Raw genomic sequence first — 72,089 nt, forward strand, 5'->3', positions numbered from 1 at the left:
AACCTGAGGTTGAATTTCCTCATGTTGTCAATATAAGCCATTCAATGTTGCAATATGTTGGTAAACATGGTAAAATGTAATAAGGTAAAATCATCATGAATCTAGTGGAATCTAGCAAAAGAATTTAAAATCATCTATACATTGCACATTTACTCTGTTCAGATGGTAAACTGTTGAGTTCAAAGTGATTTTCCAAAAAAAATAATAAATGTGATTTTTTTTCCAGCTTTAGGTCATGATTTTAATATTTTGAAAATTATTCTTCTGTGCTTTTAATTGTTTCAATTCTTAATTCTCTATACATCTATTTTCTACTTTGTATTTTTAAATTATATGGTTATTACTTATTCATGTATTTTACAATTACATTTTAAAAATATAGTTTTCATAATTGCTCAATTTATGATTTCTAGTTTATTTCTAGTTTTTGGTTTATTATTCTGACTTATCTTCCTTAAACTGCTTTTCACACCCTGTTTATACCTAACCCTGTAATTTAGAAGATATATATATATATATTTTTTATATACAAAATATAAATACTCAGGTTAGATATGGAAGATATTAACTAAGGTAGCATGAAAATACAATAGGGCCTGGCATTGTGTCTTAGTGGGTAAAGCCTCAGCCTGCAGTGCCAGCATTCCACGTGGGAGCTGTTTCAAGTCCCTGTTGCTCCACTTCTGATCCAGCTATCTGCTATGGCCTGGGTAAGCAGTGGAAGACGGCCCAGGTCCTTAGGCCCCTGCACCCACATGGGAAGACCCAGAGGAAGCTCCTGGCTCCTGGTTTCAAGTCAACACAACACTGGTCATTGCGGCCAATTAGAGAGTGAACCAGTGGATGGAAGACCTCTTTCTGCCTCTCCTTTCTGTATGTAACTTTGACTTTCAAATAAATAATTAAATCATTTTAAAAAGAGAATACAATAAAAATACTATAATCACAGAGAAAAGAAAATAATAAAAAAGCTATGTAATTTTTTTAATTATATAATCTTACTCAGATAAAATTGAAAATGTAGCTTTCATACATAAGGGAGACATGTAGTGTTTATCTTTTGTGTCTGGTTTATTTCTCTTACTATGATCACCTTCAGTTCTATCCCTGTTGTTGCAAATAACAAAAATTCATTCTTTTTTTTTTTTTTTTTTTTGACAGGCAGAGTGGACAGTGAGAGACACAGAGAAAGGTCTTCCTTTTGCCATTGGTTCACCCTCCAATGGCCGCTGCAGCCGGTGCGCTGTGGCCGGCGCATCACGCTGATCCGAAGCCAGGAGCCAGGTGCTTCCTCCTGGTCTCCCATGGGGTGCAGGGCTCAAGCACTTGGGCCATCGTCCACTGCACTCCCCGGCCATAGCAGAGAGCTGGCCTGGAAGAGGGGCAACTGAGACAGAATCCAGTGCACCGACCGGGACTAGAAGCTGGTGTGCCGGCGCCGCAAGGCATAGGATTAGCCTAGTGAGCCGCAGCGCCGGCCCCAAAATTCATTCTTTCTATGGCTGAATAGTATTCCATTGTATGTGTATGCATCTGTTTCTATGTGTGGAGGGGAATAGAGAGAGAGAATTTCCTATTAATTAATTTTGTTTATTCTCTTGATAAGAGGACATTTTGGTGGATTCTATGTCTTCTCACATCATCTGTAAACATGGATATTTTTATTTCCTCTTTTTTTTTTTTTTTTTTTGGACAGGCACAGTTAGATAGTGAGAGAGAGAGAGAGAGAGAGAGAGAGCAAGGTCTTCCTTTATCTGTTGGTTCACCCCCCAAGTGACTGCTATGGCCGGCGCGTTGCGGCTGGCATGCTGCTCAGATCCACAGCCAGGAGCCAGGTGCTTCCTCCTGGTCTCCCATGTGGGTGCAGGGCCCAAGCACTTGGGCCATCCTCCACTGCCCTCCCAGACCACAGCAGAGAGCTGGACTGGAAGAGGAGCAACCAGGAGAGAATCCAGTGCTCCAATCGGGACTAGAACCCCGTGTGCCCGCGCTGCAGGCAGAGGATTAGCCTAGTGAGCCGCAGCACTGGCCTTTTATTTCCTCTTTTAATTGTCTTTTTTTTCTTTCTCTTCCGTAATTGCTCTTGCTAATATTTCCAATACTATATTCAGTAAGAGTGGTGAAAGTGAACACATATGTCTTATTTTGAATCTGAAAGAAAATGCTTTAATTCTTTTTCATTCAGTATGGTATGGGCTGTGTGTCATACATAGATTTTATTATTTTGAAGTAGGTTCCCTCGACACCTAATTTGAGAACTTTGTCATGAAAAGACATTGGATCCTATCAAATGGTTTTTTCATCCGTTGAGATTATCATGTGGTTCTTCACTCTGCTGACGTGATTCATGACTTCTATTGATTTGTGAATGTTGAACTGCATTTGCATACTTGGGATAAATCCCATTTGATAGTGGAGTATGAATCTTTTTGATGTACTTTTGTATCACATTGCTAATATTTTGTTGGGAATGTCTGCAATTATATGCACCAAGTATATAGGTCTGTTGTTTTCTTTTTATGTTTGTTTATCATTTGTTTTGGGTATTGAGAAAGCTGTACTCACAAAGAGTCTGGCATAGTTCCATGCTTTTCAGTATGTTACATTAGTTTTAAAAATATTGATAATAGTTTTCTTTAAATGTTTTATAGTATTAAGTTGTAAGGCCCTTATATCCTGGGCTATTCTTTCATGGGAGAATTTAATTACTATTCCAATCTTGTTATGTGTTATCAGTTTTTTAGATTTTCTCTATCTTCTGGGTTTAATATTGGTATGTTTATGTACCAGGAATGTATCCATTTCTTCAAGGCTTTCTTATTTGTTAGTATATTATTGTTCATAGTGTTTTTTGTGAGCTTTTATTTTTCTATGACATTAGTTGTAATTCCTCTTTTTCATCTCTAATTTTATTTACATGTTTTTACTCTTTTAGCAGTCTGACTAAAGCTTTGTCTATTTTGCTCATGTTTGCAAAAAACAAGCTTTGTGTTTTGTTGAATTTTTAAAGATTTTTAGGAGCTTCATAAAGGTCTTCATCAGGGGTAGCTGGGGCCCAAGTACTTTGGGCAGTCTTCTGCTGCTTTCCCAGGCAAATTTGTAATGATCTGTATCAGAAGTGGAGCAGCTAGGACATGAACTGGCATCCATAAGTGATTACCAGCATTGCAGATGGCTGCTTAAACTGCTTCACCACAATGCTAGCTCCTGTTTTGTGGATCCTTTGAACTGCTTTTTTTTAAAATTTATTTAAGGTATACAGACTTTATGTGTTTCCTATATGCATTTTCAGGAACATAGTGATGCTTTCCACTCCAACTTCCTTCTCATCAAGGCTCCCACCCTTCTTCCTCCTGTTCCCATTCTTATTTTTTACAAAGATGTATTTTCAGTTAACTTTGTACTCAGAAGATTAACCCTACACTAAAGTGTTTAACAAATACTATGAAGAAAAAAAAAAAAAAACATTGCTCAATAGTCCAGACAAATTCTGCTAAAATTCATTGCATCTCAAAGCATCAATTTTACTCCCATAGATTCCTTTTTAGGTGCTCTATCAATTCCTTTTGTTGTTTAATTTCAGTTTCTTTTGTTTCTGCTCATTGTTTTGATTCTAATTTTTCTGAAGGCTTGAGATGTGATCATTTCATATGCTTATTTGCTATCGGTATTTATTCTTTTGTTAAGATTTATTTATTTATTTGAAAGTCAGAGTTACACAAAGAGAGAAGGGGAGTCAGAGGGAGAGAGGTCTTCCATCCGTTGGTTCACTCCTCCAATTGGCTGCAAAGACTGGAGCTGCACAGATCTGAAGCCAGGAGCCAGAAGCTTCCTCCAGGTCTCCCACATGGGTGCAGGGGCCCAAGCATTTGGGCTCCCTTCTATTGCTTTCCCATGCCACAGCAGAGAGCTAGATCAGAAGTGTAGCAGCCGGGACTTGAACCAGCATCCATATGGGATGCCAGCACTGCTGGAGGCGCCTTTACCTGCCATGACACAGCGCTGGACTCTGTTATTCTTTAGTGAGTTATCTGATAATTTTAATTTAATTTTAATTGGGTGGTTTGTTTCCTTATTATTGAAATTTAATGTTTCTGGGTACATATGGAATAACAAACTTCTATCATAAGTGTCATTTGCAAAATTTTTCTTTCAGTTGTGACTTGCTACATTATTTTGGCTAGCTATGTATTTTTCACAATGCTTTGAAGAATTTATTATGTACATAACAAAAACACACCTAAAGATTAGCATATGGGATCCTGAATAAAAAAAAAAACAGAAAACATCATACAACTACAAAGGTTACCTTTTTTAACTATTATTATTATTTGACAGGTACCGTTATAGACAGTGAGAGAGAGAGAGAGACAGAGAGAAAGGTCTTCTTTCCATTGATTCACTCCCCAAATGGCTGCTACGGCTGGCGCTGTGCTGATCTAAAGCCAGGAGCCAGGTGCTTCTTCCTGGTCTCCAGTGCGGATTCAAGCGCCCAAGCACCTGGGCTATCTTCTGCTGCCTTCCCGGGCCACAGCAGAGAGCTGGACTGGAAGAGGAGCAACTGGGACTAGAACCCGCCTCCCATATGGGATGCAGGTGCCACAGGTGGAGGATTAACCAAGTGAGCTGGCCCCCAAAGGTTGACTTTTAAAACTCAGATTTCTGTTTCTAAACTTTCTTGTATGCAATATTATTATGTATGCTGTCATAGTTAATGTTTTCATATTTTCTCATTATGTACATATTTCCATGATTTTGAGAGAATTATACAACATCTGTTTTGAATAGGAAACTGGAGTTCATAACACTGAAGATATCTGACCCTGGCACATAGATAATTAGCTTTCAAGCTTAATTAGATTTATTTTCCAAATCAATGCCTTCTTTTGGCACTGAAGGATCTTTTTATACCAGAGTCCAATATATACTCAGCCAATCATTTTTATTGTGTGATTCATTTCTCTAAATCATTCACTTGTTTGCCATGGGAATAAAGCAAAATTATCTTCATGTCTTTCTGTCTCACAGGATAGTATGCTTTCCCTTAGGGCATCCGTGTTGTCTTCAACATGAGCTTAAGATCATGATTTGAGAATTAAAATGCATGATATTCAGAGTACTGAATCGAATGAGCAGTTTAAGAGTACTGAATTGAATAAACAGTTTATTTCCAAAAGTAAGTCAAAGAGCTTTTATCACTTACAAAATATTTAGAAGCTATAGCATTGATTGTGAAAGGATTATATATGACTGTATATTGATGTTCAAGAGAAAAGAATTCACTTAACTGAACCTGTATTACAAATGGGATCATGTGCCGGTGCTATGGCTCACTTGGTTAATCCTCCACCTGCAATGCCGGCATCCCATATGGGTGCCAGTTTCTAGTCCCGGTTGCTCCTCTTCCAGTCCAGCTCTCTGCTGTGTCCCAGTAGGGCAGTGGAGGATGGCCCAAGTGCTTGGGCCCCTGCACCCTCATGGGAGACCAGGAGGAAGCACCTGGCTCCTGGCTTCGGATAGGCATATCTCTGACCATAGTGGCCATTTGGGGAGTGAACCAATGGAAGGAAGACCTTTCTCTCTGTCTCTCTGTCTCTCTCTCTCTCTCTCTGTCTCTCTCTCTCTCTCTCACTGTCTAACTGTATCTGTCAAAAAAAAATGGGATCACATGTGCCTTCCATGGTATGTAGCATTGAAAATTATGAGAATTCCTCACATATTTCTGGGTACATCGATAATTTAGAAAAACTTCTCTATTGAGAAAAATTAACTACCAGACAAATATTGGTTAGATTCAATTTTTGGATTTTGATTTTTTTATGCAAGGATGTGGGTAAATTATTATTTAGGAAATTGATCTAGATTTCACTTTCAGTTTTTGTTAGTATTATCAGTTTCATGGTCTACTTAGGTTTGAAAGAATTCATATATGTGAGGATGTGATTTTGTATTGTTTCAGAGGAAATGAATTCAGAATTATGGCACATCACAATGATCAACATAAGCAAAAATAAAGATATTTTAGTGTGTGAGGTCAGAGAAATATGGGCTCCAATCCTGATTCTGCTACCAGCTGTGTTGAATTTTTTCCAATAGTGTGTCTAGCTGGCCTCAGCTTTCTCATCTATAAAAGGATGCATTCATTTGCAGTGTTTTGTGTGGAAAATGTGATGTGATTTGTGCAGAACTTTTTATCCTCTGTAGCAACGTAATGGTGTCGTGGCTTTCCTTCTAAGCCCACTGTTGAGGATGCTGCTTCTGTGTGTGTCTGGTAATTTAGGTTCTCTCACTGTAAGAAGCCTGAGGAACTCAGATTTATTTTGATGTTTAAGATTGATTATGATTTGTTAAAAACCCTTTTTCTATGTTTTGTCTTTCCAGTCTCTATCAAAATGAAGTCAGACACATGTTAATGCAACCAATTCTAATATTCATAAGTATTAGTTGATAGAAACGCCTGTTTCAACAGCAGGGTCATTAAAGATCCTAAACCCACACAAATTATCTCGAATGCCTCCATGCCTCCAATTCTCTAATGTGAATTAGAAAATTGCTCTTATGGGACAGGAACACAATACACACACTCTACATTAAGATCAGAGGCATCACAGCTTATTAGAAAATTCTCATCAATAAATGTGTTCTTTAGTTTAATGAAGCATACTAGTTATTTAACTGACTGGCTCATGGGAAGAAGGTAGTAACACATTATATCCTATACCCTATGCTATTGGGATTAAGTAGGTATAATTTCCATAGAATAATATTTTAACATATATTAAATATAACAAATGTATTTATACCTAAAAGAAATATTTAGATCCTATGTTGGAACCTAGTAATTGCTCAATGTTGTGATGAAAAATGGTTTTGTTATTCTTTATTTGTTTTATTGGAGTTTAGTAACATCTGGAAGTCATGTTTCATGTATGTGCCTTTCATCTTTATTTAATACAAGGTTAATAAGGCATATTTTAGTGTCTCTCATCACTAAGCTGTCTGCAGTGATATTTTGTTTGCAAACTGAACAAAACAATAGATATTCTGGTCAATTTTAGATTTCATTGGTAAAGAGAAATAACAATCCCTAGGTGATAAATCTGAAATTTTAATACAGGGTTGAGCGTGTAAATATAATTTTATTTTTTGTACAGTTTTCTATTTTCAAGCTCCTTGAGTAAGAATATATTAGAACTTTAAGGTAGCTGGAATTTCTCCTGTGCATGTTAGTGTATAAATACACATTTTTTAAAAAAACTCATTAGTGTGCCACATATTGGTAACTTTAAAAAGTGGTTACATATTTTCATTTTCACTGTGTTTACTTGATAAACATTTGTGTATGACTTTATGAATTTTTAAAATGGGACAGGGAAGAGAATGGAAAACTTTTTAAGTAAAAAATATTTTGGGTGCAGGCGTTGTGGTATACTGGGTAAAACCCCCACTTACTACATTGGCATCCCATATGGGTGCCCGTTTTGTCTCAGATGCTCCATTTCTAATACAGCTCCCTGCTAATGTGCCTGCAAAATCAGTGAAAGAAGACCCAAGTCCTTGGTCCCCTCCCACCTACAATGGAGACCAGGAAGAAACTCCTGGCTCCCGGCTTAGAACTCTCCCAGCTGTGGCTGTTTTTGCCATCTGGGGAGTGAACAAGCGAATAGAACATCTTTCTCTCTCTCTGGCACCCCATTCTCTGTCTCCTTTCTTTCTCTCTCTGTGTAAACTCTGCCTTTCAAATAAATAAATATTAAAATATTTTTGTGATACACATATATGGAAGAACTTTAAACGTCTGTGGAAAATATTGTTTTTAATTCATTCGTTTCCTCTATAAAAGGCATTGCAAAAGAGAGAGAGAGAGAGAGTGAGATAAAGAGAGAGAGATGCCCATTCTCCAAATGGTTGTAGACCCAGTCTACGCTAGACCAAAATCAAGAGCCAGGAACTACATCTTGATCTCCCACTGTGTGCAGGGGCCAAGTAGGTGTGCCATCATCCACTGCCTTTCCAGGAACATTGGCAAGAAGATGATTTGGAAGAGGGGTAGGCAGAACTGAACCTGGCACTCAAATGCTACGACACATTGTAAGTGGTGGCTTCACTTACTTACCACAACGTCAGTCCTGAGGAATAAAATTTAAAATATGATTTTATTTAGATTCATAAAAAATTTGATATCCATTCAAAGCTTTTGCACAATACATTTTTATGTATTATTAAAAATGTCCACCATTTTCACATCAAAATAAATTCAACATGTGATGTATTAATCTACAAACTTTGTAAAGCACTATTAACTGAAAGATTCGAAATTTAATACTGTAAAAACTGACACTAAACTAGATATTATTAGAAGTTATCTGTGTGTGTTCATGAGTGATGCAACGTTGTCTGTTTAAACAGAAATAAACTAAGTTTAGCTTAGTTATTATTTATACTTCCCTAAGAATAGACGAGCATTTTGTTTGTTTTAACCCCACATGTAGGCAGCTCTGTAGCCAGTGTATTAGATCTAAAACCTATCTATCCACACAGATCCAGAACCTCGCTTGGAAAATGGAATTGTGTGTCTTTCTCCTAAGAGGAGTTTTAAGATGCCTTTTACCTTATATTCTTGATGGGTGGAAGCTTCAATATGACAAAAATAAATTGTGTTTTATGTAAAATTATCAGCATTTCACATCCCTAAATGCAACTCATCCCTACGCACAGCAGTTACTTGACTCCCTTACATATGTTTTAGTAAATGACTCTTTGAAGGAAAAATAAAATTCACCGTGATCACGTCTTGCCCACAAATATGGCAGATTCACTATCTGTCTTTCAATAACAGTGACATTCTGTCCAAATGCAAGTGACTTTTGAACTTTTTTCTGTTTTTGCACATTTGTGGAAATTATCTGGTGGTTTTCTTATTTTAGCAACATCTCCTCTGAAGAACCTTATCAGTTATTAAGGGCATTATTTATTTAATCCTAGTTTTAGAAATTCCATAACAACTATAAAAATTAAAAGAATGGTTATGATTTATTTTATATAAACAGATCTCAAAAATACACTTAAGAGCTTTGCATGCATAACGAAAACTTAAAATAAGACATCTGACTCTTGTATAAGTCAAAATTGGAAAAACTGATAAGAAAGTGGAGGTTAAAAATGGATCCTCATTTATTTCACAAAAGAAGTTGAGAAATAAAAACAAACAAAAGAAGATAAGACTAAGCTGATTTGGTTTGCAACAAAATATATCTCCCTCCACAATAACATGTGTTATTCTGTTCTCCATTCATTGACATGTACTGATGGAATTTGATAATTACCATTGAAATGGTTTGGTCTTAAATGTTGCCCCAATCAAAAAATTGAAAGTTAAGTGTAAGTTACTTCATTTCTAATTATCTAAGAATATTTAAATGTTAAATAAATTTCAATTTGTTTTTCTCATTTAAAGTTGACCCAAACTTATGAAGCAAGTGTGCTTCATCCTATTGTAATTTGGGACAATAAGGAAAGTCATCCAATCGGCTTTATAGAAATCTAGGATGATTATACAGTCTTTGTGAATTTTAAGAAAATGTAGTGTGAAAGGGGAAGAAATTTCAAAAGAATACAAAATGGAAATTAAACTCATTAAGTTGGCAGAGTTTTTATAGCATGGTCAATCTAGCCTACAAATGAAAAAAATAATTTTTCAATTTATTACAGTGAAATAAGGCATCCACTTGGATCCAACTAATTCATTTCCAATCCCTTCACTGGCAAGGACTTCATTATGCTTTTCAGACACACAAACATGAGAATTTAATACGATGGACTCTGTTGTCACTGGAAATTGCCTTCAGAATATCCAAATGGTAACTGAAATCTCAGAGATGGCATCAGACTTGTATTCCTTCAGGGCTCACTTGAAGAACATGACCGAAGTCACCATGTTTATATTAATGGGCTTCACAGATGATTTTGGTTTACAAGTCCTCTTATTTTTGATATTTCTATCAATCTATCTTTTTACTCTGATAGGAAATTTAGGACTCATTGTGTTGGTCATAGGAGATTCTCGGCTTCACAATCCAATGTACTATTTTCTAAGTGTTTTATCATTCTTGGATGCCTGCTATTCTACAGTCGTCACTCCTAAAATGCTGGTCAATTTTCTAGCGGAAAATAAATCCATTTCTTTCGCTGCATGTGTAACACAGATGCTTCTCTTTGTTACTTTTGGAACCACAGAATGCTTTCTCTTGGCTGCTATGGCTTATGATCGCTATGTAACCATCTACAACCCACTTCTGTACTCAGTGAGCATGTCACCCAGGGTCTATGTACCACTCATCATCACATCCTATGTTGGCGGTGTTTTACATGCTATTGTCCACACAGTGGCCACATTTAGTCTGTCCTTTTGTGGACCCAATGAAATTCGTCATGTCTTCTGTGACATCCCTCCACTCCTTGCAATTTCCTGTTCCGACACCCACATAAACCAGCTTCTACTCTTTTATTTTGTGGGTTCTATTGAGGTAGTCACTATACTGATTGTCCTGATCTCCTATGGTTTAATTCTGTTGGCCATTCTGAGGATGCATTCAGCTGAAGGGAGACAAAAAATCTTCTCTACATGTGGCTCTCACCTAGCTGGAGTATCCATTTATCACGGGACAATCCTCTTCATGTATGTGAGACCAAGTTCCAACTATGCCTTGGAGCATGACATGATAGTGTCAATATTCTACACCATTGTGATTCCCATGATGAATCCCATTATCTATAGTTTGAGGAACAAAGATGTAAAAGAGGCAGTAAAAAGGGTGTTTGATAGAAATTGGTTCCTAAATAAATTCCATTTATAGAGCGAGTAAAACTGAAAAATAAATTATCAGTTCATAAATGTATGCTCACAAAGTATATAATAAATATCTTGAAATTAATTAATGAATTAACAAATCTAAATATTTACATATGAATAATGAATCAGTTCTCCATTTTAGCAGTTTAAGAATTTGAATATATTTTATCTTTAATATGGCTAGGATAAGATGAAGCTGTCTGTAGTAAATATTCCCTGATACACATATATTGCTGTTGTTAGACTTACAATATTGCTATTGTTGAAAATGATGCCCTGGGGCTTTTGTGGATTGATATGTACACATCATGTACATAATAACTCTGCACAAATTATAAATCTAGTTACTCGTTCTATAATCCCTCCACAAAGCAAGTGTTACTTTAGTTATTTAAGATACTTTCACACACTCAGATAAACGAAGACTTTTACTCTACTGGGCTGCAAATTCTAGATGTTTGTTTCCATCATTAAGGTGTTTTCTTGTATTTTTTTTTAAGCACCAACACTGATTGGATCCACTCTGGGTCTCCAAATATAAACAGATTTTATGTTAATATTTATTGGAATTGTTTTTTTTAAACTTTTATTTAATGAATATAAATTTCCAAAGTACAGCTTATGGATTACAATGGCTCCACCCCCATAACTTCCCTCCCACCCACAACCCTCCCCTCTCCCGCTCCCTGTCCTCCTCCATTCACATCAAGATTCATTTTCAATTCTCTTTATATATAGAAGATCAATTTCCATTCACATCAAGATTCATTTTCTATTCTCTGTATATACAGAAGATCAGTTTAGCATACATTAAGTAAAGATTTCAACAGTTTGCTCTCACGCAGAAACATAAAGTGAAAAATACTGTTTGAGTACTGGTTATAGCATTAAATCTCAATGTACAGCACATTAAGGACAAAGAGCCTACATGAGGAGTAAGTGCACAGTGACTCCTGTTGTTGACTTAACCAATTGACACTCTTGTTTATGGCCTCAGTAATCACCCTAGGCTCTTGTCATGAGCTGCCAAGGCTATGGAAGCCCCCTGAGTTCACTGACTCTGATCATATTTAGACAAGGCCATGGTCAAAGTGGAAGTTCTCTCCTCCCTTCAGAGAAAGGTACCTCCTTCTTTGATGACCCATTCTTTCCACTCAACTGGGATCTCACTCATGGAGATCTTTCATTTAGGTTTTTTTTTCCCCCCCAGAGTGTCTTGGCTTTCCATGCCTGAAATACTCTCATGGGCTTTTCAGTCGGATCTGCATGCCTTAAGGGCTGATTATGAGGCCAGAGTGCTGTTAGGACATTTGCCATTCTATGGGTCTGCTGAGTATCTCACTTCCCATGTTGGATCATTCTCTCCCTTTTTGATTCTATCAGCTAGTATTTGCAGAAACTATTCTTGTTTATGTGATCCCTTTGGTTCTTAGTCCTATCATTATGATCAGTTGTGAACAGAAATTGATCACTGGGACTGGTGAGATGGCATTGGTACATGCCACCTCGATGGGATTGAATTCGAATCCCCTGGTATGTTTCTAACTCTACCGTTTGAGGTAAGTCAGCTTGAGCATGTCCCGAACTGCACATCTCTTCCCTCTCTTATTCCCACTCTTATATTTAACAGCGATCACTTTTCAGTTAAGTTTCAGCACTTAAGAAGAATTGTACACACAAATCAACAATAACAAGTAAAATGCTGCTTAGACAAAACATGACTACTACAGAGTGGCAAAGACTCAAGTGCATGAGCCAGTACCTGCTGCCTGTAGTGTCTACATTAGCAGGAAGCTGGGATCAGGAGCTGCAGCCGGACTGCAACCCAGACACTCCAATAGGATGCAGGCATCCTAACTGACATCATTATTACCAGGCCAAATGTCCACCCTTTTACCACTTCTACTGATGAAAATATCTAATGTAGTCATTTACCACAATTTATTAATCCATTCTTCTGTTGATGACATTCAAATTTATTCTGTCTTTTGGCTGTACATGTACTTGCTACAGTGCCTAATTTAATATTATTTAATTATAAATCTAGTAATGGAATTAAAGGAGTCATATACTAATCATACGTTAAAGTTTTTGAAGAATCAAATTGTTTCCATATTGACTAATCCATTTTATATTTTACAATCCCACCAGTAATGGAAAAGGATATAAAATTCTTCAGATTTTTGTCAGTGTATGCTCTTTCTGTGTCTTTTTTTTAAATGTTAGTAAATGTGAAGAGGTTTCTCATTTTATTATGATTTACATTTCCCCAAAGACTAATGATAATGTGTAAATTTTCATGACTTCAATGGCCACGTGCATACTTTTAGAGAAATGTTTTTTACAATCTTTTGCCGGGGCCGGCACTGTAATGCAGTGGGTTAATCCTCCATATGAGGTGCCAGCATCCAATATAAGCGCTGGTTCTCATTCAGGCTGTTCCTCTTCTGATCCATATCTCTACTATGGCCTGGGAAAGCAGTAGAAGATGGCCCAAGTCCCTGTACCCGCATGGGAAATCCAGAAGAAGTGCCTGGCTCCTGATTCTTGGCTTCGGATCGGCTCAACTCCAACCATTGTGGCCATTTGGAGAGTGAACCAGCAGATGGAAGACCTTTCTCTTTTTCTCTCCCTCTTTGTCTGTAACTGTACCTCTCAAGTAAATTTTCAAAAATTTCCCATTTTTAATGAGTTACTTGATTTTATGTTGCTGAGCTGTATAAATTTTTTAGATATTCTGGATATTCAACCATTATTGAAAGTATTATTTAAAAATAATGTATTTTTATCATTCTATATGTTGCCTTTTCACTTTCATGACAATGTCCCTTGATGCATGTTTTAGTTTTTTTTGTTGTTGTTTTATTTTCTTTTGTATTTCTTCTGTAACAGAATATCTGAAACTGGTAATCTACAAAGAACATTTCTTGACTATGAGAAATCCAAGATCAACAGGCCACATCTGATTACAGCCTTCTTGTTACAGAATTACAAAGCAGGAGCATCACGTAGTGAAAGAGCAAGACAATGTTAAACTCAGTCTTCCTTTTCGTGTATAGTCTTAATCCCAACATGGTAGCCTGATTCTCTTGACTCCATCGAACTGTAATTGTCTCCCAGAGGACCACATCGAAGTAGCACCAACATATGATATGGCTGATTATGTTTCCAATACATACTTTATTGAAGGACATATTCAAATCATAGAAATGTATGCTTTTTGAAAATTTGTTTAAGCTCAATGTACCTATATTTTTGTCTTTTTCTTGAGTCATATTTATGAATACACTGATACTCCAATTACATTAATATTTACTCATGTGTTTTATTATAAAAGTGGCATGGCTGCTGCTCCTGTATTTGCTATTGATCAACTCTGAGTTAATTTTACTATATGGTGTGAGGTAGGGGTTCAAATTCATATGCTACAAATATATAGTTTAAATGCATTATTATTGTATATGAGAGAAAATATTTATACACATGGGGGAATGTTATTGCATTAGAGAAGATTCAGAAACAACCAAAGTTCTCACTTAGTAAATGCATAATGAGATCCATAAGAATATACACAAATAAATCTCAAAACCTTATTATTCAATGGGAAAAATGAGCCTATCAGAAATTTTGTAGGGGCTGGCATTTTGGTGTAGCAAGTGAAGCTGCCACCTGATATACTGGTATCCCATATGGTCCAGTTCCTGTCCCAGCAGCTTCCTGGTAATGGTCTGAGGAAAGCAGTGGAAGATGATGCACGGTGTTTGGGCCTCTGATACCCATATGGAAGACCCAGATAAATCCTGGACTAGCATTGGCCATTGTGGCTATATGGGGATTGAATCAGTGGATGGAAGAGCTCTCTCTCTCCCTGTCTTTCTCTCTCCCTCTCTTTCAAAATAAATAAATAAATTTAAAGGAAAATATGTAAACACCATAAATCTGCTTGTGTATTTTGAAAATCATGTACAAATCAGCTAAATGTGTGTGGTTGTGTGTTTGCATGTATATAATATAAGATGTATAATGTATTTGTCTAATAACATAATATCAAATAGGTTCCCTTAAAAGTCATTTAGAAAAATGTAAAATTTTGTGATATTCAATAGTTGTTGCCTATATGTGATCAAAATGTCAATTTCACTCATATATCAAGTGATGACTGGATAAGGAAATTGTGATATATACACATGATGGAATACTACTCAGCTGTAAAAATGAATGAAATCTGGTCTTTCACAATAACAAAATGTATAAAACTGTAGACCATTATGCTTAGTGAAATAAGCCAGTCCCCAAAAGACAAATATATGTTTTCTCAGATTTGAGGAAATTTTCTGACACTCCCTGATTACAATATTGTCATCTCTAATCCCATGAGTTTCCTGCACTATACCCAGTGTTGGACAGCTACACATAGAGGATAGGAGGGATATAAACAAACTAGCCTTTTTAAATGCCACTCTCTTCAGTCTATTACTACTCAATTATATCCCTTTTTAGGGACCAATGTTGTGGTGTAATGGGTTAATGTAGTGCCAGTTCATGTCCTGGTTGCTCCACTTCCTATCCAGCTCCCTGCTAATGTGTCTGGGAAAAAACAGTGTAAGATGACCTAAGTCCTTGGTTAGATGGGTCCATGTGGGTGGCTTGGAAGAAGCTCCAGGATTCTGACTTTGGCCAGTCCCAGACCTGACCATTGTAGTCATTTGGGGAGTGAACCATCAAAGAGGAGCCCTTTCTCTGTCTCTCCATTTTTTTCTCCCAATAAGTCTTTTGAATAAATAAATATTTAAAAATGATTATATCTCTTTTAAGAGAGAGAAATACATAAAATTGTTAAGGATGAAATAAGATATTGTATACATGTGAAAAATGAAGGATCATGTTAATATTCATATTTATAGCAGCAAAAGTTAACTGTCAATCCAGAATTCAATACATACTGCATAATTGAACTATTTCTTTTTTCTTTTTTCTTTTTCTTTGACAGGCAGAGTGGACAGTGAGAGAGACAGAGAGAAAGGTCTTCCTTTTCCATTGGTTCACCCCACAATGGCAGCTTTGGCCAGCGCACTGCGGCCGGCGCACCGTGCTGATCTGAAGCCAGGAGCCAGGTGCTTCTCCTTGTCTCCCATGCAGGTGCAGGGCCCAAGGTTTTGGGCCATCCTCCGCTGCACTCCTGGGCCACAGCAGAGAGCTGGACTGGAAGAGGGGCAACCGGGACAGAATCCGGCACCCCGACCGGGACTAGAACCCGGGGTGCCGGTGCCGCAGGCAGAGGATTAGCCTATAGAGCCGCAGCGCCGGCCCTGAACTATTTCTAAAGTACCATATATTAGTTTCTTAAAACACACACACACACACACACACACACACACAGATGTCCCGGTATTCAAATTCACATGTGTATTCACGTGGATTTAACTTATAACCAGCAGACTTTTAATTATTTTCCAAGATGAGAAAATAAGAAAGGAAACGTGAGTCTGCATAGGAAAGAAGATAAAACAAACATATAAAAGCAAAGAAAAATAAAATAAATATCAGAAAATTTATTTTAATGCATTATAAATTAAATGGCATAAATATCACAAATCTATGACATTGTAGCTTTAAACCATTCAGAAAGTGAAATTTATTACAAAAGTAATCCAAACAATGAGATAGAAATATTGGATCTGCACTACTATGAGTCTTTTATATTAAAAGTTATATTCTATATCATGTTAAGTGTGCTGTAATATCTACAGTATGTATCTAATGTTTGAGGGTCACCACTGAGAAGAGAGAAGACAAGATTGCCAAGTTCAGGAGTGAAATAATGGATGCCACTTTATTGCATATAAATGTAGGATGCCACTATTTTGAAAGGAAAAATAAGACAGAAAGAACATTTTTCAAATACATTTAATAATTGGATTAAAAGTGCAATTTTTTAAAGATCCATCTGAAAATAAATTATATGAGTAAACCTATAGCTATTTAATCAATTTAATTCCTCACTAAATACAGTAACATGAACATAAAGACTACTTGAATTTTCTGCATGAAAATTTCATTATTGCCTCTGAGTAGGGGTTGAGAACTTGGGGCAAGTTGCTGCATGAACCCTTTGCAACTATGCAGAAGGGGACAAAGATTGGGAGAAAGTAAAACAAGAGTGTGGGGAGCAACTCGGACTAGACTAAGTTACTGGAATTAAGACTTATTCTATGCATCTGCTCTCCCACAATATGGCGCTGAGAAGGGAGAAACAGCTTCTACACAGCTGCCTCCAGTTCAACCAATAAACTGTAGGACCTGCTCCTGATTGGAGGAGAGCAGTGTACTCGGCGTGTGGGCAGCCAAGTTGGGATTGGTGGAAGAGGACTATAAAGGAGGAGAGAGACAACATGCACCAGGAACATCTATCTGAAGGAACACCTGTGCAGCCCCCGAGAGAGCCGGCCGGCGGTGTGCCACTCCCCCGCGGAAGTGGGGAAAGTGGCAGGGGGAACCGCCCTTCCACGGAGGTGGAAGGGTCAGTAGCCAACCCGGGAAGAACCAGCAGCAAACCCGGGGAGGGCCAAGCAGACAAAAGAACAGCGCAGGGTTTAGTGTCGTTCCTCCACGAAGAGGGGGAGCGACACAAGAGAACATAAAAACTGGCTCCAGAGTTACTTTTTGTGAAAAACAGTCACCTCAAATGCTAGTGTACTCAAGAGGAATAAAGATAAACCACAGATAAATTGTGTGTTATAAAAAGACAATTTTCTTTGTGCTAATCCTGTGTCTCTGGATTGCTTTGTTGCAATAGGAAAGTCTGTATCCTGGCTGAGGCAGATCCCCTGACCTATATCACCCAATATCTGATAAAGTGTTCTTTCTTTTATTGATATCTTCTTTTAAAATACATTTCTGTGCATTAGGAGAAATTTAGTATGCACTGCTAAAACTATGCTTTCTTCAATCAGTAGCCCTAGAAAATATTTGTTAATAACCTACATCATTTTTAAAGATTTAATTTATTTACTTGAAGAATTACAGAGACAGTGTTCTTTCATCTGTAGGTTTATTCCCTAATCCCTCTAACAGCCAGGGCTGGGCTAGGCTGAAGCCAGGGGCCTGGAATTTCATCTATGTCTCCCATGTGGGTTGCAGGAACTCAAGGACATGGCCATCATCTACTTCCTCCTAGGATAGGCATTACCATGAAGATAGATCAGAAGCATGGAGCAACCAGGACTCAAACTGAAATTGGAGACAACCCCCTAAAATCTACACTGAACTGTGGCCCTTTAAAGTTCCCCGGAAGTGCTATATGGGGTGCCACACGTGCTACCAGAATTTGGGGTGCCATACGATTTCACCATGAGTTTATTAATAAATCCCCAATATTAATAAGCCTGAGAGGGTTCTTGCCTAATATTTAGAGAAGAATTCTAAATACTGACACAGATAAACGAGGCAGCATGGTACGTTTTAGGCTTTTTTTTTAGTGTGAAAGGTATCCAGGAAAGTGAAAGCTTTAGTTCAGGTAGGAGAGAGAGGAAAGTCCAGGACTAGGGTAATGCCCATACCACTCAGAGAGCAGGCCAAAACCACATGCAGCAAACACCTCAAGCTGCTATCCACCACTTATCACCAGTAGCAGCACAGAGACGGAGAGGGCTTTTTGCGACCCTCCCTGCCTTTTTATATATTTTCCACAGGGGAGTGGCTTGTGGCCAAGTGGGCGCTCAGGTATGGTCAGGTACAGCCTGATGTCACACGGGGTGTGGTGGGGGTATCAGGTAGGGTGTAAGGTCACACAGGGGCATGGTGAAGATATCAGGCAGGACATGAAGTCACGCAGGGGCGTGGCGAAGGCGTGGTCTTCCAGCTCACAAATCTGATCAATTTAGCCTGTATGCCTGCCTGCTTCATCCCCCCCTCAGAGACTCCAGACCTTAATCTTAAGGGGATGGTGATGGGTGTCGAGTCACCATCTTCTGTAGCTGCTTCCTACTTATTAGGGGTGCAGACCCTGCCTGTTCTCGGACCAGAAGTCTCTACGTATCTCACCTAATGAGTTTGCTTCACGAGCTGGAGCTCTTTCAGTCACTGCCATCCTCCATGTCCCCTGCATGTTCATCATTATTCTCAGAAGCTGTCGGGTTCTGAAACATATAAGTTTGTCAATCACCATGAGCAAGATTGGAATAGCCCCAAGTGCAACTGGCATGCCCCTTAAAATAGAAAAAGCATGTCTAGCCATCTCCCAGACAGTAGGTGGTGGGAGATTACCCCTATGCAAACTATAAACCATTTAGCTTGAGAATAGAGGGCTTTGATGTCCTTTTCTGTGAACATACTATTATTTGAATAAAGGTGGCAGATCCCGTTGAGCACTGCACACATGCCCCCTTGTTCTATTCACATGAACTCTAAGGCCTGTCTATTGTCCATAACTACCCTGGACAGGGAGTCTACTGAAATCAGAGCCTGCTGTAGAAGCCATCCTGAAGTGTAGGTCAGATTACCCACAGCTAAGGTCAGATTCTTAAAGCCAGTTTCATAAAACTCTTCTGGGCTGTCATTCTGAGGAACCCACCAAGGGGTGCTTCTGCCAATAATAGCACCCGGAAAGGACCAGGAGAGGTATGTACATCAGGTGGGCACTGAATTGCAGCATTTTGATGTGGCTAGGACAAGAGTTCTATTTATCTTTCTGCCTTTTGAAGAGGTATTTTAGATCTTCAATTGGCTCACAGGAATAAGCCAATGTATCTGTTGGATCCACCTGTTTAGACTCAAGAGGTAGAGGTTTAATCCTTGACAATTGTACCCAGTTGGGAATCCCTGTAATTTTACTGATGTAGGAGTGCTCGGCAGTACTCGGTAAGGCCCCTTCCACTGGGGCCGTAACTGGTCTGAGGGAGACCCTTCCTTCCAGGTCTTTAATAAGACCAAGTCCCCTGGGGAGACAGGCTGCTCATGAGCCTCAGGGTCTGGCACTGGAAGGACCTTGTTGCTATGCTGTACCAGAGCCTTTTGTATCTGGCCTAGGTTGATAATGTACTTTATTTGATCTTGCACCTCTGAATCAAAGAAAATATCAGAGGTGAGAAAAGGCCTTCCATAGAGCATCTCACAGGGGCTAAGCTTTAAGGCGGTTTTAGGCGCTATTCTCATTCTGAGAAGATAAAATTGGCAACAGTTTGAGCCATGTTTCTGAGGTCTCCTGGCAAAGCTTGGCCAGAACCCTTTTACGGCTATGATCAGCCTTTTCAACTTTACCTGATGACTGAAGCCTCCGAGAAGTATGGAGGTGGTAAGAAATTCCTAGAGCAGTGGCTACCTGCTGGGTTATTTTAGATATAAATGAAGGTCCATTGTCACTCTGGAGTGACCGTGGGAGTCCAAAGCGTGGCACGATGTCTTTCAACAAGGCTTTAGACACCACATGTGCTTTCTCCATTTGGGTCAGAAAGGCCTCTGTCCATCCTGTAAAAGTATCAATAAAGACTAGAAGGTACCTGTAATTGCTTGTTGGGGGCATATTGGTAAAATCAACCTGCCAATCTTCACTTGGGTATGTTCCCTTCCTCTGCACAGGAGTCAACTGGGGAGGTGGCCTTACGTGGTGAGGGTTATTCTGTAAAGACAGTGGGCAAGAGTGAGTCAGTTTCTTTATGACCGTATTTAGTCCCTGTCCTGTCCTCCAAAAGCTCGGGAGACCTGCTGCATTAAGGCCTCTCTCCCCAAGTGGGTAGAGTTGTGTATCTCCTTAATAATTTTCCATTGAGTGGCCTTTGGTAGCATAATTCTATGATTTAGCATCCACCATCCATTTGCGTTTTTAGTATAGCCTCGCTGTTGGGCCCAGTCATTCTCAGGTTCCGTATAGTGAGATTCCTTAGCCACTTCCACAGATTGAGGTATAAGGGGCATTTCCAAACTTTCCTGTGTAGCTGCTCTATCTGCTAATGCATTTCCCTGGTTAACATAATTATCTCCCTTCTGATGTCCCTTGCAGTGGATGACAGCCACTTCTAAAATGGCCTCCAATACTGCCTGAAGTAGAGCCAGTATCTCTTTTCCATATTCAACAGGGGAACTCTTTGCAGTCAGGAAGCCCCTCTCCAGATTGCTGCGTGTGCATGTAACACAAGGAAAGCATATCTGGAATCCATATATATATATATATATATATATATATATAAACTCACTGGCCTTTTCCCAGTTGTAAAGCCCTCGTCAATGCAATAAGCTGCGCCTTTTGGGCTGAAGTATTGTGTGGTAGTGCTTGGGCTTCTATCGTCTGCGTAAGATCCACTGTGGCATAGCCTGCCTTTCTAACTCCTTCCTTCATATAGCTGCTGCCATCAGTAAACCATACGGCATCTGGATTTTCCAGGGGCTCATCTTGTAGGTCTGGTCAACTAGAGTACACCTGCCTACTTTATAACCAGGCAATGCAATTTCGATGCCGGAGTCAACAGCAGATGAATCCACTCCACTACAATAAAGGATGCAACAACTTACACTATTTAAGGACGTCTGTTGTGTTAGTTACTGCTTTCTTGAGCATAAAAACAAGTTATATTTATCAGGTCAAAGCCCTGAAAAAGTCTTGATTTTGCCCCCTTACTAAGCACACATTCACCTCACAACTTTTAGGAACAAAGAGAATAGCAAATTTTACACTTAACAGCAGAAACGTAAAGATGAAAACGACTACACAGGGAAAGACAAAAATTTTATTTATGTAATATATATTTAATTACATATAAAATAAAAATAATTGATCTAGAAGAACATATATAAAATTATTGATAACTTCAGCTTTCCTATTTACCTTTATGTTTTTCATTTTTCCAAATATTTCAACATTAACATGTCATTTTCCTATAAATTGATTGCATTGTACTATTTTATTTTGTTTTAAATCCAAAGATTAACTGCATGTTTTCCTCTTTAACCTGTTTTCAATTAAGTTAATAAAAAATAATCAGAAAAACACTAAAAATAATCTAGAAACAAAAAATTTTTAAGACAATAATCAGCATCCATAATTATCACAATAAGCATTTGTGACTCAAATATTTTATATCCACATTCTAAATACATGAGCCTGGAATTATAATTAACCTTGAGAACAACAAGATTGAATTTTTTTCAAGGATTTATTTATTTATTTGAAAGTCAGGGTTGCACAGAGAGAGGACAGGCAGAGAGAGAGAGAGAGAAAGGTCTTCCATCTGATGGTTCACTCCCCAGATGGCCGCAATAGCCAGAGCTTCCTCTGGGTCTCCCATGTGGGTGCAGGGGCCCAAGCACTTGGACCATCTTCTACTGCTTTCCCAGGCCATAGCAGAGAGCTGGATTGGAAGTGGAGCAACTGGGTCTTGAACTGGCTCCCATATGGGATGCCAGCACTTCAGGCCAGGAAGTTAACTCACAGTGTCACTGTACCAGCCCCAACAAGATTGAATTTTAAGTGACTTCTGAAGGATTTTACAGCTAGGAATGTAGAAGAGCCAGAATCTAAATCATGAAAAATTTGATTACCAAGCAATTTTTTCCACTCTATAATAATTTTCTGCATATGTAGCATAGATGACTTCTGAATCTCTTACTAAGCATAAAACATACCTATTTTCAACAAGAAAATTCTTAAAAATTGGAGTATGCTTGAAAATATGTGTGGCATATTTTTAAATAGTATATATTTTTAAAATTTTACACAGTAATTAGGGTGCAAACTGTTGAAATCTTTACTTAGTATATACTAAATTGACCTTCTGAATATAAAGATAATTGAAAATGAATTTTGATGTGAATGGGATGGGAGAGGGAGCAGGAGATGGGATGGTTGTAGGTGGGAGGGAGGTTATGAGGGGAAAAACCTGCTACAATACAAAAGTTGTACGTTGGAAATTTATATTTATTAAATAAAAGTTAAAAATATTCACAGTAATTATACTTAAACACGTGCATATATAACCCATAGATTTAACATATATTCTATCTAGTTATACCATAGATCTACAAACACATTCCTGGAAATGTAAAAGATCATGTTTGTTCAATTCAAGTTCACATTAACAAAAGGGTCCAAGTGCTTTCAGAGAGATACCAAGTAAATAAGAGCAAAAAAGAAAGTAAATATGAGGTTGTGTGTTTAGCACCATTGCTATTTTAAATGCCTGGAAGTGTCCTGAAGACATCTCTCTGCATAACTCTATAAAGAGCATTCTTAACTTCTTTGTTCCTGAGACTATAAATGAGTGGATTGAGCATGGGGATCACAATAGTGTAAAAAACAGAAGCCACTTGATCCTTTCCCAAGGAGTAGGACTTACTTGGTTTTAAGTAAGTGAAAATCATGGTGCCATAAAATATGGTGACTCCCAGGAGATGGGAGGCACAAGTGGAGAAGGCTTTTTGCTTCCCTGAAGTGGAATTTATTTTCAGAATAGAAGAGAGAATGGACACATAGGACACAGCTATTGTGATAAAGGACCCTAGTATGGTAGAGCCAGCAACAATGAATATCATAAGTTCATTGCCATAGGTGTCAGTGCAGGAGAGAGCAAGAATACGGGGTGCATCACAAAAAAAGTGACGGATTACATTTGAGTCACAGAATTGCAGTCTGCTCATACAGAGAACATTGATAGAGGAATCCATAAATCCTATCATATAGGACCCAGTGATGAGGGCATAGCAGCATCTTGTGTTCATAATAACTGCATAGTGCAGAGGATTGCAGATAGCTACATAGCGATCAAAGGCCATCGAGGAGAGAAGAATACATTCAGCAGCAGCTAAGAAGACAAAAAAGAACAACTGGGTGAAGCAGCCCATGAATGAAATGTACCCTGTGGCGGTCAGTAAGTTCTCCAATGTTTTGGGGGTGATGACAGTTGAGTAACTAAGGTCAAGAAATGACAGCTGAGTGAGGAAAAAATACATGGGGGTGTGAAGTTGGGGGTCCAGGCGGATTATCAATATCATCCCTACATTCCCCAGCACAGTAATCAAGTAAATCAGCAGAAAAAATGCAAAGAGGAGCAGCTGGATCCCTTCTGAATCTGTCAATCCCGTAAGGATGAAGTCAGGCACGTTCGTGTTGTTCCTTCTACTCATGGCATCAAACCGCTGTAAGCTGCTAAGAAATCAAAATTCACACTTAGTAGGTATTACCTCCAGGGACTTGTTATAAAAAGACCCTGGATTTAATTAGCCGAATTCTTCTAGATATTGATAGTAAAAGGTGTTTTCACTGCGTACTGAAAGAAGGCTTAGTTTTATTTGCAAATACAGGTACAAATCGATAAATGTTTACTATACAATAGAAGGTACATAATGCATAATTCATTAGAAGTAGCTTCTTTGGTACACATTTAATAGAAACAAAAATGTTATGTCATTATCTAAAACTTAATATGCAAAAAGAACACAAAATCCTAAGCAACTCAGAGTAATAATAATTAATTGTCAACACTGAATTCTACCAAGATAGGTTGATTCCAAGCAACCTGTTAATATTAGTGTATTTCTGTCATTAATTAATTTTAGAAAATCTAATAAAAATAACAGATATTTATCCCATGTAATATATACTGTCTTTATTTCGAACAGTGTTTATATTTATTAAATGAATTCCATAAATAGTGGAATCTAATGGGATTATTAAAGTTACAGACTACATATAATTATTAATATCTAGAATATAATATTTTCCTAACTTTACACATTCAAAATAAAATATCTTCCAAAATTCACAATTTCAAAATAGGTACATTGCTTGTAGACTCTCATTCCATCAACTATCTATTTCTGGTTACATAAGTCCTGACATTACTTATAGTAGGGACTAAATGATACATGTGTGCATGCATATTAGTCTGATAAAGACCACATTTTATTTAGTCTGAGACAAATTCAACCATTTTGAGAATATTACTTACTGTGAACCAAAGGCTGAGGAAAAAATTCTTCCAAGATTATCTGTCTAAAAATTCATCAATTTCAAAATTGACACAAAAATGAGATATGTAAATTATTTAAGGATTTGAAAATCCCTGCCATATAGTATTTTTTCTTTGAGAAAATATGGTATATTTTTGTGATTTCATTTTGTTTTATTATGTGTTAAAATAAATCACCCTAGAAGTTTATATGTGTGCTGGTCAAATGGAAAATTTCACAGGAAGTTACGTCTCAAGAAAAATGACAGGAACTATTGAGAATATATACAGAGCAGAGGATGACTTTCTTCATCCCTGGATAATATCATGGACCTTGTGTGCTGGGAATTCATGATGGTGCAACATCTGATCATCCTCAGAGGCCCAATTCCAAGGAAAACATGTTTCTCAGGACAAAAGTGAAGTATCAATGAAGCAATATTAGGTTTTTCATTTAGAAGCTAACACATGGAGAGCAATTGCTGACTTGGTCTTCTTTTCTGATGCTTTAAGTCATTTTAAAAATTTAATTTATTGTTTTATAACACATAATACTTATACCTGTTTATGACTATGTATTGTTTTGTACATACATACACTGTATAAGAGGTAACATTAGAAAATTTTCAACAAGGGTGGTAGAGAACTCCCTGATTGACACCATCAAGAATGGAAATAATAACATTTCAAATGAAACAGTTTCATAATGAAACATTTTCATATTTAAAAGTGTGAAATTGTCATGGGAATAATATTTGTCACTAAAACTAATTAGAATACCACAAAATCTAAATAAGAAAATGATAAAAATTCCAAATTGCTTTTAATATTTTAACAAATCATTTCTCCCAAATATTTCATTTTGTACACACAGTGTTCATTTGAATGTGTAATTGAAGATTGCAAAGTGATCATTAAGCAGTATACTCAGTATCTAATCTGCATTTTATGTACCAAATTTTATAACATGACACGACAAAAGTTATATAATCTTTTGTGTTATGTTAAACTTTTTATAAAAGTGTTCACCAGCTGTTGTGTATATATTTTGAGATATCAGAAGAAAAAATACATATTTTCTATCCAGGCATGCTAATGCCATATACAAATGATATTTTTGCAATATGTTTTTCCTATTTTATTGTAGTTTTTCCATTAAAAAAATGAAAAGAAAATGAACCCTGAAACTAGAAAAAATATTTTATAATCAATTTAGTGGTCAAAAACTTTCATCTCTTGTATATAAACCAGCAAACTATTTTCTTAGGTATGGTTGACACGAAATGAATGTTGAAATATTTTATTGACAATTATTTTTTAAGAAGAAAGAGCAAAGGAAGAATCTGACAAAATGCACAAATACAATCAGAGTAAAAGATTCTTGTAAATTTTACATTAAGTCATGACAAAAATCAATTTGCATTTAGATTTAAAAGTTACTTTTTCAGAGACTGTATACATGATGCAGAGTATCAGGAAATTCTTGGCATGTGCAATAGAAATACTTCTGTATTTATTACGTATTTGGTGAACTTGACAAAGGCAGTTCTACTCACCTAAACTTTAGTAATGCTTACACAGCCTAATTAGGAGATGATGAAGCTAGCATCAACCTGTTTAACAATAGCTTTAACCTTTGGTTTTAAACCAAATGAGAGATAGTGATGTTCTATGTCCATGCCAACTCAGTATGCAAGGTAACTGCGCAGTCATCAGCAGCAAGGTTTTCTTGTGTTCTGTTTGATATTGAAACCCAGTTTGCCCAAGCTGATCACTATTTATGATGGTGGGGAAATTCTTATACATCTTCTGGGTCATAGTAGAAGCCAAAATCTGACTGAAAATTTTAAATTGCTTTCATTCAAATTACGATATTGTCTAATTACCTGACTCATATTCTCTCCTTTTCCTCCCCCCCAACTAGATTGTTCTTACCATTCTATTATTCCATCCCTTAGAATAGCTCTTCCATGTTAAAGTTGTTATGTGTTCTTAGATTTGTTTTTCTGTACATTCTCATCTTGATCTATGGTCTTTACTTCCTTTGTAGATCCCTTACTACTCACCTATTATCCCAATTTTCCTTTCCACAACCAATTGTTTACCTGTAATTTTTTTGAAATATGTGATCAAATGTCATATATAAATGTATGGGACTCAGAACACGAATCTTCAAGGGACTCAGAAACAAGATTTTTCTTACCTTCCCAGTCCTATTTCTCCCACCACAGATACTGGGACCCCCTTTTCCCAAAGTGGATCATAGAATCTAGAACTTCCCTTTCCCCAAAGCAACCCATTAACCTTTGAATCTTGCCAAGATTGTCATCTGACTCACTCCATGGGTTCCATGCTCTACAAGCAGGGCTAGAATGCTACACATAGACATGAGGTGAATCTAAACAGAAAAGCCTTGTTAGTTGCCACCCTCCTCAGTCTATAAGCATTAAATTTTACCCTTTTTCCAGAAAAGTAATATGAAAAACATGAAAAAATAAAGGACTTCCACAACACTACACTGATGGATTTAAAACATTCATAAAGGTAAAATGTATGATAAAAACAATACAAAGAATGAGAAATGAATGTTGGATCTAAACTACATTGAGGACCTTGAATTAACAATTACCTTGCACATTATGTTAATTTCAATATTTTAAATATGCACTTTAATTTTGAAGGTTACCACTGAGAAGAAAGAAAACGAACGTTACAAGTGCTTTAAGGAAAGAAACACGGTATATTATTTTATTTTATAGGAAATAGGGCAAACCACAAATAGAAAGATAACACATAAACATTTTCCTAATAAGCTTGATAATTAAATAAAAGTAACATTATTTAAAAATATGTAAGAAAAATGAATAATCTGAATAAGTCTGTAGTTACTTAATTAATTGAATTACCTCCCAAGAAACATGCACATGGATAGAAAGACTGTAGTTTTTCCAAAGTGGAGAAATCTCACAGTTACTTAACCCTGAGGTTGAGGATGCCAAGTGAAATATTGGATGAACTCTCTTCCATGATGCAGAAGTGGGCAAACAAAAGAAAAAAAAAACAAAACAGAACAGAACAATAGCACAGAGGGACCTATTCCAAGGGTTACTTTGTGAAAAATAGCCATGTACATTGAGATTTAATGCTATAACTAGTACTCAAACAGTATTTTTCACTTTATGTTTCTGTGTGGGAGCAAACTTTTGAAATCTTTACTTAATGTATGCTAAACTGATCTTCCGTATACAAAGAGAAACGAAAATGAATCTTGATGTGAATGGAAGGGGAGAGGGAGTGGGAAAGGAGAGGGTTGCGGGTGGGAGGGACGTTATGGGGGGGGGGGGGCAGCCATTGTAATCCATAAGCCGTACTTTGGAAATTTATATTCATTAAATAAAAGTTTAAAAAATAGCCATGTACAAACACGAGACTACTCAAGAGGAAATCAGGAGAAACCATAGATAAATTGTGTGTTGTATCTAATTTTCTTTGTTGAGCCACTATGTCTCTGGATCCCTTGGTTAAAACAGGAAATCCTGCATCCTGGCTGATGAAAATTCCATCCCCCACCCAAGTGTCACCCATCATTTGCTGAAGTGTCCTTTCCTTTACTGCTTTCTTTCATTTTTTAAAATGTTTCTGGGAATTGGGGGATGTGTTGTATATATTGTCAACAGCAACCATGTTCCACACCACTCTAGGGAGCATTTGTTAACAACTTGCACTTTAAAAAGAATTATTTGCTTTAAAGTCAGAATGGAGAGACACAGAGAGAGGATGAGAGCACTGCCACCTGCTAGTTCACTCCTCACTACCACTACCAGCAGCCTATCCTACTGCATCACAATAAGTGAACTAGCTTCTTACGCATTTTTTAAAGATTCATTTTTTTTTTTTGGAAGGCAGAATTACAGAGAAGTAGAGACAAATGCAGAAAGTGGGGGAGAGGGGGTCTTCCATCTGCTGGTTCACTCCCCAAATGGCCACAACGGCCAGAGCTGGGACGAGCTGAAGCCAAGAGCCAGGAGCTTCTTCCAGGTCTCCCACATGGGAGCAGAGGTCCAAGGACGCGGGCCATCTTCTACTGCTTTCCCAGGCCACAGCAGAGAGAAGGATCAGAGGAGGAGCAGCCGGAACTAGAATAAGCACCCATATGGGATTCCTGCACTCAGGTTGTGGGTTTACCCACTATGCCACAGCACCAACCCCCTTCTAACATGTTTTATTGAGCTCCTTTATGTTGGTTAATGATACTTTTGACATAATAACAAATTACATTTTTAAATGACTATAGTCATATCTTCCTATAGGAAGATAGAAAAAATGCAGGCAGTACCAGGACTTAAATAAACAGGTTTCTTACAATTGAACCAAAATTAGTGTGGCATATAATATTAAGGGATGGGTTCATAGATGTAAGGAGTGAAGAGGACATTACTCTAGAAGCAGTGAACATCAGGGCTGATGCTGTGCACAGCGGGTTAAGCCACTGACTGCAATGCCAGCATCCCATATGGGCGCTGGTTCGAGACCTGGCCGCTCCACCACCTATCTAGCTCTCCGCTATGGCCTAGGAAAGCAGTGGAAGATGGCCTAAGTCCTTGTGTCCCTGCACCCACATGGGAGACCAAGAAGAAGCTCCTGGATCTTGGCTTCAGATCGACTCAGCTCTGGCTGTTGCAGCCAACGGGGGAGTGAACCAGCGGATGGAAGACCTCTCTCTCCCACTCTCTGCATTTGCCTCTGCTTCTCTGTAATTCTCTCTCTCTGCCTCTCCTTCTCTCTCTGTGTAACACTGACTTTCAAAAAAAATAAATAAATCTTAAAAAAAAAGAATCAGTGAACATTGATAATAGTTTTTACTCTTAATGTGATTTAAAGAAATCTTGTGGGATTTGTGGTAGAAAGTGTTCAGACCTGACTTCTTGTTTAGTGATGTCACTCTGGCTCCTAAATTGAGCTCAAACTCAAGGGGAAAACCTAAAATAAAATAAAATAAAATAAAAATCATGAGACACCTGGAAATGAATAGGAAGGATGAACTAAGGTGTCCATTTTTGTATTTTTGTAATCTGGTCAGATAATAAATAGTGACTACACTCACATTTACACTCACACTGAAATATGCTGCTGTCTTGGTGACTTTTGTTAACCTGCCTCTGCCCTCCCTTAACTGTTGTGGCAAATGGTAGTGTGTGACAAAATTAAACCAAAGCAACCGCTCCTCACATGCAAAACAGAGTCCAGTTTGTATTCTGTGAAAAACATTTCATGATGTGGAAGTTTTTTCTCTAAGAAATGAAGAAAAATCTTAATTTTTCACCTTTGAAAAGAATTTTTCACCTTTCAAAAGAAAACCTGTCTTATAGGCATTATCTATATTTTGTGGTTAAGGTAACAAAAATTATATTTACCAATAAACAAACATTAAAAAGAAATACAGGCTGATAAAAACATTTTCTAATCATGGAAGCATATATAAAAAAAGCAAGGTAAGAAAATAAGTAAGCAAAATAGCAAATTAAAATGATTCAAAACAAGGTAACCCAAAATGACAAGAAAATGCAAAGAGCCTATATAAACTTAAAATAGTGTAATTCATTTACAAGATGATAAATGAGCCAAAATTCTTATAAATACCATATTTTAACTTAATGCATATAATAACATTATCATATATAATGTAATATTATATAGCATATGTTCATTAAATATCTTAATGGAAAACATAAGTAAAAATATATATAATTATTGATTCTAGGCAATATGAATGTCAACATAAAAATAAAGTATAAAATCCCAAAATAAAAAGGTAGAGGCAAATATGTAGTAATAAATTAGTGCAAATTGTTGAACTATTAACTACTGTAATTGAGATTGCACCTAATTTTACCCAATCAAAATTCTTTTATAAGAAAATCAAATACAATTTTACAAAGAAACCTTAGCATAAATTTCAGAAGACATTAAAATGTAATTATTTTGGCTTAATGAAATAAATATATCTAGTAATTGTTCTAATTCTTTAACAAATAAGATGAGCAAAATGTCAAGATCACTGGAAAAGAAACATACTTTCTACAGAAAATGTTTAAATGACAGATGGAGCTAAGATTGCAATTATAAAGTACATAAAGGAGAAAATTTTTAAAGAGGGAATTTGATTACTCTGCATGATGAAATTTTATGGAATGCCACAAAATCTGAATTCACTTTCAATTATGTGTCATACAGCTTTTCTTTACAATGAAAAATATGAAAGAAATATGTCAAACATTTAAATGATTATTTTAAAGACAATTACAAAACTATAGAATCAAGGAGAAAAGCAATGTTTTCTTTTAAATATGCCAATTTCAACAAAGAAATAGTTTACTGAAGACTCTGGGCACATCACAGAAAGAGGGTTTTCAAGTTTTTACTGCACACAAAATACTTGTCACTGCATGCAGATATTTAACTTGATAAATTTACATTGCAGGTACAAAGCATAACAAAGAAGGAAGTCCTGATTTTGCCCATGTATCAAGAACGTATTCATCTCACAGTTTTCAATGACAATAAGATTAGCAAATTTTGTATTTGTAAATAGATATAGAATGATGAAAAAGACTGCATAGAGAAAGAGAAAATTTTCTGTATGTTTTAGATAGATAGATAGATAGATAGATATGCACACACTTTCAAAACAATTCATCTAAAGGATTATATCCAAAATTGTCAATAATTTTACATTTTTCTATTTTCTATAATATTTTTTAATATTTCCTAAAAGTAACAAGTGTCATTTTCTTATAAGTTAACTCTATTGCACTATTGAACTTTGTCCTCAAGCCAAAGTTGTTACTTGCTGATTTTTTTTCTTTCTTTTTCTTTTTAATATTTATTTGTAGGCCAGAGCCGCGGCTCACTAGGCTAATCCTCCGCCTTGCGGTGCCAGCACACCAGGTTCTAGTCCCGGTCGGGGTGCCGGATTCTGTCCCGGTTGCCCCTCTTCCAGGCCAGCTCTCTGCTATGGCCCGGGAGTGCAGTGGAGGATGGCCCAAGTGCTCGTGCCCTGCACCCCATGGGAGACCAGGATAAGTACCTGGCTCCTGCCATCGGATCAGTGCTGTGCACTGGCCGCAGTGCGCCAGCCGTGGCGGCCATTGGAGGGTGAACCAATGGCAAAGGAAGACCTTTCTCTCTGTTTCTCTCTCTCACTGTCCACTCTGCCTGTCAAAAAAAAAAAATTATTTGTTTATTTGAAAGTCAGAGTTACACAGAGTGGGAGAGAAAGAGATCAGTGCTGTTTCACTCCTCAAATGACCACAGAAGCCAAGGCTGGTCCAGGCGAAAGCCAGGAATTTCTTCAGAGTCTCCCTTGTGGATAACAGGGGCCAGAACACTTGGGGCATTTTCTGTGGCTTTTCCCAGGTCATTAACAGGGAGCTGGATCGAAATTGGAGCAGCTGAGATATGAACAGGCGTCCATATAGGATGCCGGTGTTATTGATGGCCCTGATTTTATTTTTCTTTTCAACTTGTTTTCAATTAAGTTCAACAAAAATAACTAGAAAACAAAATATTAATTTATAAGAGTCATTTGTACTAAAAATTTTGCAGTAATATAAGACCTTTAAGGCAATGGATAATTAACATTTATCATTATTGCCTTAAATGCTTAATATCTACCCTCTAAAAATATGGACTGAGAAACAGTTTATCTTATGCAGTTAAGAAAATCAAAGTTAAAATTTTAAGTGTCTACTAAGGGTTATACAGTTAATGATGTATAAGAGGGGCCAAGGCTGTGGTGCTGCACATTAAACTGCTGCCTGCAGTGTCAGCATCCTATATGGAACCAGTTGGAGTCTCAGCTGCTCCACTTCTGATTGAGCTCCCTGTTAATGGTCTGGGAAAGCAAAAAAGCATAGCTCATGTATTTGGGCACCTGCATCCATGCGGGAGTCCTGGATGAAGCTCCTGGCTCCTGGCTTTGGCCTGGCCTAGTCTTGGATGTTGCAACCATTTGGAGAGTAACCAGGAGATGGAAGATCCATCTCTGTCTTTCTTCTCTCTCTCTCTTTCTCTATCTCCCCCGCTCGCTCTCCTTTCCTCTCTCCTTCTCTCTCTGTAACTCTACCTTTCAAATGAATATATATATATACATATATATATATATTAAAATGAAAAATGAAAATGTAGAAGAACTAGAATCTAAATCCTGGATTGTTCGATTACAAAACAAGTGCTGCTAGATTTCTTTAGCATGTATTATGTGGAAAACTGTCCATAATGGACCTTCTTTTCTAAATGAAATTCTGAAAAGTGGGGCATGCATGGGGCTTTTTATAGTATAGTTTTAAAAGTGGTAATAACTTGTTTTAATTTTACACAACAGCTACCATAACATATAAATTTAAGCCAGACATTTTACATGTATTTCATAATTGCTAGTTACATTACAGATCTCTATAAGCATATTCCTGAAAATGTCAAAAACCATATTTGACCATGTAAAGGACATTTCCACAGAAATAAAAATGTAGGGATTCAGAGCTTTTCAGAGAAAGGCCAAGGAAATAACAAACAGAAAAGAAAAGAAAGATGAGCTTAGATTTATAGCATCACTACCATTTTAATTGCCTGAAAGCATCTCTCTGCGTAACTCTATAAAGAGCATTCTTAACTTCTTTGTTCCTGAGACTATAAATGAGTGGATTGAGCATGGGGATCACAATAGTGTAAAAAACAGAAGCCACTTGATCCTTTCCCAAGGAATAGGACTTACTTGGTTTTAAGTAAGTGAAAATCATGGTGCCATAAAATATGGTGACTCCCATGAGATGGGAGGCACAAGTAGAGAAGGCTTTTTGCTTCCCTGAAGTGGAATTTATTTTCAGGATGGTGGAGAGAATGGATACATAGGACACAGCTATTGTAATAAGGGACATTATTAAGGTAGCACCAGCAAAAACGAATATAATTATTTCAATGTCATATGTGTCAGTGCAGGACATGGTAAGAATTGGGGATAAATCACAAAAAAAGTGATGAATCACATTGGAGTCACAGAAGTTCAATCTGCTCATGCAAAGCATGTTGACAGAGGAATCCGTTAAACCAATCGTATAGGACCCAGTGACGAGGGCATGGCAGAGTCTTGGGGACATAATAAGTGGATAGTGTAGAGGATCGCAGATAGCTACATAGCGGTCATAGGCCATCGAGGACAGAAGAAAACACTCAGAAGCAGCTAAAAAGACAAAAAAGTACATCTGGGTGAAGCAGCCCATGAATGAAATATATGTGTTGGAAGTCAGTAAATTCTCTAAAGTTTTGGGTGTGATGACAGTTGAGTAAATGAGGTCCAGAAATGACAGGTGAGTGAGGAAAAAATACATGGGGGTGTGAAGATGGAGATCCAGGCGGATTATCAATATCATCCCCACATTCCCCAGCACAGTAATGAAGTACATCACCAGAAAGAGCACAAAGAGGAGCAGCTGGATCTCTTCAGCATCTGTAAGTCCCATAAGTAAGAATTCAGACACATTCGTGTTATTTCTTCTACCCATAGTGTCCTACTGCTTTAACCACCTAATAAATCAAAATTAGTAATCAAAAAATCATACTTATATGAATGAACCTGTTTCCCATGATTAATTATGCTCTAATTTGATAGTTAAGAATGTTTTACAATATAAGAACGTTAGTTTAACTGTCAAATATAGATATAGGTATAAGTTGATATTTGGATATTATATAGCAAGTTGAACACATTCATAATCAGAATCAACTGTTTTCAGTGTTTGAAACATTTTATATTAATTTAATCCACAGGAATTTATTGCATCTTAGTAGTTTGTATTGTTACTATGTAAATTTTTATTGAGAAAAAGGGCACAGACAGCCTAAGTAACTCATTCTTCAGAGTAAGAGGAATTGGTTGTCAGTTCTGCAATTGGTCGAATCCAGAGGGTTGTAAATAAAACTTGATTCCTGTTAATAATTAGCTTTATTTTTTCAAAACTGTGTACATAATAAAATATCTAAAATCAATATTTATATCACTTATAATAGTTTTGTTTCTAAAAAACTGATATTTATTAAAATAAATTTCATGATTACGAGTCTTTAATGGGTTGTAGTAAAGTTACATATAACATGTAAGTATAATTTGTAGAAGATAAGATGTGTTATTGAGTTATTCAGCATCAAATTTTTTGCATAAATTATATTTTCATTATAAGAACTCTATGAATTCCGATTCCATCAACTCTATATATTTGACTCTACAAATCATGAGATTACTTATTTTAGTGATTAAATTATATGTGTGCACATCCATATTTTTCTAGAAAAGTCCTAATTTTATTTAATATGAAACAAACACCACCAAGTCTCAGTCCAGTACTTACTGTGGGCAAATATTGGTGAAAAAATTCTTCTAAACTTGTTTGCCTAGAAATGTTTCATTTAAATTTTCCACAAAACAAAATATGAAAATCTTTTAGGGAGATGAAAAGTTCTGCTACACAACAGTTTTCTTCTTTGAGATAAAAATTTTTCCATTTTTGGACATTCATTTTGTTTTCTAATGAGGTAAAATAAATCAAACCATAAATTTTCTAAGTGTCTGGGTCAGAAAGTTGTTTCAAGAAAAGCACCAGTGATCTAGTGTGAATATAAATAGGACAGAGGATGCCTTCCCTCTCCCCTGGATACTTTCAGGGACCTCCTGTACTGGTAATTGAAGATTATGCAATGTTTTGTCATCCTCAGAGGCCAAATTGCAAGGAAGATTGCTTGGCACATTTCCAAGACAAAAATTCAAGTATTATATGAAGCCATGTTAGATTCTGAGCAAATACTTTGCCCTTTACTGTAGAAGTCTCCAAATGAAGAGCACTAGGTGACTTGATCTTTGTTTATTTATTTGACAGGCAGAGTGGACAGTGAGAGAGAGAGACAGAGAGAAAGGTCTTCCTTTGCCGTTGGTTCACCCTCCAATGGCCGCCATGGCCGGCGTGCTGCGGCGGGCAGACCGCGCTGATCTGATGGCAGTAGCCAGGTACTTCTCCTGGTCTCCCATGGGGTGCAGGGCCCAAGTACTTGGGCCATCCTCCACTGCCCTTCCGGGCCACAGCAGAGAGCTGACCTGGAAGAGGGGCAACCGGGACAGAATCCGGTGCCCCGACCGGGACTAGAACCCGGTGTGCCGGCGCTGCAAAGCGGAGGATTAGCCTAGTGAGCCACGGCGCTGGCCCGATCTTCTTTTGAAATCATTTAAATGGATTTTAAACTATTTGTTTCTAATTGACACATAATTGTTAAACCAATTGATGGGGGTATATGTGGTGCTAAGTATATATATATATATATATACACACACACACACACACACACACACACACATCGTGTTATGATCAAATCAGGAACTTTTAAGTAGAGTGATGGAAAAGGTATTCACAGAGAAATACTTTGTTACTCAATAGTAAACATCTTCAAGAATGGAATGGTACCACTTTGTAATGAAACTTTTTATACATTTTGTAAAGAACTATTCATTTATTTGAAAGACAGAGTTGCAGAGAGAGAGAGAGAGAGAGAGAGAGATCGATCGATCTTCTATCCACTGGTTCACTCCCCACATGGTTATTGAAGCCAGGAGCCAGACACTTCTTTCTGGTCCCCCCCCCCCCCCCAGTGCAAGGACCCAGTGACTTGGGCCATCTTGTGCTACTTTCACGGTCACATTATCAGGGAGCTGGATTGGAAGTGGAACAGTTGGGACTGGAATTGGTACCCGTGCAGGATGCCAGCATCTCAAGCAATGGCTTTTACCTGCAGTGCCACAGCATCTGGACCTTTTTATAGTTAAAAGTGTTATACTGTCATAAAAATCACATGCATTCATTAGAAAAACTTAGAATAGAACAAAATTTAAAGAAGTAATGAAAACAACTCCAGATTGCTATACATATTTTGTTGACTAAATTATAATTTCTCCCAACTAGTTCACTTTGTGCACACAATGCTTATTTGCATGTATAGCAATAGGATTGCATAATAATTATTATACTGTATATTCAATAAATATTAAATTGTGGTTTTTTTAGATTTATTTATTTATTTGAGATTCAGAGTTACACAGAGAGAGGAGAGGCAGAGAGAGGGAAGGCTTTACATCCGCTGGTTCACTCCCCAATTGGCCGCAATGGCCGGAGCTGCCATGGTCCGAAGCCAGGGGTGAGGAGCTTTGTCCAGATATCCCATATAGGTGTAGGGTCCCAAGGACTTGGGCCATCCTCCACTGCCTTCCCAGGCCACAGCAGAGAGCTGGATCAGTAGTGGAGCAGCCGGAACTCAAACTGGCATCATATGGGATGACGGTGCTACAAGTGGCGGTTTTACCCTGCTATGCCACAGCGCCGGCCCCAATGTTAAATTGTTTTAACGTGTCATGGTACAGGTGCTGTTAGGTTCTCCTCCCCTCCAGGTGGGGAAAAAAAAACTGACTAAAGGCAATAATGGTAGAGGCTTTCAAGCAGGTACGTTCCCGCAACAGGGAGGTAGAGGGGGTTTTTTGAGAAATACCACAGATGCAACGAGATCAACAAAATAGTACTACTACATCAAGTGCAGCAAACTGGGTGCATAGTGTATAAGGGTTCCTAATTCTCCACATTCTTGACAACATTTGTAGCTCTCCTTTGGTTAGTGATCATTCTGAAAGGGATGAGGTGAAATCTTGTGATTTTGAGTTACATTCCCCTGATGGCTAGTAACACTAGGCTGCTTTTTTCTTACATATTTGTTGGTCATTTCTATTTCTTCTTTTGACAACTCTCTATTGATGTGTTTTTCTCATTTCCTAACTGGAGTGTTTGGGTCTATTGTTGAATGCTTTTGAGTAGTTGATGCATTCTGGATATTAATCCTTTCTCAGATAAGTAGCTTAAAAATTTTTCCCATTCTGTTGTACCTCTTCACTATATTTGTAAGTCTATTTTGATGTAAAGAATTCTCACAATTTAAAGTCTACTACAGATTCAGTGTAATCCTTGCAAAACATCAGTGACATTCTTTACAGAATTAAAAAAAAAAAAATGATCCTGGGGTCAGCCTTTTGGTGCAGCAGGTTGAACTGCAGCTTGGAATGCTGACATCCCAGATAAGGGCCCTATACAGTCCCAGAAGTTTTGTTTCCAACACAGTTCCCTGCTAATGTGCCTAGAAGGCAGCAAAGGAGGCCCCCAACTGTTTGGGGCCCTGCCACCATAAGGGAGACCTGGATGGATTTCCAGGCTCCTGGTTTGGGCTCAGCTAAGCCCTGGCAGTAGCAGTCATTTGGAGAATGAATCAGAAGATTGAAAACTTTTTGTTTCTCTTTTTGTTTCTCTATTTGTTTAACTTCCTTTCAAGTAAATAAGAGAATAAATCTTTAAAGATAATCCTAAAATTCATATGGAATTAGATGTGCACGTGCACACACACACACAGACACACATAACAGAATAGCAAAGCAATTCTAAGCAAAAAAAAAAAAAAAAGTTGGAGGCATCACAATAGTAATTAAACAGTATGGTACTACTATAAAACCAACACTTAATCAATGGAACAGAGCAGAGAACTCAGACATTAATCCATATATATACAGCCAACTGATTTTTTAAAGATTTACTTCATTATTGTTGGACAAGCAGAGTTATAGAGCAGAGGAAAGATAAAAAGGAGTAAGGCAGAGAGAGATTCCATCTGCTAATTCACTCCTCAAATGGCTGCAATGCTGGGGGTGGGCTAGGTCCAAGCTAGGATCCAGGAACTTCCTTTGGGTCTTCCAAGAGGTGACAGGGGCCCAATCTCTTTGGTCATCTTCCACTGCTTCCCCAGGTGCTTTGGCAGGGAGCTGAATTGGAAGTAGAGTAGCACCCATAGGGAATGCTGGCAGCTTTGTCCCCTATGCCACAATGCTGGCCCCTGAACAAAGTTAAAACTCAGACCTACTCAACAGCATCAGAAGATTACATTGTAAATGTTTGCCCTATCTCTACTCTCTTCCTCCCTCAGGGCTCCTGAAGAGTTAGATCATGTGTTTTTTCTCTGTTTTTCCAGTGCCCCTTGGATCTCTATCAGGAGGGCAATTCTTATGCATCTATTGGATCATAACAGAAGACAAAATCTTATCAAAGATTTTAAATTTATCTTATTCAAATGAAGATATTGTATAATTTCCAAATTTGTTGTATCCTTGTAAGGACTCCTCTTCCTCCTCTTGTTTTCTCAGCTCCCTCTCCTCTCTCTCACACCTGGATCATTCTTACTATTGTATTATTTGGATCAGTTAGCAATGGATAAATGATGACCATTCTTTATTACACTTCTAATTCATTATTTTAATTTTATCATTTTCTTTACCCTTTCTCATAAAATTTAATTTTTCTTCTCTAGTACCTAGTGATGTCTGTTTATCTTATTTAATTTGTACCTGTTAAATAATGCTGGGGTTTAATAATTATAACATTGTGTATGTTATATTTTATTTTACATGCATGGTTTTGGATTAATATTTTTATAATGCATTACATACACATTCTGAACTAATAATAATTCAAGATACTTATAGTTTTTAAATTTTCAGTTCAAAGTTATCTTGTGTGAGGAAGATACTTGGTCTAGCTGTTGAAATTACAGCTTGGATATCTATACACAATATTGGAGTATCTGAATTCAAGCCTCAACTCTGGCTTCTGATTCTACATTTCCACTAATGTAGACCACAGGAGACAGTGGCAAATGCTCAATTAATCACATTCCTGCTACCCACATGGGGGACATGAATTGAATTGTGAGTTCCCAGCTATGGCCTGTGCCAACCCTGGCCATTGTGGGCATGTGAGGTGAAAGCCTGCAAATGCAAACTCTTTGGTTAGCTGTATGTCTTCCCGCTTCTCCATGAAAATTTAAATCATTTATGCTTTAAATATTAACTTCAAATTTCATGGGGTTGTGGTCAGAAAATAAGACTGCTATAATTTACATTTGGTAAAATTATAGAAATGTATGTATTATTTGTAATCATAAGAGTCAAGTGACTCTGATTCTGAAAAAGACTAAAATGTTGATATTCAAGTCTTGTCTTATCAGAGCAGGTACAGTTTATAAATTGTCAGTAGCGAGAAAGCCAAAAATACAAACATTAGTGTTGTATCATGTTTGAAGGTGAAATTTACTATTTTTTTAAATCTAACATTTAACAAATCATAGTAGATGGAGGAGGTGCATTGTGGAAGTAGGGGTATATGGAACCACTGAGAAATACTGAGGGCAAAGTAGACTTCAATGAACACTTGACAGTTTAGCAAAGCCTTGGAAGGGGAAAGAGATAGGAGGCAAGTCTTCCAGATAGGAACAGCACTGATAAAAAACAAAAACAAACAAACAAACAAAGAACAACAACAACAAAACGTGTGCAGAGGATGGGTTGCAGTGCAAATGATGTAGACAGGCAGATAAGATACATTTGGTTAGGTTTGTGAGCTGGTAGACCATGCATTCACCACGTCCCCTGTGTGATCTCATGCCCTACTTGATCCCACCTGTACACCCACCTGCCAGTCGGGCTATGTAATCACTCCCCTTTGGAAGTGGATAAAAGGCCTGGAACGGGGTCAGCCCCTTCCTTGGTGCCCTTGCTAGGCTTGTTGCCCACGTCTTTGGGGCACGTGGGCTTTGGGTCTCCTGCTTTCTGCTGCCTGCCTACATGCTTGCTACGCGTGGCTCCAGGCCTGCTCCCTGACTGGTATGGACCCAAATTAGCTTCTAGACTTCTCTTTCTCCCCTAAATACAGCCCTCTCTCTCCTGCACATTTCTGTCACTGAATAAAAAGCTCTAAAACTTACCATGTTGTCTGGTCTATTTGAGCCAGTATTCAGAATTGTCTGAATATGTGGCAAGAGTCCACAAGCTTATTAGTATTGAAAATTATGAATAAGCAGGATAGTATCAAGAGGAGTAAGAAGGAGTACAATATTTGTATATGAGGATGTCACCCTATGGAGTTGGCAGATGGGGATGATGGGAGGAACAATGAAGGATCTGTATTGCTGATGATATGAGAGAATGCAGTAAGTAGAATTGTGATAGCTTTCTCTCTTAAAGAAAAGGGTGTTCAGTAAAGTCTTCACTGATAGGGTCATACTCAGGGAAATGAAGTATAGAGCCTTTGATGTACCTGGAGTAAATGAGGTTCAGACAAATGGAAAAGCAACAACAATGTTCTAGGAGTTCCTTTATGGTAATGCTTCTTAGCAGTTTATTATAGTAACAATATGTAAGCTAGCTAATTTGAGGGTGCTTTATAAAGTTTGTGGAGCTGGTGTTGTGGCAGTGAGGTAAACTGCTACCAGCAATACTGATATCACATGGCACAGTGCCATTTCAAGTCCTGCTTCTAAATAGTGGTGGTGAGGAAACCACAGAACAATCAATTTTAAACAGACACTATGTTTAAAGGGAAAATTATAACATCACATGGAGTTACTAAAAGGAATTAAGTGATAAATTAGCAGATTTTGTAAACTGTTTCATAACAATTTAAAATGTAGCATTCTAAAACCAAGTATCAAAGTCATACCTCTGCAACATAATCAGAGCAGAATATAAAGCATATATAAGAATACATAAGCAAGCACAGATCCATTCAGACACTCCCAAGACTGAAGACTGATTTTCTTTATGAGTTTCTTTTTGTGTGTGTTAAATGAGATGCAACTAATAACAAGTTGACTCTACTTAAAATCATTTACATAAAGTTTATTTTTCTTTAACAATTGCATTCTATTCCTTTTTGAGTAAACAAAAAATACAAAATTTAAAATAAAAGCAGTATTAAAGAGTATACAGATTCTTTGGGATCTCAAACAAAATACAGAAGACATACTTCTCAGATCTAGAAAAAATGATCCTAAAATTCCTATGCAAACACAAGATATACTGAATAACTAAAATAGCTTAATATTAACTTGGTGTTATATTTCCAGTTATTTATGATGAATTCTGGAAGTCTAGTCATTGACATAAAATGTTCAATGTTACAAGACCATAGATATATATTTCCAAATTTTTATCATAAATTTATAAATTTTAAAATTATTTTTGGCCACATGTACTATAATGGTTTCATATTATTAGTCAACAGTATTTTATATCATCTTTAATGTGATATGAAAAATCATGCTTGTTCCCACTTGTTATTTCTTTTAACTAATTAGGATGAATCTTTTTCATGATTTTTATTAGCCTCTTGAGTTTTTCTTGTTTTAAAAACAACAGTTTGTTCAGGTCATTTGCTCATTCTTCTATTGTAATTGTTTTATCTGTTGAACTCTTTTATTTTTAGCAAAAATTTTATTTATTAATCATTAAAAACAAACAAAAACAAACCTGTAGTCATCATAATTTTATATTCCACGATATATTATGGATCAGTTATAATAAAATCAGTCTGATACTGCACAAAAATAGACATGTAGAGCAATGGAGCAAAATAGAAACACCCCAAAATTAATGCATATACAACCAACTATCTTTGACAAATGAACTAAAATCATTAGCTGCAGAAATAACAGTTTCTGAAACAAATAGTGTTGGGAAAAAATGGATCACTGCATGCATAAGTCTGAAACAAGACCCCTACCTTTCATCTTATATAAAAATCAACTTGCAATGGATCAAGGATATAAATCTATGACATAATACCAACAATTTACTAGAGCATTGTTTGTTTATTTATTGAAAGGAAGCATGATAGAGAGGGAGGGAGAATGATCCCTCCTTACTACCTGCATCACACTGGGCTAGGGCAGGCCAACCTAAGGGTCAGGAACTCTATCTGCATCTCTCCTGCGGGTGGCAGGAAACCAAGAACATGGAGTGGCCGTGCATGAGTTATTTAATTCCTTTTTGTTCCAGGTTTATGTTATGAAGTTCAGCATTCCAAGGCATTTATCACTGGCCTAGATTCTGAGGCAGAATCTTTTCTTCAAAGTGATTCTGCGATCGCAGGGGGAAACAGATAAGAAACCAAAGCAGGAGCAACGTATCCACAATGAAGGATGGGAATAACTGCTACGGGAAACAAATCTAACATGGAAAAAATTTGTGGTAATGTGAAATTGTAGGTAAAGATCATCTTTGTTTAAAAAGTAAACATGCAGTCTTCTGTGGAAAGGAAGCTTCAAGAAGAGAAAGTTGAAAAAGTTCAGGCAGGACCAGGAGGTGGGGGACTTCTGACAATCAAAAACTGAGTGTGACAGATGTAACAATCAGAGATAAATTCGCAGATGTAAGGAGTGAGGACAATGTCACCTTAGAGCAGTGAACATTGGTATAAAGTTTATTGTGGTAAAACAAATCTTGAGGGATTTGTGGACAGCGGTATGACGCAACTTCCTGTTTAACAGCTTCAGTGCGGTTGCTACACTGAGCTCTAAGTCAAGGACAATGAGCACCACTTGGGTGGAATCCGGGAGGCTGGAACATTCATTGGAAAACGAAACGTGGGGCCTTGGGAAGGATGCTAACAAGGCATATGTTGGTGTAGATTACAAATATATTCTGGGTTTACAATCAGTTTAATATGCAGACACAAGGCGACAGTATGTGTTAGCTTTCAAAAATCCCATTATAATTGCCAAAGTTCTCTTTGCAAAAATAAAGAATGGCTTTCCATCACATGAGACTAAAATTCAGGTATTTCTTAGTACCTAGCTGAGAGTTGGTTTGTAAGCATAAACTGTGTCAGGTATGTATGAAAATGGGCACACAGTAAATGCATAGCAAGATATATTCTTGCTATTAATAATATCAATAATTTGAAAGCAAAAACAGCTGTTCACAATTTGCCATGTTTCATTACAGTTTTATTTTTATATTTACCTTACATGGCATTTTGGTGTGGTACCATGAGTCAGAGAATTATATTTTAAATACTCAATAATATCTCATATCAATATGCATTAATATGAGTACATTAGGGAAATTAAAAAGCATGAAAAATTGTCTAATTTTTTGTTTTATCCATTGATTTTATTCTACTTATTTAATAACGTTCTGTGAATGCTTTCCAAGTTTAATATAAAAAGGAGGGAACAATCTTAATTTAACTACAATTCAAGCTCCTCTTCAATGTAAATGTTGTCTACACAGTTATAGGTTCTGTTGACTATCTTTGCCAAAACCAATTGATAAGCCATCTTTTAAATCATGGAAATAAACAAAAACAAAAGGGACATAAAACATAAGATAATTAGAATATGGAAAGAGTCTATAAACTTGTGAGATGACATAATGAATGTATAAGAAGAGATATTACCTAAAATAGTATACTATTAAAAAGCAAGTATTTTTAAATACTTATTTGTCATTGCAAACACAAACAAATAAGAGTCACTAAAAACATAGATTCTAGACTATATGGCTGTCAAATGAAAATACAGCATAGTATTTCTAAAATAAGAAAGTATAGTAGAGACAAATAATATACATTTAAAATATTTGAACAAATTCACACTTTTAAGTTCGTGTTAGTTGTTGAATTATTAACTTCTATATTAGAGTTACACTTCATTTTATTCAATCTAAATTATTTAAGATAAACAATCAAAAATAAATTCACAATAAAACCTTAACATAAACAAAGAAAAATATAATCGCATTGCTTTAATGAAAACAACCTAGTGACTCTTACAAAAATTTAAATACATGAATAAAAAGTTGAAATACTTTGAAATTGAAATAATAAAATCTACAGTAACTTTTTCTTTGCTTTTATTTTTATATTTATTTATATATTTGAAAGTCAGAATTACAGACAGAGATAGAAAGACACAGAGAGAGAGACATTACACCCAATGATTCCCTCCCCAAATGGTAGCATTGGCAGGGGCTTGACCAGGCTGAAACCAGAGGCTTCCTCAGGGTCTCCCACATGAGTGCGGGGGCCCAAGCACTTGGGCCATCTTCTGCCCCTTTCCCAGGAACATTATCAGGGAGCTAAGTGAGAATTGGAGCAACCGAGGCTCAAGCTGTCTCTCATATGGGATGCCAGTGCTATAGTCACTGGCTAACCTGCTGCACTTGCCACAGTCCTGGCATCAGCATCTACAGTAACTTTTAAATAACAAATAAACCTAAGGTTGCAACTTTAGAATACACAGAGGAGAAATTTTTAAAAGAACATATTTTAACATGCTATGTGACTAGAGCTTATGAGATGCCACAAAATCAGAATTTATTTTTGGTTATTTGCTAAACAAAATTTCTGTGTAATTAAAAACTATAAAACAAATACTTCAGATATTTTATTTCATAATATGCTTTTATAGACCATTACAAATCTACAGAAAAGGAGGAAAGCAATCATTTTTAAATTACAGAAAATTTCAACAGATATATAATTTATCGAAGTTACCAGATACATCACAGAAAGGTAAGATTTTCAAATGTTTGGCTGCTGTACACAGAAGAGACATCACTGCAGGCAGATATTTAAGTTCCTAAATTTAGGTTTTAGGTTCAAAGTACTGCAAAAGAGAAGGCTTTGATTTTGCCTGTGTGACAAGAACACTTTCATCTCAGAACTTTCAGTTAGAAAGAGCTTGATAAATTTTAAAAATATACCTATATACAGAAGGATGAAAATACTACATAAGGAAAAACATAAATTTTATTTTTATGACATAAATATAAACAATAGTTGCCTTAAGGGAATGTGTCCACAGGTGTCAACATTTTTAGTTTTCTATTTTATTTAACATTTTCAGTGGTTTCCAATTTTTTCCAACATTAATATAGGCTATTTTTATAACTTCATCATATTATAAGATTTGACTTTGTCCCAAAAGTACAATTGTTAAGTTGATATTTTCCCCTTTAGTTGTTTGTCAATTAAGTTAACCAAAAATATTTTGGAAAACACAGTGTTCTTCAAAAAGGCACCATTAATTAAAATTATTGCAGGAATATGCGAATTCTAAGACAATTGCTAACACTCATTGTTATTGCCTAAATACTTTACATCCACCTGTTAACCATAAGGACCAGGAACTAAAATTTATCTATTGGAGGACATTGAGGGTTGATTTTTCAGAAACTTATCAAGGGTTATGTAGCTCACACTGCAGAACAGCTAGAATCTCAATCCTAGAACATTTAATTACAAAACAAGTGCACCTAACACTTGTGATTTATCTCCTCCCCATACATTACCTGGGTGACTTCTGAAACTGTTTTACCATTGTGCCACAAATGTAGCTGTGTTTTCTAACGAAATACTCTGAAATTCATCATGTGCTTTTTTTTTTTTTGCACATACATTACACATATTTAAGACATAGTTACCAATTTCTAATATATAATACAGATTTCTATAAAACTTATTCCTCGAAATATTAAAGAGCATGATTGATCAAGTAAAGAGCACTTCTAAAGAAATAGAAAATCAATGGTTTGGCTGTTTTTCAGAAAAATATTCAACGAAAAGAAAGTAAAGGTGAAATTGAATGTTTAGCATCATTGCTATTCCAATGCCCTGGAGGTATCTCTCCTGTGCTTGATCCTAAGAAGAGCATTCTTCACTTCTTTGTTCCTGAGACTATAAATGAGTGGATTGAGCATGGGGATCACAACAGTGTAAAAAACAGAAGCCACTTGATCCTTTCCCAAGGAGTAGGACTTACTTGGTTTTAAGTAAGTGAAAATCATGGTGCCATAAAATATGGTGACTCCCAGGAGATGGGAGGCACAAGTAGAGAAGGCTTTTTGCTTTCCTGAAGTGGATTTAATTTTCAGGATAGTAGAGAGAATGGACACATAGGACACAGCTATTGTAATAAGGGATAGCATTAAGGTAGAGCCAGCAAAAATGAATACTGTGAGTTCAGTGTCATATGTGTCAGTGCAGGACAGGGCTAGGATTGGGAATGTATCACAGAAAAAGTGACGGATTACATTGGAGTCACAATAGTGCAATCTGCTTATACAAAGCACAGAGAAAGAGGAGTCTATGAAGCCAATCATATAGGACCCAGTGACGAGGGCATGGCAGAGTCTTGGGGACATAATAAGTGGATAGTGTAGAGGATTGCAGATAGCTACATAGCGGTCATAGGCCATCGAGGACAGAAGAAAACACTCAGTAGCAGCCAAAAGGATAAAAAAATACATTTGAGCAAAGCAGCCCATGAATGAAATATATGTGTTGGAAGTCAGTAAATTCTCTAAGGTTTTAGGTGTGATGACATTTGAGTAACTGAGGTCCAGAAATGACAGGTGAGTGAGGAAAAAATACATGGGGGTATGGAGCTGGAGATCCAGGCGGATTATCAATATCATCCCCACATTCCCCAGCACAGTAACCAGGTAAATCAGCAGAAACAGCACAAAGAGGAGCAGCTGGATCTCTTCAGCATCTGTCAGTCCCATTAGGATGAAGTCAGGCACATTCGTGTTATTCCTTCTACTCATTGTGTCCAACTGCTCTAAGCTGTTAAGAAATCAACATTCATACTTGGGAGGAATGACTTCAAAAAGAGTTTTGTTTATAAGAATGATTTTGTTTTGTATACTTATTTTGATTATTCTGGAAGTTGATAATAAGCAGTGTTTTATATTCTGCACTGAAAAAAGCTTAGTTTTATTGTGAAGCATAGAAAATAGGTTCAAGTTGATATTTGGTATATACCAAAAGGCACATATTGCATGATTAGAATCAACTGTTGCATTGTTTGAAATAATTTATATTATTTACAATCCACAATAAAATATTATATCATAGTAGCTATGTTTTCCTCATCTACATTTTTATATGAGAAGGACATAGAAAGCGTAAGCAACTCAAAGTAAGAGGAAGTGTTAACTGTGCAATTCTACGAAGATAGTTGATTCAAGTGTGTCTGTTAATAATACTAGATTTATATTAATGATTCACTTCAGCAAATATGATAAAAGGATGCATAAATAATAAAAATAACAGAAAACTCTTTTGATCCATAATATCCATTTTGTTTCCAATAATATTTATACTTATTAATTTCATAAGTAGGGGACTTAAGTCAAATGAATTAAAATTATAAACACGTGTTTAAACATATATCTGCCTAACTTATCTCATTTAAAATCAAGTATTTTCCAAAAATAGCCATTGCTTTTAGACTCTGATTCCATCATATCTAATTTTTCATCCCACAAATCTAGACATTATTTAAACTAAGGAATAAATGATGTGTGTGTGCATACAGATCATTCTAATAAAGTCCTCATATTATTAAAGATCTAAAACAGATTTAAAACAATACTTACTGTGAGCCAATGTTGCTGAAGAAAAAAAAAAACTTCAAATCTCCTTTGCAAAGAAATTTGTCAATTTCAATTTTTTACAAAAATAAAATGTGAAAATCATTTAAGGCACTGGGATTTTATGCTATATATTTTCTGAGGTAAATAATGCTAACATTTTTGTGCATTTATTTTGTTTCATCGTGAGATAAATAAATCAAGCTGGAAATTTTGTATGTAGCACAATCTAATGGGAGATTTTCAGGAAGTTAAGTCTCAGAAAAATACCAGGGAGCTGTGAATATATACAGAACAGAGGCTGCCTTGCCTCTCCCCTGGATAATTGCAGGAGCCACGTGGACTGGAGATCCGTGATCAAACCACACTTGGTCATCCTCAGAGGCCAAACTCAAGGAACATTGCTTGGCCTTTTTCCAAGGAGAAAAGTCAAGGATGAAATTAAGTCATGTTGAGTTTCAAACAAATGTTTTGCCTTTTCCTGCATATGCCACCAAACGAAGGACAACAGCAACTGTCTTCTTCTGTAATGCTGTTTGTTTTTTAATGGACACACAATAGTCATGGGGATCAATTTATGGGGATTCATGTGGTATTATGCACACTTATAGATGGTCTAATGATCAAATTAGGAAATTTTCAACTGAAGTGGTAGTTGTGTACTCTGTAACTGACACCATCAAGAATAAATGATAATGTTTCATAATGAAACATTTTTAGACTTAAAATGTTGTACTATCCTAGGGATAACACTTGTTCATGTGGAAAAAAAGGAATACAACAAAATTTAACAGAGAAAATGAAAGTAATTCCAAATACTGTTAACATTTTTTTAACCAAATTGAGATTCCTCCCAATTATTTCATTATGTGCACAGGATGCCTATTTGCATATGTAATAATAGATTAGCGTATTCAGTATCTCATCATCAGTTTGTGTCTAAAATTTTATAACATGCCACAATGTATGTTATATAAACTTTTGTTATATTGACTTGTTACAAATACTGCAATTTCATCTCTTAAATATTAGGTAAGTTCCTATAACTAAGTGAACTAAATGATGGCCAGCTGATACAGATTTTGAGGCACCAAAAGAAGTAATGCAGCTGCTGACACGGTAACATAGCAGGTAATGCAGTGCCGGCATGGCACCGTTTCAGGTACTGGCTACTCCACTTCTGATCCTGCTTTCTGCTATGCCCTGGGAAAGCAGTGGAAGATGACACAAGTGCTTGGGACCCTGCACCCACGTGGGAGTCCCAGAAGAAAATCCTGGCTCATGGCTTCTGACTGGTCCAGTTCTGTTTGTTGTGGCCATTTGGGGAGTGAAACAGTGGATGGAAGATTCTCTCTCTCTCTCTCTCTCTTTCTCTCTCTCTGCCTCTGCCTCTCTGTAACTCCGCTTTGCAAATAAACAAATAAATCTTATTAAAAAAAGAAGTAATGCAGATTTTCTATTCAAAAATGGCAACATCACTTAGTTTATTATCATTTTTCTCATTTTAAATAGAAAGCTGAATGCAGAGAAATAAAATCATCTCTGAGACTAGTAATCATTTTGCCAACAATTCAATGGCCATAAACTCTCACCTTCTCTATAATCCCATTAAATATTTTCATAGGTATGATTAAGAAGAAATATACTAACAAAGCACATTAAAATATTTTGTTGAGAATTGTTTCTCTAAAATGAAGAAGAAAGGGAATAAAGGAGCAACTTGACTAGTATACAAATGGGATCAGGGTAAAAGATACTTTTCAATATTGAGTTAAGTCACAACATTGAAATGAATGTTCATTTTGATTTAAAAGTGACTTTTTCAGAAAGTATGCACATAATGCTGACTTCCAGGGGATAATTTCTTGGCATGAATAGAAGAGATACTCCTGTGTTGATTATTTATTTGAATAACTTTTGGAAGGGCAATTATACTCACCTAAATTTCAGTGCTACTGAAAAACGCTAGCTTGGAGATTAAAAAGCAAGTATCAACTATTTCACAATAGGTTTAACCTTTGATTGTAAGACAAGGGAGAAGTGAAGAGTGACTTTTTGTGTTAATGTCACCACTATATGCATGGCAACTGCAAAATCTTCTTCACCAAGTATTTCCTACACAGTATTTTCCGTATTTCAAAACCCAGTTTGTCCAGGTTTAGAGAGGTTCGTGAAGACAAGGAAATTCTTATGCATCTACTGGGGCATAACATAAATCAAAATCTGATGAGAGATTTAAATTTTCTTCCATTCTTTTGAAGATATTACATAATTATATAGCTCACTGTATCCCCTCCTAGTGTTCTCTTCCTATGTTCTTTCCCTTTCTTATCTCTCCCTCACACCTGGTTTATTCTTCCTATTCATTCATCCTTAAAAACCTTTTTAACAAATTCTGTTCAATTTACATGAATAATTCATTTGCCCTGATTTACGAGGTTTATTTCTTCTTTTGCAAGCACCAGGTATTAAATGTTTATGTTATTCTCTCTCTATTTTAATTAACAATAGAATTTAATATACACATTATTCATTTGAATGTCATTTTCTTTTTATTCACATTCAATGTTTTGTATTATTTTTCTAGTATATTATATAGACAGTTTGAAGCAGAATTTTATTTCTTATTTGACTTCTAATAATTTAAGATTCTTTTAATTTTTAAAATTTTGGGTTAAGAGTTATTTTGCTTATTGCACACATTTAGTCTGTCATTAAAGATGCAAGTTTAGATGTCTGCAATCAAATTGGAGCAGCTGAGTTCAATCTCCAGTGCTTGCTTCTAATGCCAGGTCTCTCCTAATGCTGATCCCAGGAAGCAATGGCAGTGACTCAAATAATGAGACTTTTGCACCAACTTGGGGGACCTGAATTGGGTTCTGAACTCCCAACTTTAGCTTAAACCAACCTTTGCCATTGTGGGCATTCAGAAAGCGAGCCAGTGAAAGGGATCTCAACAATATTGTGTGTACCCCTCTGTGTGTGTGTGTGTGTGTGTGTGTTTCTCAAATAAAAGTTTTAAACTTCTATACTTAAATATTAATTTTAAATTGCATTGATTATGGTTAGAAAACCCAATTCTTTAAATTAAGATTTATATATTTATCAAAGTTTATGAATTTTTTATAAATGACTCAGATTCTGAGGAGGAAAATGTTAATCTACAAGTGTATTCTTACTAATTATACTATTCACATGCTATAAGTTCTCATCAGAGAGAAAGATAAAAATACAAATATTAGTGATATGTCATGTTAGAGGGTAAAATAAATGTATTATTAAAATGTAAGAGTTAACAGAGCATAGTAGATGTGGAAGGAGTGGTTCAGGAATAGGGACATAAAGAATCAATGAGAAATTGGAAAATCAAACTAGACTTCAATGCAAAGTTGACAGTTTTTCAAAGAATTGAGGAGGGTTCTAGTCCCGGTCGGGGCACCGGATTCTGTCCTGGTTGCCCCTCTTCCAGGCCAGCTCTCTGCTGTGGCCAGGGAGTGCAGTGGAGGATGGCCCAAGTGCTTGGGCCCTGCACCCCATGGGAGACCAGGATAAGTACCTGGCTCCTGCCATCGGATCGGCGCGGTGCGCAGGCCACAGCACGCCAGCCGCAGCAGCCATTGGAGGGTGAACCAACGGCAAAGGAAGACCTTTCTCTCTGTCTCTCTCTCTCTCACTGTCCACTCTGCCTGTCAAAAAAAAGAAAAAAAAAAGAATTGAGGAGGGAAGAGTTAGCCCTACAAATGCATGGGAAGAAAGTGTTTCACACAGGGACAACTTCTGTGAAAAGATATTGTGCAGAGGATAGGTTGTGCAGTTTGAGGAGTAACGAAGAGGATATATATATATATATATATGTCATTCTTTGGAGATAGTAGAGGGAGTTGATTGAAGAAAGAAAAAAAAAAAGTTAAGAATCTGCACTGGGCCAGTGCTGTTGGGTAATGGGCTAAGCCTCTGCCTGCAGTGCTAGAATCCATGTTGGCACTGATTCATGTCCTGGGTGCACCTATTTCAATTCACCTCTCTGCGATGGCCTGGGAAAGCAGTGGAAGATAGCTCAAGAGCTTAGGCCCCTGCACCCACTGCCTGAGACATAGTCCCTAAGATATGGAGTAATTCACCTATTATTGGGGAGATGAAGAGTGCTGGGAGATGATTCTACATTTCACAGAGAAGAGCAAAAGAGAGAATGATGGAAGACATACCAGAGAAAAATATGAGGAGTGCAAGGGAAAAAGGCATAAATGGACACTTAAGCATCATTTATGACAATTAAATATATATCTACTACTTCTTAAGATGAATGGGGAAAGTTCATTTTATTTTGCTTCTAGAGACAAACTAACAAGAAAATATTGATATACATTATATATATTTCATATAACTAAAAATAAAAGACACACATAGTTAGAATCAAGATAAATACAATAAGGTGTGAAAGCTATGATGTTTCACACATTGATAAATTTAGAATATGCAGAATGAAAATCAATTAGTAAAACAAGAAGAGAGAGAAATTAATCAGTTTCAAAGGTTGCAATGATGATGAAAAATGATCAGAACAATCAATCTTATCAGATTCTGTGATTAAAAGAAAAAGAAAAATTATGTACACTTCATAATAGGAAATGAGAATGAGGTAGACTTTAATACCTCTCCCAAATAATGCCGTATCGTGTTTTGTAAGTTCTCCATTCCAAAACTTTATAAAGTATTACATTGTAAAACTGAGTTTGCAAGAGTCAGATCTCTGAAATATTGTGAGGGAAGGAAATAAAACAGATATATGTATACATATGCACACATAGATCCATTCACACACTCTCAATATTGAAGATAGATCCATTTTGAGAGGTTTCTTTGTGGTAGTTGAGATGCAGTCTTAACTAGATGACTCTATTTAAAATCATATACATAAAATATAACTTCCTATACATTTATTTCTACACCAAATCCCTTCAGAGAAAAGTCATTTGAGAATGAATTTATATGTAAATTACTATGTGACATTTAGTTTATAAATAAGAAATAATTTGAGAAAGAACTCTAGAAAGAGAATTTCTTCACTAAATAAAATTCATTTTGAATGGCAATATGTACATGACTGTTGAAACGCTGAAGACATAAACAAATATGAGGAACACAGTAGTATTTACTGCAATTAAAATATTTGCTCAAATATTTTGTATTAAAACATTTGCCAGCTGTTGCCAGGGACTGGATAAGAAATGCAGTACCCAGGACTCAAACCAGCACCTCTATGGGATGCCAGCGTCAGACAGTGGCTTAATCTGCTATTCCAAACCTCTGGTCGCCATACATTTGTTTTTGATGGAATTCAATCTCTTGCCAAACATATAACTGTCCTTTGACTCCACCAGAAAAATTACATTGGAACGTAACAACTAAATTTTTTTCCATTTAAGAAATAATATGTATGTGAGCTAATATGTATATGTGAATTTGAGATTCAGAATAATATTTTCCAGTACTTCAGTTTCTAATTTATTTTGACCAGTTATGAAATAAATCTCATGTTTCTTATAGAGACCATGATATATTAGCAGAAAGCTGGATTCGAAGTGGAGCATCTGTGACTCAATTGAACACTCAAACATGGGATGCTGTCAGGCAAGTTGCATCAAAGTGCCAGCCCCTCTAAATTGTTTTTATGTTCTATTGAAAACAAAGTTTCAAAATTGATAAGGAAAGCTTGGACAAGGCTTCTTGTATTGTTGTTCCTTAACATTAAGAAAAGCAATCATTCTTAGACACAAGAAGAAGTGAGCATAGGAATAAGAGTGATTGCATTTACACCTAAAACTATGGTTAATAAAACTTTCAACAACTTCATCAAGAATCACTATCCCAATAACCTACATGAAAATTCCACTAGGATCAGATGTGTGGTCCAGCAATCAAGATGCCAACACACACTGATAAAATACTATTTGAATGAAAACAGTCCATCTAGCAAGTGTTTCAAAAGCTTAAAAAAGAACAATTTGAAAATTAAATGATATAATTTAAAATAACCTTAAAATAAGACTAAAAACTATAGTTCCAATTCTAGAATACATAAAGACAATCTTTTTGTAAAGAAAATTTTCACACTTTGTATGACTAAAGTTTATTGGATTCCACAACATTCAAATTCACTTTCAATTATTTGCTATATAATTTTTCTCTATTAAAATGATAAAACAAAAATACCAACCTTTTCATTCTAGATTTAGTTTAAAATATTAAAAATCTATGGGAACACAAAAAAGGGAAATATTTCTAACCACACAAAATTTAACAACGTGACAATTTATTGATGCCTCTGACACATTACAGAAAGGTGGAATTTTAAAAGTGTCCCTTCTGCACCCAAAGGAGGCATCACTGTGTACAGATATTTAACTCAAAAAATTTACATCTCAGGTCCAAAACTGTAAAACTAACATCTAGAATTTGCCCAAGTACTAAGAACACATTAATCTCCCAGTTTTCAATGACAGAGAATATCAAATTTTAAACATGTAAGTAGATAATGCCAGATGAAAAAGAGTATATAGAGAATGAAATATTTTTGTGCAAAATATACACATTCAAAGTGATAGATCTAGGCTGGTGCCACGGCTCAATAGGCTAATCCTCCACCTGCGGCACTGGCACAACGGATTCTAGTCCTGGTCGGGGCGCCGGATTCTGTCCCGGTTGCCCCTCTTCCAGTCCAGCTCTCTGCTGTGGCCCGGGAGTGCAGTGGAGGATGGCCCAAGTGCTTGGGCCCTGCACCTGCATGGGAGACCAGGAAAAGCACCTGGCTCCTGGCTTCGGATCAGCGCAGTGCGCCGGCTGCAGCGTGATGGCCGTGGTGGCCATTGGAGGGTGAACCAACGGCAAAAGGAAGACCTTTCTCTCTTTCTCTCTCTCTCACTGTCCACTCTGCCTGTCAAAAAAAAAAAAAAAAAAAAAAGGAGAGAAAAGACAAAATGATAGGTCTAGAAAAAGATGTACAAAGCAGTCACTAATATTAATTTTCTATTTCCTTTTAAATTTTAATATATTTTCCAATTTTTCCCTAATATTAGCATATGCCATTTTTCTATAACTATTTCACTACTTGTTTTGTTCTAATTCTAAATTAATTGTCAATTGTTTTTCTTTATACTTGTCTGCCAATAAAATTAACCAAAATTAATCTGTAAAGTACATTTTTCTTCAGAAAAGGCATTTGCATTACAATATTTCAAACATCAGACTTTTAAGGCAATCAGCATCCACTATTACTGTCTTGAATACTAGACAGTTACTCTTTAATCATATGGAACTGAAATTACAATTTATCTCATATAATTATGGAAATTGAGGCTTAAATTTCTTTGACTTACTAAAGGTTATAGAGCTAACATTGTAGAAGAACTTGAATCTAAATACTGGAACTCTTGACTACAAGACAAGTGTTCCAGGCCTGTGCTGTGGGGCAGTAGGTTAGTTAATCCTCCACCTGCGGTGCTGGCATCCCATATGGGCGCCAGTTCTAGTCCCAGTGGCTCCACTTCCACCCCAGTCCAGCTTTCTGCTATGGCCTGGGAAAGCAGTAGGAGATGGCCCAAGTCCTTGGGTCCCTGCACCCGCATGGGAGACCAGGAAGAAGCGCCTGGCTCCTGGCTTCAGACCACAGGATCGGTGCAGCGCCAGCTGTGGTGGCCATTTGGGGAGTGAACCAAAGGAAGAAAGACCTTTCTCTCTGTCTCTCCCTCTCACTGTCTGTAACTCTAACTCTCAAATAAAATAAAAAAAATCTTAAAACAAACAAACAAACAAAAGAAGCATTCCTAACCACTCTGATTTAATTCTTCTCCTTATATTAAAAGATGATTTCTGAAACTTTTATTGCACCTAAATTGTAAGAGTTTTATATAATGAAATTCTCCAAAATTGGCATATGCATGGGTATTTGTGTGCTATTATTTTAAAAGTGATAATCTTGATTTTGTTTTTACACATCAGCTGCCCTTAACCACATATAAATTTATCCTTATAATATATATACATATTATTTGAAGTTAAAATTTAGATTTCTTACAATGTTTCCTGATATTTGGTCAACAAAAGATAACTTCAAAAGAAGTACAAATTAAAAGGTTCAGGTTCAAATTTTTCATCATGACCAAGGAAATACATGACAAAAATAAAAATCAAAGTATAGATGAGTTTGAATGTTTAGCCTCACAGCCGTCTTAATTACCTGAAGGTGTCTCCTCTCTGCATTATTCTAAGAAGAGCATTTTTCACTTCTTTGTTTCTAAGACTGTAAATGAGTGGATTGAGCATGGGGTTCACAATAGTATAAAAAACAGAAGCCACTTGATCCTTTCCCAACGAGTAGGTTTTTCTTGGTTTTAAATAAGTAAAAATCATAGTGCCAAAAAATAGGGTGACTCCCAGGAGATGGGAGGCACAAGTAGAGAAAGCTTTTTGCTTTCCTGAAGTGGAATGAATTTTCAGAATAGAAGAGAGAATGGACACATAGGACACAGCTATTGTGATAAGGGACACCATTAAAGTAGAGCCTGCAATAATGAATATCATGACTTCAGTGCCATATGTGTCAGTGCAGGACAGGGCTAGGATTGGGGATGTATCACAGAAAAAGTGATGGATTACATTGGAGTCACAGAATAGCAATTTACTCATGCCAAGCATATTGATTGAGGAATCCATAAATCCAATCATATAGCACCCTGTGATGAGGGCACGGCAGAGTCTTGTGGACATAATAAGTGGATACTGTAACGGATTGCAGATAGCTACATAGCGATCATAGGCCATTGAGGACAGAAGAAAACACTCAGCAGTACCCAGGAAGACAAAGAAGTACATCTGGGTGAAGCAGCCCGTGAATGAAATATACGTGATGGAGGTCAGTAAGTTCTCTAAGGTTTTGGGTGTGACGACATTTGAGTAAGTGAGGTCGAGAAATGACAGGTGAGTGAGGAAAAAATACATGGGGGTGTGAAGATGGGGATCCAGGTGAATTATCAATATCATCCCCACATTCCCCAATATAGTAACCAGGTAAATCAGCAGAAACAGCACAAAGAGGAGCAGCTGGATCTCTTCAGCATCTGTCAGTCCCATAAGGATGAAGTCAGGCACATTCGTGTTGTTCCTTCTACTCATAGTATCTAACTGCTTCAAGCTGTTGAGAAATCAAAATTGGCTTTGTGTATAAGAATGACCCTTTTTGGATCATTAGCTCAAGTTTTCTAGAAATTTTCAGTGAAGGGTTTTACAATACATACTGGAAAATCTAAATTTTATTGTGAAATATAGATATAGGTACAACTTGATACTTGAATATTATATAATAGATGATACATACTGCATAAATAAAATAAAATTTCCCTTGTTTGAAATGCAATCTATTATTAGCACATTTAATATACATGAAAATATTAATCGTTGTTATTGCAAAATCCTTTACCTTCATTTTTGAGAAAAAGAGCACAGAAAGTAAAGCTTATTCAGTGTTAGAACTAATTGTCCACTCTGTAATTCTACCATGATAGGCTGAGTCCAGAAAGCCTGTTAATAATACTGAATTACTAATTATTTACAGCAAATTTTCTAAAAATTCTAGATATATAATAAACAAGAAGAGAAAAAAGAGAAAGTTTTGATGTATTATGTGTATCACATATGATCTCTTTTCTATCTATACTTATAAAATTCTTCATTTGTAGACTTCAGTTGGATTGATTAAAATTCTAGATGATATATTAGTATTGATTCCCAGAAGACATTATGTTTTTACAACCTTGGCTCATTCAAAATAAAATTTCTTCCAAATATTTTCAAAATATTATTTGCTTGTGGACCTTGATTTATTCAGCCCCATATTTCTGGTCTGGAAATCCTCCTATTATCTACAGAAACAGCTAAATTAAATATGTGTGCATGCATATTTTTCTGCCAAAGACCTAATTTTTCTTAACTTGAACCAAGAATACCAATTTTCAGATACTTACTGTGAACCAAAGATGATGAAAGACTTTCTTTTAATCTTTTCTGCCTAGAAACTAGTCAATTTTATTTTTTTTTGCAAATAAAATATGAAAATCATTTAAGGAGTTGAAAATTTATGCTATATATTGTTTTCTCTTGAGATATTTTTTACATTTTTCTGCACTCATTTTGCTTAATTTTGAGATAAAATAAATCAGCTCTGAAGTTTTGTATGTGTCCTGGGGAAATGGAAACTTTAAAAGGAAAATATTTCACAAGAAAAATACCGGGAAACAACTGTGACTATATACAGAGAGGAGGATACCTTACCACTCCGCAGGATAATTTCAGGAACCTCGTGTCTCGGGTGTTGTTGATCATGCATTTGGTCAACCTCAGAGGCGCAATTCCAAGGCAGGGTGTTTGGCATTTTTCCAAGGACCAAAGGGAATGATTAAAGGAAACTATACTTGGTTTTGAGCAAATGTTTGTCCTTTCCTGTTATAACCGTCAAATGAAGAGCAACTGATAAGTTGGTTTTCTTTTCTGATTTTTGTACCTGTTTTTTAATTGACACACAGTAGTTAAATCAAATTGGAGGTACATTTGGTGGTTGTACATGAATATTTTGTGTAATTTTCAAATAAGGAAATTTTCAATTAGGGTGGTTGAAAAGTAAATTACACAGAAATAATTCTCTACCCTGACTACAGCCATCAAGAACTGTAATGACATTATTTCATAATGAAACATATTTAGACTAAAACATGTGATACTATCATAAGAATAACACTTGTTCAATATGAAAAAATACAGTGAAACAAAGCATAAAATGATAAAAATTACAATACTAATGTTTCGTTAAATATTTTAACTTCTACTAATCATTTCATTTTGTATACACAATGCTAATTTGTAGGTATAATTTATATATATTTAGTATCTTCATTTTGAGTCTAACATGCTGTATTCATATAATCTTTATAAACCTCACACTTTTGTCTATTACATATTAGCTAGCATTCCATAGCCAAGTCAAATAAACATTCACCAGCTGATAGAAATTTTGAGGCATTAAAAGGAGTAATAGACTTTCTATTCCAGTATGGCAATGTCACCAAGTTCATATTCCTTTTTTCTTTTTTTTTTTTTTTTTTTTTTCTGACAGGCAGAGTTGGACAGTGAGAGAGAGAGAGACAGAGAAAGGTCTTCCTTCCCTTGGTTCACCTCCCAAATGGCCACTACGGCTGGCGCGCTGCACTGATCTGAAGCCAGGAGCCAGGTGCTTCCCCCTGGTCTCCCATGCGGGTGCAGGGCCCAAGGACTTGGGCCATCCTCCACTGCCCTCCCGGGCCACAGCAGAGAGCTGGACTGGAAGAGGAGCAACCAGGACAGAATTGCTGCCCCAACCGGGACCCTGAGTGCTGGCACCATAGGCAGAGGATTAGCCTAGTGAGCAGCAGCGCCAGCCCAAGTTCATATTCTTGTAGTATTTGTGCCATATATTTTCCTGTCTTGGTGGAGATTTTTTTTTCTGAAAGATTTAACTATGAAAATGACATTTAAATATTTTGACAATTATTTCTTTAAAAACAAAGAAACTGGCAATGTGCATAAAAAGAATCAGAGTGAAATAGTCTTATAAATCTTGTTTAAGTCATGACATTAAAGTCAATTTCCATGTAGATTCAAAAGTGACTGTTTCAGAAAGTGGGCCATAATGCAGAGTTGCAGCAGATAATTGGTTGGCATGAGCAAAAGAGATATTTTTGTATTTATTTTATCTTTGTTGAACTTTTGGAATGGCAGTTCTACTCACCTAAATTTTAGTGACACTGAGATAGGCTAATTAGGAGATTAAAAAGTAAGCATCAAAATATTTCACTGTAGGTTTAACCTTTGATTTTAATTCTCATAAGAAGATAAGGATGACTTTCCATTGCAAGGCCAGCTTATGTGCATGGCACTGCAAAATCACCATCAGCAAGGTTTTTTTGTTTGTTTGTTTGTTTAATTTTTTGCAGTACTTTCCCAATATTGACGTCCAGTTTTGAAACCCAGTTTATCCAAGTTTAGAGCTATTCACTATGATGTGGCAATACTTATACATCTACTGATTCATTGCAGAAGCTGAAGTCTGACCAGAGATTTAAAAATTTTCATTCAAGTGATGACATTCTGTAATTACCTAATTCATTATATCCCCTTCTTGTGTGCTCCTCCTCACTTCCCTCTATCTCATACCTGATCATTCTTATTATTGTACTGTTTGGATCATTTAACAATATAATAACTCTACTCTTTTAATTACTAAAGTGTAATTTTTTAAGATGAATGTTTTTATGTGTAAATCAGGGTTACACAGAGAGAGGAAGAGACAGAGAAAGGGAAAGAGAAAGCTTGCATCCACTGGTTTAGTCCCCACATGATTGCAACAGCCAGGAGCCAGGAACCCCATCCAGGTCTCCCACATGGGTGTCAGGGGCCCAAGCACTGGGCAATTTTCCCTTGATTTTCCCAGGTACTTTAGCAGATACCTGGATCTGAAGTGGAGCAGCTGGGACTCTAACCTGCGCCCATTTGGGATGCTGGTGTCATAGGCAGTGGCTTAATCTGCTATGGCATGACACCAGTTCCTGTGTAATTTGTTTTACAGTTCTAACATATTTTTGTTTTAGTTTATAATTTCATTTCTCCTTTACATTGTGTCTGATTTTTCTTTCAATAGCACCTAGTTATAACTGTTTATCTTATTTACTTTATATAGTTAATAATATTAGAATTTAGTATTTACATTATTCTTCTGAATGTCACTATTTTCATTCACATACATTGCTTTGGTTTATACTTTTTCTAGTATATTACATGTCTGATTTTTTTATTTCTTGACTAATTAATAATTTATGATTAAATATTTAAATTTTAATTAATGATTTTGTGTTGGACAGTCATTTGTCTAGCTATCTAGATGCGAGTTTGGATGCCCAAATCTAATACTGGAGTATCTGGGTTCAATTCCCATCTTTGGTTCCTGATTCCAGCTTTCTCCTAATGCAAACACTATGAGGCAGGGACAATGGTTCAAGTAACGGTGTTCCTGCCACCCACATGGGGAACTAAAATTGAGTTCTGAGCTCCCAGCTTTAATTTGACACAGTCATGGCCACTGTGGGCATTTGGAGAGAGGGAAAGCAAATGGAAACACTGTCTATCTTTCTCTCTGTTTCTCTACGTATCAAAGAAAAAAAAATTAATGTATGCTTTAAGTAGTAATTTTAAACTTCATTGAACTGTGGTCAGAAAAAATGATTCCTTTAAGTTTGGTAAAATTATTGAAAATTCTGAATTATTTGTAATCAGCTTGATCAAAGATAGATTCTGAGAGACAAATTAAAATGTTGCTATGCAAGTCTGGTCTTATCAATTTGTATATATATAGTTTATAAATTCTCAAAAGGAGTAAGAAAACATACAACCATTAGTGAGGCATCATGTGAGCAGGTGAAATGTATTAATTAAAAAGCCCAACATTTAACAGATCATGGTGGGAAGGACTTTTCAGGTGTGGGGCATAAGGGACCAATGAGAAATAGTGAGGTCAATGTAGATGGTAATCAACACTTCACCATTTAGCAAAGACTTGAAAGAGGGAAGAGTTAGCCATGAAAGCACAGGAGGAAAAGTCTTCCCGACAGGGAAGACATTGGTGAAAAGACCTTTGCAAAGGCTGGGTTGTACAGTATGAGTAAGAAGGAACACATTATTTATATATAAAGATGTCACCCTATGGATGTGGTAGAGGATAGTGATGGAATAAAAACAATTAAGGATCTTTATAGATGGGAACAACTGCTGCGGAGAGAGAGACAGAGACAAAGAGAGCGGGCACAAGAACACTAAGTGGAAACGTTAGAACTTTCTCCCTTAAAAAAGAATGTTAAGGGAAGTCCTTCGTGATAGGATCACATTGAAAGAAAAGAAGTAGAAAACACTTGAAACACCTGGAGTCAGTAGGGTTCAGACAAGTGGAAAAACCAACAAGGATGTTCTAAAAGGTGGATTCCTTTATTCCTTTATGCTAATGTAGCTAACCAACTTATTGCTATAAAAACTGTGTAAACTACGTCATGTGGGGAATAGTTTAAAAAGGCCATCAGGTTGGTGTTGTGGCAACACATCACACTTCAGAGCTCCATTTCAAGTTCTGTCTACTCTGTTTCCAATCAAGCTAGTGTCCATAAGCCCATGAAAACAGCAGAATACGGCCCCAGTACTTAAGCTTCTGCCACCCATGTGAGAGAGCAGGATGGAATTTCTTGGCGTTTGAACTTTGTTTGTTCCAGCTCCAGCTGTTGAGGCTACTTAGGGAGTGAACTAGCAGATGGAAGACCTCCTGACAGCTCTCCCTCCCTGTCTGTAACTATGATTTTCAAATAAATAAATACACGAATTTCAATGGTCATGGAAAAATGGCATTAAATAGTAGGTTTATTTGATACAAAATTTGAAGAATTAATGAATATTTATTCACAATAAACATAATACATGAAATTTTTAAGACCTTCTCGTACATATCATTTCAAATTATTTTCATTCATTCATGAAATTCAGTTTGGATTATTGATCTTTATATATACATATAAGTAAATAATATTAAATCAAAAGTCAATATCTTTAAATTTACATTTATTTCATTAACTAATGTGTTTATTCAAATACTCCTAAAATATTTTTTGGAATAAAACACATTATGCAAAGTAATCTTTAGAAATTTTTTTATAGAAAAGGTATGATAAAAGGGATGTAAGCAAATATAAATTAAAAAAATACAAATGATTAACAGGAACAGTATTAGGGCATTATCACATACTCAACAGACTCAATGCAAACTCAGAACTTTATGTTGAAGCATCAAAGCTAATTTAAATTACCATTTCACCTATATACAGTAAATTTTAAAATAATCACAGATCATTAAAATATATAATATAATGTTAATTGTTTTGACAAACATAAAATTTTACAAAACTATAATTGCAGCAATACTGTCGTTTTCCCATTCAATTATTATTTATAGCCATTGTCTATATTCTCAAAAAACTAGGGTCTTTTTGCTTTTAACCGGTTACATTTCTTATTCTGTGAAGTATTAAGCCTTTTACTGTAATGTAAATTAAAAATATGTTATCTCAAGCCTGCGCCATTGCTCACTAGGCTAATCCTCCACTTGCGGCGCCGGCACCCCGGGTTCTAGTCCTGGTTGGGGTGCCGATTCTTTCCCAATTGCTCCTCTTCCAGTCCAGCTCTCTGTTGCGGCCCGGGAGTACAGTGGAGGATGGCCCAGGTGCTCGGGCCCTGCACCAGCATGGGAGACCAGGAGGAAGCACCTGGCTCCTGGCTTCAGAGTGGCACAGCACGCTGGCTGTAGCGGCCACTTAGGGGGTGAACCAATGGAAAAAGGAAGACTTTTCTCTCTGTCTCTCTCTCTCTCTCACTGTCTGACTCTGCCTGTCCAAAAAAAAAAAAAAAAAAAAAATGTTATCTCAAAAACTATAAAGAAAAGGAGAAGGAAGGGGATTGGGAGGAAGAAGGAGTGAAGGAGGGAATATCATTATGTTCTTAGAATTGCACCTACAAAACACATTTAATCTATTAAAAACTAATTAAAATTTTTAAAAAAATTCTTTAAAAGTTACTTTAAATAGAGTGTTTTTTCTCATCAAATGTGAAAAAATAAAATATTTGTAAGTTCTCACACCTGATGTCACTACTGGAGACATAGTACCAAAGACTGTTTACTAAGACATCTGCGATAGGAGAGACCTACAGCACATGGGGAGGCAGACAGAGAGGATGACCAAAGAAAACGCAGGGCTCACTCTGAAAAGAGTATAGTATTCAAAGCAAAGGTTCAGAGAGGGACTAGAAGAGAGAATGACAGGAGGCATAGCAGATAAGCACAAGGAGTGCACTGGAAAAAGTATATATGGACACATAAGCATCATTTTAGGTTAAAAAAAAGAACACATATTCCCACTTATATAATGAATTAGAAAAAGTACAGTTTATTTTGTTTCTAGAGACAGGATAACAAGAAAGCACTGATCATTAAAAACAATTACATGCACGGTTTCATTAATGATATAGTAACAATTTTAATATTTGAAATTATTAAATATTCAAAACAATGAAAAATAAAAATTTAATTGGAATAAAAATATAATAATGTATAAAAACAAGGTGTTACACACATTCATAAAATTAAACATTTATAATATTAGTGAAAATCATTTATTCAAGATTTTTATTTGAAAGGAATTTATTTGAAAGGAAGACTTACAAAGATAGGGAAAGACAGACAGAAAGAGATGTTCTAACCCTTGTTCATTCCCCAGATAGCCACAAGGCCTGAAGATGGTCCAGGTTGAAGCGAGGAGCCAGGAACTCCATCTAGGTCTTACACATGGTTGGGAAGCGTCCACAGACTTGGGCCATCTTCCCTTGGCTTCCCAGGCACATTCACAGAGAGCCTGATCAGGAGCACCTGGGGCTAGATCTGATGTCCCAGTATTGCATGTGGTGTTGCAGGCGGTGCCTTAACCTGCTGATCCACATCACTGGCCCCAAAATGATTTTTGTGAAAAAGAAGAAAGGAAAATTAATCATTTCATAAATCTCAACATTGCTTATGGAAAAAATTCAGAGCCATCAATTTTAATCAGACACTGATATAAAAGGAAAAATTAAAACTTGATGTAGGCTTAATAGAAACAAGTGAGTGATGAGTTAGAACTGAATATCTCCCCCCAATGGTGCAATAGTAGATTTCACAAATTGTGTTTTAACTGTTTAAAATGTAAAATATGATATTATAAAATTGTTAGTAAGTTTCAGATCTCTGAATATAGTCACAGAAAAAAATACTACAATATACATTTGCACACAAAGACCCAATCCCATTCTCACAGATTGAAAATGATTCTCAGTGAGAGAGTATTCTTTGTATTGTATGAGATTGAACTAATAACTACTTGACTGTACTTAAAATCATATACACAAAATACAACTTTCTTTATATTATTTCAATATCCTAATCATTCAGAAAAAGATCATTTGAGAAGGAATGCATATGTAAATTACTAGGACACATTTAATTTATAAATAAGATATTTTGAGTAAGAATTCTTAAAATAGATTTTTTCACAAAGTTTATTTTGATTGATTATATGTACATCACGATCCATACATCAAAGGCATATACAAATATTAGTGAGACAGAGTTCTTAATCTTAATGAAAATATTCACTTAGATATTTCATAATGATTCTCTTTCTAGATATTTTGAGGAACACAAATACTGATAAGGAAACTCCTATGTCAGAAAGATTAAAATTTAAGTGGTCAGTGTTGGGACATATAATGTGGGGTCCAGCATAGGAGCCGCTGCTCTATTTCTAATCCAGTTCCTTCCCAAGCCCATAGGAAAGCAGTGGATAATGGGCCAAGAGCTTAGGCACCTTGTCACCCATGTGGGAGATGGAGTTCTTGCTACTCTTGGGATCACAGAACACTTTTTCTTGGCTGCCATGGCTTATGATTACTACATAGCCATCTATAGTCCACTTCTGCACTCAATAAGTACGTCACACAGGGTCTATTGCTCCTCTGATCACTGCCTGATATATCGGCTGCATTTGCATACTACTGTACACAGTAGCCACATTTAGCCTGTTCTTCAGTGGATCCAATAAAATTAGGCATGCCTTCTGTGATATCCCTCCACTACTTGCCATTTCCTGTTCTAATACCCACATAAATCAGACTCCGTCTTTTCTTTTGTGGCCTTTATTGAGATAGTCACTTTACTGATTGTCCTGATCTCCTATGGTCATATGTGGGCTATTCTAAGGGTGCATATTTCTGAAGGGAGATAAATGTTTCTGCATGTGTCTGTCCCTTAATGGGAGTGTGCAGTTAGCATAGGATGATCATCTTCATGTAGGTGAGACCAATTTCCAACTATGCCTTGGAGGATGATGAAAATGTTGATACTTTATACTATTGTAATGCTCATGCTGAATTCCAATCATCTACAGTTTGAAGAACAAAGATGTAAATATGTAATGAATAAAATGTTTGAAAGAAGTTGTTTCATAGATGCAGTAATTTTTTTTAATTTATTTTTTTTTTTTGACAGGCAGAGTGGACAGTGAGAGAGAGAGACAGAGAGAAAGGTCTTCCTTTGCCGTTGGTTCATCCTCCAATGGCCACCGCGGCCGGCGCACTGTGGCCAGCACACTGCGCTGATCCAATGGCAGGAGCCAGGTGCTTATCCTGGTCTCCCATGGGGTACAGGGCACAAGTACTTGTGCCATCCTCCACTGCACTCCCTGGCCACAGCAGAGAGCTGGCCTGGAAGAGGGGCAACCAGGACAGAATCCGGTTCCGCGACTGGGACTAGAACCCGTTGTGCCGGCGCCCCAAGGTGGAGGATTAGCCTAGTGAGCCATGGCGCTGGCCACATGCAGTAATTTTTTAGAGTTGAGTAAAACTGAAAACGTTGGTGCTCATTCAATATGTGCATGGTGATAATATAGTAGAGAAGAAATATTTATTTTATTTCATATGAAGCTTATCCCAAAAATGTTACCAAGTAAAAGTTTAATCAGGTCTAAAATCTAGTCTTTTAAAAGTATAAATATATTGTATCATTTATATTGCTATTTCTATGTTATAACTGATATATATTAAAATTGTTTGATATATACCTATTATAATTTTTGGATTATTGGATTTTCACTGGGTATATTAAAAAATAAAAGAGGTCCTATGGATTCCATGGCTCAGTATGTCCTCATAGTATTTATATTGTCTCCTTCACTCCTTACAGAGTAAATGTTCTGTTCTGAAATTCCTCTTTTGTCAAATGTCATCTCAATTACTCAAATGACTCACACACACAGAGCATTGCAGTCATGTGCATCTGACTTTTTCCCTTTTTTTTTCAAAAGCAAAGACCTTCTTGGAATGCGTAAAATTTTCCTTGCCATTTCCTAATCCCAGAAACTCATAAAGTCATTCTGATACTTCAATTAATAAATTGACATTAGTCATTATTCTATATTTATTTAGTAATCAACAAACAAAAATGAAAATGTAAAATAACATACAATTGGCTATAACTACTTCAGGATTGTAAAAGCTAGGTTATTTAAGGCTAACGTTCTTGCTCCTATGATACCAGAGCCTTGCTCTGTGGCTTGTGCTTTAGCTATCTGTGCAAAGAGGTCTTTCACTTATTATTTGAAAAAGATTACATGCTATAAACAAGGCCCAAAAAACAGAAATAATCACACTTCACTTAAACTCATGTTTCTTTCTGCTTTATTTTACTGTTCTAATTACTTTTCTGACGAAGCCAAGGCAACTTCAGCTGGCTGACAAGGTCACAGCAGAAGGTCTGTCTCAGCAAGGCATGAGAAGGACAGCTGCGGTCCTCTTGGTGGTTTTAGGTTGATGGGAACTACGCTCTGCATAAGCAAGCTGGTGCTTCCTGGTGGTCCTGCTAATGACTGCTGTATTCCTAATTTTACGGAAGAGCACTTAGTCTCATAACCTCCAAAATGTCCATTGCCTTGTAGAATTTTAATCAAGCAGAATGTTAGTGTGGAAGAAAGGGTTAATGCCTTATGCAAGGTTGAGATGTTTGTAGAAAAGAATTAAAAGGCAACAGGCTCTCTGGTATATACTTCCCACTAGAATAAAGATAGATGTTAATAAAGCTTTAATTCACTATATGCTACAAATACTACAATGGTTAGGATGTCAAAACTGTAGAATAGATCTATGTAAACCTTTAAATAAGTGCAATAAAGAAATTAAAGAATTACAAAAAAAATTGCAAAGAGGGGATACATTTTAAAAAGGGTCTGCTTTGAACTTGGGGCTTCTAGTAACTATTACATTATGAAGGTACTATTCTATCTTATGTAGCCAATTTCTGCATAGTTCAGCAGCACTTGAGGCCTTGGCTTGTGTGGGCAGCCTGTTATCTTGCACCTGTCTGTGATTGTAACCCATGCTCTGAGTATGTCCTTGAAAATCAAGAAAAATTATAATTAGACAATGGACAACAGGCTTTTCATTGTAAGAAGAAAAAATCATTATGTGGCTTATAATATAAAAATAAAGTCTGGTGCTCAAAAGCCAGAGCCATGCCATCAGCCTTGCTGTGAGTGTCTCTCATTTCTTCAAGCCCACCGACACCTCTCACACCTTGGGGCCCCTGAACTGGCTGGAGCTGGTCTCTGGCACTTTTCCTCCAGTATTTGTTTCCACAAATAGTTATGAAAAGAAGACGCTTAACTCTTCTTGATAGAACTTTGTCTCTTCCCCAAAATGTGACTGTCCTGTGACTGTAGCAGAAAAAACATATTCAAATAGGAGCAACCAAAACACTTCCTTTTTAAAGAGATTTTATTTATTTATGAGAGGTGTAGTTACAGAAAGGAAAAAGGAGAGACAGAGAAATATCTTCTATTAATTGTCTCACTATCCAAATGGCTGCAACAACTGGAGATGGTCCAATACAAAGCCAGGAGCCAGCAGTGTCTTCCAGGTCTCCCACATAGGTGCAGGGGCCTAAGCATTTAGACCATCCACCACTGCCCACCTGGGCCATAAGCAGAGAGCTGGATCAGAAGAGGAGCACCTGGGACATGAGCCAATGCCCATATGTGATGCTGGTGCCACAGGCAGAGGCTTAGCCAACTATGCCACAAGTTCTGGCTCCAGCACATTTATTTCTAAGAGGTAATATGTGTGTAAGCTAATATGGACGTAGACCACTAAGATTCATAATACAGTGTTTCAGTGCTTCAGCTTCTAATTGTTCTGACCATTGTGGAAAGCTTGTGCTTCTCTGTTGGAACAAGTATATATTTGACACCATTACTGGTACCCAAAGGTCCCCCAAAAAAGTAAAGCAGTCAAAATTTTGAGATACAACACTGAGTAATTTAATATATAAATATTATATATATATTTATATATAATATATAAATATAAATCTTTAGCTTATAAAAATCACATTAACTTGGATTGGATTAAGATGGCAGAGTAGGGAGGGAGCTCTAGTCTAGAAGATACCTTAAAAAAAAAAAAGTGGAGAGAATGCAGTCTCAGGGAAGTGTTAGGAGACAACAGCAGAGGAAACTCAATGCCAATTAGAGGAACACAAAAGACCTATGTGGAGGGTGTGGGCACCGATCAGTACCCCAGCAGCTGAGACCCTTTGCACCAGCTTCGGAGAAAAGTGGGGCCAGACTGCAGCAGCCCAAGCTGCTGGTGATAAAGCTGCAGAAAAAGTCAAGAGGGAATTTGGATTGGAACCCTGTCAGGGATAGTGTACCTGCCAAATTAGAGGAGCAAAAAAAAAAAGGTAGGGGGGCACGTTTCTCTCTCCCGATCACCTTGCAACAGTGTCCTGTAACAAGCCCATACAAGCAGGCAGCATTTTTGACAAATATAACAGCTGCTCCAGCTCATGTCCCTGTCCAACCCAACAACACAAGTGGAGACTCAGGAAGAACTGATGGGGGGCTGGGTGCTCGTGACTGTGGGAGGCTTGTGTGTAAGGATGGTGAAAATGCTGAGAGTGAGGGGCTTTGAAACCACTGAGGCTGTGTGGGAAGGCACAGGGTGTGGCTGGGACTTGGGACAGACACTGTGGGAGGCTCCATCAGCTCAGGGATCCCTGGTTCCCTGGAGAAGGACACTGCTGGGAATCTGTATACACCAAGGACTGCACAGATCCTTTGTGTGGTCCTATGGAAGTGTGGCTGAATATTATACGCCCTGGGGCTAGCACCCAGGCACTGGTCTCTTTGGAAGAGAAGAAATGAGCTGAGTCCACACCAACAAAAGAAAAACCTCCCCTCTGAAAAAAAAGGAAGAAAAGAGATTTACCATGCTCAACCTGGGTGTCACCTTAACAATGTGCAGAGCTCCCTGGCCACACCCGCTACATGCCCCTAGCAATTCCCTGAAAGCAGACAGTCCACTAATCCACACATAGTCCAAAGATAAAATCAACCACAGCAAGAAAACAAAGAAACCAATGACTCTCTCCACAAATAACAAATAAAAAACACCCATTTAAGAAACTAGAATAAGGAACACAACATCATGCCTCCAAAAAAATACAACACTTCAGTTCTAGACTGTGAAGATGAAGAGTTTTAAGAAATTTCAGAAATGGAACTCAAAAAATTGATCATATGATTACATAGAATGGCGGGGGGGGGGGGGGGAGTCGGTGCTGTGGCACAGAAGTTAAAGCCCTGGCCTGAGATGCCCGCATTCCATATGGCTGCTGGTTCTAGTCCTGGTTGCTCCTCTTTTGATCCAGCTCTCTGCTGTGACCTGAGATAGCAATGCAGGACAGGACGGCACAAGTCCTTGGGTCCCTGCACCCTGCACTAAAGTAGGAGACCCAGAAGAAGCGCCTGACTTAGGCTCAGCCCTGCCCTGGGCTATTGTGGCCATTTGGGGAGTGAATCAGCAGATGGAAGATCTCTCTCCTTCTCTCTCTGAATCTCCACTTTCAAATACATAAATCTTAAGATAAAAAAAAAAAAGGAATCAATTTCAGGGTCAGTGTTAAGCTACTGCCTGCAGCAATGACATCATGTGTGGGTACTGGTTCATGTCCCAGGGGCTCTACTTCTGAAATAGCTACCTTTCAAGGGCCTGGGAAAAGCAGTGGAATATGGGCCAAGATTTTGGGTCCCTGACATATATGAGGGAGACCCGGATGGAGTTCTAGGCTCCTGGCTTCTGCCTAACCCAGCACTGGCCATTGCTGCCATCTAGGGAGTGATCTAGAGGATGGAATACCTCTCTGTCTCTCCCTCTCTCTTGCCTGTAACTTTGACTTTCAAATAAATAAATAAATTATACATTAAAAAAATCAATGTCTGGATAACACACATGAAAACCCCATTAGGACCATTTGTGCAGTACAGCAATTAAAATGCTGTTTAAAATACCCATATCCCATGTTGGTTTATAATCCCAAATTTACATGCAGTTTCCAATACTGCTTCCTTCGAATGCAAACCCCAGAACACAGCAGATGATGACTCCAACACATGAGTCTCTATTACCCAGTTTATGCAGACCCAAATTGAATTTCAAGTTCTGGGTTTTCAGTTGTCCCAGAACACTCTGGTGATCATTTGGCGAAATGATCAAACCTATGGATGGACAAATGTCAAACCTATGGATGGACAATTTGTATCAGTCTCTCTGTCTCTGTCTCTCTGTGTTTCAAATAAAATGAAAGTAAATAGTTTTTAAAAAAGAAAATTTCAGAGTACTCACTCTGTACCAATATCATACAAACCAAATTGTTGGAATAAAGCCTCCCATGATCTACTATTTTCAGGGCAATAGAGAAGAATCACATCTTTTTTTTTTTTTTTTTCTTTGACAGGCAGAGTTAGACAGTGAGAGAGACAGAGAAAGGTCCTCCTTCCACTGGTTCACCCCCCAAATGGCCACTATGGCTGGAGCTCTGCCAATCCAAAGCCAGGAGCCAGGTGCTTCCTCCTGGTCTCCCATGTGGGTGCAGGGGCCCAAGCACTTGGGCCATCTTCCACTGCCTTCCTGGGCCACAGCAGAAAGCTGGACTGGAAGAGGAGCAACCGGGACTAGAACCCTGCGCCCATATAGGATGCCGGCACCACAGGTGGAGGATTAACCAAGTGAGCCACGGCGCTGACCCCAGTCAAACCCAACAAAACAACTCTCTTGGCTTCAAGTTGAAGCTCTCGTTTAAAATGAAACACAGCTGTAGGGATAATATATTCTCCTACTATTTAATTTACTAAAAGTGCATCTTTAACTTAAGTAGAAAAGTTCTTTGTATATATCTTGGCTCACTTACATTTTTTCAGAAAAA

General features: G+C 36.9%; 4 protein-coding genes across 5 annotated transcripts; 1 reads left to right on the top strand and 3 right to left on the bottom strand.

Annotated features, from left to right (window-relative positions):
• Positions 1-9,815: 9,815 nt before the first annotated feature.
• On the top strand, positions 9,816-10,856 carry LOC100347209 (olfactory receptor 5T9-like). Its single transcript, XM_002708930.2, has one exon. It carries the CDS (start codon positions 9,816-9,818, stop codon positions 10,854-10,856), a length of 1,041 nt encoding a protein of 346 aa, XP_002708976.2.
• A 7,039-nt stretch (positions 10,857-17,895) lies between these two features.
• On the bottom strand, positions 17,896-48,496 carry LOC100346173 (olfactory receptor 8H1-like). Of its 2 annotated transcripts, XR_011384521.1 has the most exons (4): positions 48,137-48,496; positions 20,350-20,468; positions 18,896-18,990; positions 17,896-18,025 (listed from the first exon to the last, which is right to left on the bottom strand). XR_011384521.1 is itself a non-coding variant. In XM_070064333.1 (2 exons), the coding sequence occupies exon 2, from the start codon at positions 47,300-47,302 to the stop codon at positions 46,355-46,357; it is 948 nt and encodes a 315-aa protein (XP_069920434.1). In that variant the 5' UTR covers positions 47,303-47,321; positions 48,137-48,495; the 3' UTR covers positions 45,126-46,354. The 2 variants fall into 2 exon arrangements, 1 of the variants encoding a protein (XP_069920434.1); XM_070064333.1 differs by lacking the exons at positions 17,896-18,025; positions 18,896-18,990; positions 20,350-20,468 and adding an exon at positions 45,126-47,321 and having other exon boundaries at positions 48,137-48,495.
• Positions 22,740-24,237, bottom strand: LOC100346685 (olfactory receptor 8H1). Its single transcript, XM_017349665.3, has one exon. It carries the CDS (start codon positions 23,963-23,965, stop codon positions 23,015-23,017), a length of 951 nt encoding a protein of 316 aa, XP_017205154.3. The 5' UTR covers positions 23,966-24,237; the 3' UTR covers positions 22,740-23,014.
• A 6,317-nt stretch (positions 48,497-54,813) lies between the features above and the next one.
• Positions 54,814-57,399, bottom strand: LOC100345912 (olfactory receptor 8H1-like). The gene is made up of 2 exons (XM_002708926.3): positions 56,388-57,399; positions 54,814-55,047 (listed from the first exon to the last, which is right to left on the bottom strand). Exons 1-2 carry the CDS (start codon positions 57,299-57,301, stop codon positions 54,954-54,956), a joined length of 1,008 nt encoding a protein of 335 aa, XP_002708972.2. The 5' UTR covers positions 57,302-57,399; the 3' UTR covers positions 54,814-54,953.
• Positions 57,400-72,089: the final 14,690 nt, after the last annotated feature.

Source organism: Oryctolagus cuniculus, chromosome 1, assembly GCF_964237555.1.
Source record: "Oryctolagus cuniculus chromosome 1, mOryCun1.1, whole genome shotgun sequence".
Classification (NCBI taxonomy): Eukaryota; Metazoa; Chordata; class Mammalia; order Lagomorpha; family Leporidae; genus Oryctolagus; species Oryctolagus cuniculus.

Coding starts and splice junctions, on each gene's coding strand:
- LOC100347209 (XM_002708930.2), top strand. CDS start 9,816: ATGGACTCTGTTGTCACTGGAAATTGCCTTCAGAATATCCAAATGGTA.
- LOC100345912 (XM_002708926.3), bottom strand. CDS start 57,301: ATGAGTAGAAGGAACAACACGAATGTGCCTGACTTCATCCTTATGGGA. Junction 55,048..56,387: donor AATGCTCTTCTTAGAATAAT/GCAGAGAGGAGA, acceptor GTGGACAGTGAG/AGAGAGAGAAAGAGAGAAAG.
- LOC100346173 (XM_070064333.1), bottom strand. CDS start 47,302: ATGAGTAGAAGGAATAACACGAATGTGCCTGACTTCATCCTAATGGGA.
- LOC100346685 (XM_017349665.3), bottom strand. CDS start 23,965: ATGAGTAGAAGGAACAACACGAACGTGCCTGACTTCATCCTTACGGGA.